General features: G+C 35.8%; 4 protein-coding genes, 2 long non-coding RNA genes and 1 pseudogene across 7 annotated transcripts in view; 4 read left to right on the top strand and 3 right to left on the bottom strand.

Annotated features, from left to right (window-relative positions):
* The first annotated feature begins 6,476 nt into the window (after positions 1-6,476).
* Positions 6,477-12,615, top strand: LOC110755286 (AT-hook motif nuclear-localized protein 5-like). Its single transcript, XM_021956467.2, has 4 exons — positions 6,477-6,558; positions 11,414-11,783; positions 12,265-12,332; positions 12,469-12,615. The coding sequence occupies exons 2-4, from the start codon at positions 11,429-11,431 to the stop codon at positions 12,613-12,615; spliced, it is 570 nt and encodes a 189-aa protein (XP_021812159.2). The 5' UTR covers positions 6,477-6,558; positions 11,414-11,428.
* An 881-nt stretch (positions 12,616-13,496) lies between these two features.
* LOC148294012 (uncharacterized) lies at positions 13,497-14,536 on the top strand. Its single transcript, XR_015836823.1, has 3 exons — positions 13,497-13,649; positions 13,920-14,260; positions 14,352-14,536. It is a non-coding gene; the product is annotated as an uncharacterized LOC148294012 (long non-coding RNA).
* A 218-nt stretch (positions 14,537-14,754) lies between these two features.
* LOC110755260 (GABA transporter 1) lies at positions 14,755-22,434 on the bottom strand. Its single transcript, XM_021956437.2, has 7 exons — positions 22,126-22,434; positions 20,664-20,894; positions 19,699-19,796; positions 16,154-16,340; positions 15,941-16,071; positions 15,385-15,618; positions 14,755-15,282 (listed from the first exon to the last, which is right to left on the bottom strand). The coding sequence occupies exons 1-7, from the start codon at positions 22,241-22,243 to the stop codon at positions 14,902-14,904; spliced, it is 1,380 nt and encodes a 459-aa protein (XP_021812129.2). The 5' UTR covers positions 22,244-22,434; the 3' UTR covers positions 14,755-14,901.
* A 2,729-nt stretch (positions 22,435-25,163) lies between these two features.
* Positions 25,164-26,104, bottom strand: LOC148294011 (uncharacterized). Its single transcript, XR_015836275.1, has 3 exons — positions 25,874-26,104; positions 25,749-25,787; positions 25,164-25,343 (listed from the first exon to the last, which is right to left on the bottom strand). It is a non-coding gene; the product is annotated as an uncharacterized LOC148294011 (long non-coding RNA).
* Positions 26,105-37,657: 11,553 nt separating this feature from the next.
* On the top strand, positions 37,658-39,175 carry LOC110755268 (uncharacterized; annotated as a pseudogene).
* A 19,167-nt stretch (positions 39,176-58,342) lies between these two features.
* CSLA02 (cellulose synthase-like A02) lies at positions 58,343-64,412 on the top strand. Its single transcript, XM_021956439.2, has 9 exons — positions 58,343-59,108; positions 59,267-59,365; positions 59,698-59,950; positions 61,404-61,514; positions 62,180-62,316; positions 62,435-62,548; positions 62,658-62,857; positions 62,956-63,171; positions 63,718-64,412. The coding sequence occupies exons 1-9, from the start codon at positions 58,779-58,781 to the stop codon at positions 63,878-63,880; spliced, it is 1,623 nt and encodes a 540-aa protein (XP_021812131.1). The 5' UTR covers positions 58,343-58,778; the 3' UTR covers positions 63,881-64,412.
* Positions 64,413-70,397: 5,985 nt separating this feature from the next.
* RAP (RAP domain-containing protein) overlaps positions 70,398-72,089 on the bottom strand; it is a 3,740-nt gene continuing 2,048 nt past the window's right edge. The window contains exons 1-4 of one of the 2 annotated variants that reach the window (XM_088255449.1): positions 71,725-72,089; positions 71,564-71,646; positions 70,996-71,103; positions 70,398-70,894 (exon numbers count right to left, since the gene is read on the bottom strand). The exon at positions 71,725-72,089 is cut by the window's right edge and continues 2,048 nt beyond it. In XM_088255449.1, coding sequence (XP_088111575.1) covers positions 71,008-71,103; positions 71,564-71,646; positions 71,725-72,089 — 544 coding nt within the window. In that variant the 3' untranslated portion in view covers positions 70,398-70,894; positions 70,996-71,007. Of the gene's footprint in view, positions 71,104-71,563; positions 71,647-71,724 lie in introns of both variants that reach the window. The other variant, XM_021956482.2, reaches the window with a different exon arrangement.

The raw sequence follows: 72,089 nt of genomic DNA, 5'->3' as shown, positions 1-72,089 counted from the left end.
AAAAAAAACATAATTAAAATGACAATAATAATAATATTGATTTTAAAAATATTGTCGGATTGGCAAAATCAATGAAACTATTGTTAAAATCAATAATACATAATATTGATTGTAAATACATGTATTATTGGGTTTGGATTTAGGTAAATACATGTCATTTTTTAAAAAATCAATAATATTGTTAAAATCAATAATAATAATGCATAATATTGATTTTAAAAAACCCTATTGTCAAACCTAAATCCAAACCCAGATCTTCACCACTCATCCCTCTTCCTCTTCCTTCTTCTCTCCACCCATCAAACCCTAAATCCAAACCCAGCATCTCCACCACCCATCCTTCTTCTTCCTCCTCTTCCAACATCCCCACCTTCGTTCCTCACCCACCACCCACCACCTCATTCTCCCTCAGTCCTCTCCTCCTAGCCCCAACCAATACCAGAGCCCTAGCCAATAGATCTGAGGAGGAGATCTGCGCGTCGTCGGAGACGTATGGCAGATTCGGCATATGGGTTCGCGACGACGTCGCTTAGTTTTCAAGGTTGACAATGACCCAACCACCTGGGTTTTCGAGGTCGACAAAGACCTCTCGATTGCCCGGAAATTCGCACCTCCTGATTGCCCATCGCACCTCCCAATCACCCGGAAATTTCTAGCCACTTGCAGATCTGAGTATGGGGCTTGGTGGTGGGAATATGGGTGTATTAGCATAACTGGATCGAACCATATGTAAGAGAGAGAGAGAGAGAGAGAGAGAGAGAGAGAGAGAGAGAGAGAGAGAGAGGGGAGGAGATATTTCAGAGGAGGAGGGAAAGGGGATGGGGATGGGGCGGGGCTGCTTGGAGAGTAAATTCCCAGAGCAGAGTTACAACCCCGAGGCATATGAAGAGATGATGGAATTTTTGAGTAAAAACTCGTTGAACGATGGAGACCAATTCTGTGCCAACTTGATGCGTGAATCTTCCAGGCATAACGCTCTGGGTATATTCATTTCATTTTATTAAATTGTTTTTTTGAAAGATAAGGAGGAGGAAGAAGAAGGGTGGGTGGTGGAGATGCTGGGTTTGGATTTAGGGTTTGATGGGTGGAGAGAAGAAGGAAGAAGGATGGTGGTGGAGATGCTGGGTTTGGATTTAGGTTTGATGGGTGGAGAGAAGAAGGAAGAAGGAGACGGGTGGGGAGTTTGAAGGGTTTTTTAATTATGTTTTTTATTTATTTAAAATAATTGATTTTAATTAACTTTAAAAATAAATAATTTTTAATATTATTTGTCCCATATTGGTCTCTTTCTAACTACTGTTTGGTTATGAGGTGGGTCCCACGACTGCCACGTCAGCATTTAACGTCTGACTTGAACGGTCAATGTAACGGTGGGTGTAAATTGGTAATACTTGGAAATGTCGGGTATGAAATTGATTGAATTGAAACTTTGGGGCCCATTTCGATACTGATACTAAACCTCTAGGGACTAAAGTGTAGTTAATCCTTATTATAATAGATGCTGCGCTTTAATTTTAAGTTGGGGTAGGGCTCGTTAAGGACTGCTTCTCTAAGAAGTACTTATGCTCATAAGTGCTTCTAACAAAAGCGCTTTATTATAAAAGAATTTGAGATATGGGTTTATGTTTAGGAATTTGATAAAAGAATTTGGTAAGGGTTTGGAGTTCACCTAGGATCAGCCGCTCTGATACCATGCTTAGAATTGTGTGGTTTGAATATTTGGATGATTTTATTCTTCTCCTTAAGAAGGTATATATAAGAGCACCTCTACCCCAAAGGGCAGGGGCAAGGCAAAGGCCAGGCAAGGTTTGTTACTATTTACATGAATAGTGGTAGCCCTTGCCTTTTTTGTTTCCAACCTAAAGGGCAAGAACAAAGGCAATTACTATTCACTTTAATTTATTTTCAATTTTTTATACTTAAACCATTAATTTTGGTGTGAGAAGTGAAGAATATGACTAGGTATTTATTAAAAAAAAATTCTGAAATTTTTGGTTTTTTTTTAATAGATTTTTTCTAATTTTTTTTTTTTCATTGCTGACGTCAGTAAACCCAGGCAAGATTTGCCTTTGGGCCTACTCATGCTTGTGGAGCCCACCAGTTGCGTGGTCTTGTTGTTGCGCGCTAGAGCCAATTGCTGGGCCTAGGCCCCCTCCTGCCTGAGCAAAAGAGGAGTGTTGGAAGTGCCCTAAAGGTTTAAATGTGTGCTTTACTAGGAAATAGATACATCAAGTAAATAGGAAATATCTCCTAATTATACAAGGATATGTCAACTACACTAAATAGGAAATAAATTGCCTAATTAACTTAGGAAATAAATCTCCTTGATTTGCTAGGTGAACTCACGTCAACAATTTCCTCCGAGCCGCTCCACCTTCAATTGGGCTAGGATTTTCACTTGAGCCACTTCCTTGATCATAGATATCCTCAATCAAATCAAACACTGATACCACTCGCTGTACAATGGACCAAGGTGAGCTTGATAAAAGCCATAAGGCCCCGTTTGGTTTGCGGAAAAGATTTGATGGAAAATAATTTCCCATGTCTTTTCCAAGGAATGGGAAATGAATCCATTTTCCATGTTTGGTAATGCTGGGAAAGTAACGAGGAAATACCACTTTATTTCCTTTCACATGTTTGGTTTATATAGGAGTGTATAACAAAGTTTGTTTAATTTTCAAATTATACCCATATGAAATCAGATAAAAAAAAAGAATGCATTTAATGCTATATTGTAATTCTAAATTGTTAATGGGTACAAAATGGTCATGAAAAATGTGCATTTAATGTTGGCTCATTTTCCCAAACTTTCACATGAAGAGAGAAAACAAAACCCAAGGGGGGAGGAGGGGTTCACTTTCCCCCCTACTTTCCCATGTGCCATGCAACCATTTCCTATGCATGGACTTACTAAACATGGGAAAGTAATTGATTTTCCATTCCCAATACTCCTTCCTATGAATCAAATGAGGCCTAAATGTGAATGGGTATAATCCTACATTGAAAAACGTGAAACAATCTAGAATAATTTTTTTCATAGTTCACTATTAATAGCATTGAGGCCTTTTGAGATAAAATCTCACTTATATCAGTCTATTGGGCCGATCCACTACTAAAGATGACCTGTCATCGATATTACCCCAACTTAACTACCCAGATCCAACAAAAGATGGGTTAGGCCTAATGGACTCATCCAAGTGTGAGATTTTATCTCAAAAGACCTCAGTTCTATTGCCACAAATTTTTATAATCTAGATTTTTCGTGGAATTTTCCAATGCAGGATTATGCTCATCCAATTTCATGACTTTTATTAAACCACACAACCCCAACAATATATGGGTTTAGTCAAATAATTGTCAACTCTCTCTTCTTAACTTTGTGTTGGGTTTGACTTCTTGAATAGTATCTGTTCACCCGTTTAGATTTAGTTCCTGTGATAGTAGGCTAAAATTCCCCATTGGCTTGAAAACCATTGGTGGTCAACAAGTCAACTTTCTTTAGTGTGCGAGCGTGCCACTGTTAGCAGTCAAGACCCTAATAGACTTATGAAAAATAGATAACTTGCGCCCCATGTTACTGACTTTAAACAAGTGATTGTGAATTTGGGTGAGGACTATCTCCCAAGTAAGTTCTTTTCTTGCCTCAGACTGGTGATGACTTCACAATTTCTCACAGTAAAAACTAATAGTTCTAGCCAAAAACAATATTGAAAATAAATCAAACTGTTTTAAAGAGAACTGTCTATTACACAATTTAAAACAAAATGGAACTGCCACGTCTGAAAGGACAACAGAACATTGGGCTTCGACTTCTGCTTGGATTGTTGCATGTGACTCAGGCTGGACTGGATGTATCTGTGCTAGATTCAAACGTCAGCACCTTCAACTGATGAGGTTCAGTTGGAAATCGATACCAATGTTGAGATTGGTAGAGCTTTAATCTATTTTAGCCATGGAGAGGCTTGTTGGATGGTCAGAACTAGGGTTTCTTTAGTCAGGATTGGATTGGAAGTGGCTGGATTGATGATTTTTTGGTCCGGAACTGCATTTCAGTACCTATTCTGTTTAATTGTGGATCGTCTGCGATATGTTCTAATGATTCTCAGACATCAAGGCATATCTGTAAATTTGTTGAGGTTTTCATATTATGAAAAACCTGAATTTTGCTTGATTGGCTTATGCTGAACCAAATTTGTAATAAGAGAAATCTTGTTTCCTTTGTGAACTGCCTCCCTGGATTGAGTTGAAGTGAAGTCAGAAACCTGAGTTCTGCCTGTTCTGTCAGAGACTGGATGTCTTTTACAAATTAAAGAGCTTGGTTTCTTCAGAGTCTAAAGGCTTTCGAGATCGTATGATCTTGTTTGAGTTTGTCAGTATAACTTGAGAATTTTTGTTTTGATTGAATTTTTGGTTGCCCTCTATCCTATTCACTCCCTCTCATATTTATAGAGAATCTGATTGAGGTTTTATTCCTTAATATCTGGAGGATGAATTATTTGAAAGGATTCCTTGTTCCAGTGCGAAAAAGGGATAGTGGCTTAGTCTGACAAAGGAAAACCCCCATCAAAAGTAAGTTTTTTTGATGATCAGTTTTGATCTTCTGTCAACCAACTCTCTTATCTCTTGTTTATCTCTTGCAAACCCACTTGACCTGATGCAAAACCCTCACGAGCCTAGGAAAGAAAATTGGCCTTCTTTTCTGGCATTAAATGGTTATGGGGAGTGGTTTTCCGATTAAACCTTTTACCAACTCCCCATCACGTCCTCTACCCTATTGTAATTTTGAGTTTAGAGTCACGTGGGCTTTTTGAGAGAAAGATCTTCCCCAAGAATCTGCTGATTGATCTTTGAAATTGTGATCAACGGTGATGATCAAATTTTGAACCTTTGGAGAGACCTAGAAGCTGGGTTTAGACTTAGACCAATTAAAACTGATTTTTCTCATATTAAATCACCATTATTGGCAATTAATCTTTCATCTGTAAATTTATTCCTTGCAAATGGTTCACAAAGGTCTGGGCCTCTAAACCCATCTGGGTTGACTTCTTATTTTGGTAACACAAAGCCCAAGCCACTGTTTTTGATATGGGCTAATAGTCAGTTGGGCTAGCGCGCATAATTTAGGCCCAAATAGTATCATTGTGTAGTTTGCAAAATTTCCATCTCTATTTAGATGAAATGTATAATACAATTAAACTAGTATAGAAGAACAATAATATTACTTGTATCACATTTATTACATATTAATAATACTATATGTATCACATTTATTGACATATTAGTTAACTTATATTGAAGAAGGAAACTATGTGGTTGACTTGATTCATTTAAGACAAAGATAAAGTTGATGATTGTATAGGGTAAGAAAAAAGTTTTTTTTGTTACTTTCAAATTAGTTTTAGCCAATATTAGGAAAGAAGTAATAAGTTTAGGGCCAAAACACTGTTCCACCATATGAACAGTAACCCAATCATTTGAATGGTCACATTCACAACACACTTCATTGGAATTTAGTTTCTCCTACTGTTAGAGCATCTACAATCATGCTCACTAATTTTTACTAAAAATTTAGCTAAAACTCCATAAAAGCTATTTTAGGAGCTCTCTATAAAATTTGAACTTCAATCATACTTCATAGTTTAGGGAGTCATAAATACTATAATTATGTTTTAATTCAATATAAATGGTCCATCTGTATAAAAAGAATTTATTAGCATTAATTAAAAGGGTAAAATATTCATAAAACAAAGCAACATTAAATTATAGGGAGACACTAGGAGTCCTTTCTCTCTCCTAAAATTTAGGAGCTCCTAGAGATCTTCATATTTTAGGAGCTCCTAGAGATCTCCATATTTTAGGAGATGGTTAGGGAGCATGGTTGGAGTTGTAGTTTTCCAATTCCTTCATAAATTTCTAAGGGGTTTAGGAGCACATTGCAGATGCTCTTAGAATAACCTATTTCAGTTGTTGGTCAACCATTCAAACGGTTGCAAATGAGGCCCCACCTTCCTACTGACTTTTTGGCCCCAAATTAATAGTATGCCACATTTTCTTTTGGCTAAAACTTGAAAAAGAAAAAACAAGAAAAAAGTGAAGTTAAAGGCATGTTTGATAACCCTTAGTTTGTCCTAATTTTTTTTAAAAAAAATTAACAATGGCAATATGGAAAAATGAAAAAAAAAGGAGAAAGCTTAATTATTATTTTAGTATTAGTTGTGGGGAAAATAATATTCTTAATGAGTAAGAATTGCGATATTGTCACTCACATACCTATTTTTCCACCTACCATGTTTCTCACCACCACTAATTTTGAAATGAAAATCAATCTTATCTTCACTATCCCTATTATTTCCAAAATACCCTTAGTTCACTATTTCAAATATCCACCAATCAAACACTCTTCCCACTTCCCAAGAACTCACTAACCAATATATGTTCTTTTGTCTTCTTTCTTCTTACCCAATTATAATTTTTCTCAAGAGTTGAAGTCATTCTACTATTTTGACTAGTACCTCCACCAGAAGTTCATATTCAGTCTCATTTAGTCTTGATTAGACGGTATGTTAATCTTATACATTATCTTTAATCTCTTTTTATTTTTTTATTTTTTTTATTTTTATGGATTTAGACCATTTGTTCCATTTTTTATTTAGTGATTTGTTCTCGAGTTATTACCATTAGAGACTTGATTTGGGTTTAGAAGATGTATTCTTATGTGAGTTTTTTTTTGGGGTTCCCATTTTGTGTCAGGCCAGATCTATGATTTCTTGTAAGGAATTGAACAAATCATATGATATCTGCTTCTTCTAACCAAACATTAAACATTCCTTTCAATTTATTTGTGGTTTCTAGATGTATTCTTAGGTAGGTGTTTGCTTTTCTTTTGTTTTAGGTTGTCATTTTTGTGTCATGGTCGAGCTTCAAAGACTTGACCAGATCTACGAAGTTGGCTCCTTATAGCCGAACTTAAACTAGGTTCGGTTGTTCGGTTCTTGAAACCGAACAAAGTGGGATGTTTGGCTCTAAAGAGCTAAACAAAGATGTTTTGTTCTACTCTTTAGAGCCAAACACAAGGTAGGTCAATTATGTTGGAAGCCTACTTTTTCTTGAATGGTGCAATAATGCACATGTAGGTAAATAACAATGGATGATCTCATGTTTGTTAATGAAATAAATGGATATATAATTGAAATAATAATAATGGAAGGATTAAAAAATGACAAAACATACCATAATTCATCTTATAACATATAAATCAATACGGAATAATAGCAGTGGCTAAGAAAAGATGATTGTAATAATATATTTTGATCATTCGAATGTCATTTCAGAATAGAATACAATAAGAGAAGAAGAAAATGCAACCTTTTATAACATGCTTATTTACTTGAAATGAGGGAAACCATGAATCAGGAAATTTAGTAATTTGGGTGATAAGGAATGGGTCTAGGATCAAAATTTCCCCATTAATCAATCTAATTCATGGTATTTCAGGTATTAGATTATGAATATAATTAATGTGAAACTCACATAATTTTTTATTTCTTATGTGTTGGTAAACGTAGGGGAAGTAGGGAATTAGAATAATTACAATACCCATGTGTCAGTAAATGCAGACGAAGTTACAGATTAAATTAATTCCAATATCAATTTCAAGTAAATAAACATGCCATTATTTATATATATTTTAGCAGCCTTTATCTTCAACCTTATATTAAGAAAATAAAGCAAGCTCTTATATCTTTGTTCTTTTATGTTCTCTTAGGTTCCTATTTATTTTCTAGTTGTGATGACTCCCATAGTATGTAGTTATGCGTAGATAACATACTCATCCATTCTTTCATTTGGGAGTTCCCAATTTCCTCTATTAGGAGTTCAATTTTCCTGTTACCATTTCTCCTGTGCCCATCTGTTGCCTATCTAACTCTTTGACACATGTCCTTCTACTTAACTTTAAGTTAACAGTGTTAAGTTTAATTAAATTAAATAATAAAAACTAATAATTGAAGGGGAAAAAAACAGCCAAGATCAAACTCGCACCCATCCTCAATCCATAGCAACCCCAAACCAGTCGGCCACCAAAACTCTCCTCCTTGCCGCTGGAAATTCCTTTTGTCTACCTCTGTACCCCCTTGTTTCTCTCTTTCCCTTGATTTCTTTGCTTCCCTCTCGATCTCTTTCTCTCTTTCAAAGAACAAGCTAGAAGAGTAAGGGAAGAATCTAGATCTGGATCCAGAATGAAGGGGGAGAGAGAGAGAAAAAAAAGGCTTTTCCGACGACAAGAAGGAGAGGGGGCTGCGCCGGCAAGGTGGGGTTGATGACGGATTGGGGGTGGGTGGGAGTTCGATGTTGGGTTTTCTTTTGTTTAAAACAAAAAACAAAAAAAACAAGAAGTTATCTCTTACTCAAGCCATAAACTTGGCCACATGACGTCGCAGCTGCTTTAGAGCATTTGCCTTGTCTGGCTTCTTCATGAACATTGCAGAAAACATTTTGATTTCTCTGATGCTTTCCCTTCCTAGAAGATTTACGATGGGTCTCTTTTTTTTCCTTCAATTATTAGAGTTTTTATTATTTAATTTAATTAAAAGTTAACACTGTCAACTTGGGTTAAGTGGAATGACATGTGTCAAAGAATTAGATAGGTAACAGGGTGGGCATAGGAGAAATGGTAACAGGAAAACTGAACTCCTCTATTAGCCTCCAAAGTAGTAGTGCATGCAATGTTGCAAAGTGGTAACAAATACCATTAATGGCTAGCTTGTTGCCCTTTCAATTTTCATAGTTTCCTTGTTCAAGTAAGCCTTCCTTAATTTTATTTTTTGGTGATATTCTCCACTCTTCTCACACCCAATATGTTGTCGAATATAAATACCACATCAGAAACTTGACTAAATAAATCACAACTTATAATAAGTGGTTCCACTCCTAATAGCACTGAGGCCTTTACCCCCATATGCAATACATGGTGTTCACGTGTTGGGCTTGAATGCTTGACTCCAATGTGGACTTAACTCCACGTGTGACCCACTATGTGATGGTCCTACGTGAGGGGGCGTGTCGAAGAATATAAGTTCCACATCAGAAACTTGACTAAATAAATCACAACTTATAATAAGTGGTTCCACTTCTAATAGTATCGAGGCCTTTTGTGATAAAAACCAACACCTATTGGGCTTTGTAGGTAGTTAAGTTGGGGACAATATATGTGTTGCTAGTAATGGGTTGCTGACTTGTCTTTCTAAAATTTAGCACGGTAACAAAGCGAGTTGAATGACTGAGCATGAAATATTGGGCCTTTACCCTTAACCCTTACTCAATATGTGGTGTTTACATGTTGGGCTTGAATGTTTATCATTACCCCTTACCCAATACGTGGTGTTCACGTGTTATGCTTGAATGTTTGACTTCGATGTAAACTTGGCTCCACGTGTGGCCCACTATGTGGTGGTGTGTGTTGAAGAATATAAGTACCATATTAAAAACTTGACTAAATAAATCATAACTTATAATAAGTAATTCCACTCCTAATAGTATCGAGGCCTTTTGTGATAAAACTCCACACCTATTGGGCTTTGTAAGTGGTTAAATTGGGGACAATAGCGATGTCGCTAGTAGTGGGTCGTTGGCCCGTCTCTCTAAAATTTAAAACAATATTAATTGTAACTCTTTAACTCTTGTTATCCTTTCCATCTCTACTAAATCTTGAAGCAACAAATATTTTTACAGGCCCCTATCTCTTATCCGCCCTTGCACATATTCATGGGCATAACCATAGTTAACTCTTTGCTTTGTATTTGTGGAACCCTAGTTATACTTATGGGTACACATCAAGTATTGAGAAGGGTGATAATAGTACATCTTGTATTCAAGTTGTAAGTAAAAATGTTCCCCTTAAAGAAAGGCTTAAGAATCCTGAATGTCAACTTCAACTAGCACTTATGGATGAGCCAATTTGTCATTACAATTGGTATAAGGGCAACCTAGCAATTTTTTTTTTGGGTCTGAAAAGGGCAACCTAGCCTTTTGCTGATGAGTTCTTACAACGGCTCCCTACTAACACACAAAAAACATTTTTTTTAAATGAAGAAAAATGACTATGAATACTTACCTTTTCACTAAGAGAGTCCTCCTAGTGAAAAATGGAAAGGGATAGAATCCTCCCCTACTCTTATACTTACAAATACTACTCAATTAGTCTGTTATGCAGTTTTTGGGTAATACACATTTCGTCGTTAGTAGTTGTTAGTGTGGGTTGTTTTTTTAGTGTGTTAGTTTGTTGCCTTCTTCACAACTTGGTGTTTTAGATGTCATGTTGATGTTTTAGTTATATTGTTTGAGGTAATATATTTTAAATACTTCAAAAATGAAATTGTGCACAAACATTATTTCAAAAAAGAAAAAGAAAACTTGGTGAAGCCATTACTGAAAATCCAAATATAATAATAAAAAACCAAATACACAAACTTCCCCCCGCCCTTCCCCTTTACCTTTTACTCCAAATAAGAGAAATTCAAATATTTTGAAATCTTCATATGGTAGGATATAATTAATAAAATTTCAAAACATTTCCTCTTCCCATCTTTCTAGCTATAGAAGAGTCTTAATTTCTTTTTCTTTTTTTGTTTTTTTTTTGGTAGTTTGAAGATAAAAGAAAAAAAATATTGATGAAGGAAATCAAACAAATTTAAAAAAGAATAGAGGTTAACTGAGCTAATTTTGTGGGCTCAAATATAATCGTTTTAATTCAAACAAACTTATTTTTTTCCGTGCTGTTTTTTTTTTCCCAAATTTACTTTTTCAAATCGATCTCTGAAAAAAAGAAAAGAAAAGGGATTTCTTGATTATGTTCTTCTAATGGAATTATTGTTACGGAACCCAACAAGGAAATATCAAATAATAATTCTATGGTAATGAAATCATATTTTAAAATTTTAAATCACGTTTTCAAAATAAGCACTTTTGTTAAAAATAAAACACTGAATTGTTACATATTGAATAATTTCCAGTAATTTTTATATTTTATTTTGGAAATAAAATCTCCTAAATATCACCAAAAATCGGAAGAAATTCCTATACATAAATCGAAAAGATTTCTTTTCCCTTTTCACAACATTAGATATTTAGGAAAAAGAGAGAGTTTTTATTTTTTTATTTTTTTGGGTGTACAAGAAAGAACTAACCTAAAATGTCTCTGGGCCTATTCTCGCCAGAAGAAAACATATTAAGGGCCTTCCAAAAAAATAATAATAATTCTGCTTTGGAAAGAAAAAGGAAAAGGAAAAGAAGGAACACTCTTCTGGCGCCCTTTACAAACCGAACTCTTGTTCAAACTATTTTTTTTTTCATATACACCGCCTCTTTCTTCTTCTACTTCTTGGTATAACTTTTCTTCTTCACCCTTTGTCTGCAGAAACTATTAGTATTAATGGAAGAGCAGAACAACATGGTCACTAACTCCCAGTCTCCACAGACTGAAAGTGCACCGAACAATGAAGTAGAGACTTTCATGGAGCCTGTACAAATGAATATAGAGCCCAACCAAGATTTAGATCAATCCGGGGCCCCCATTGGAAGAGCAGAGCTAACAGGAACAGATGTTCTTGTGAAGAGGAAGAGGGGTAGGCCGAGGAAATATGAAATGGTTGGTGAGGAGGGAAATGTGGTGGCTTTAGTATCAGCATCACCCGGTACATATTCGGGTTCATATTCGGAGAGCTTACCGAAACGAGGAAGAGGACGACCTAAAGGTTCCGGTAAATTGCAGCTCTTGTCTCCCCGTGGTGAGTTCTCTGCCTGATCTTCCCTGAAAATCCCATAAGAATATGAATTTAATTAGAGTTTGTGTTTGTTAATTTTCCAAATAATGGGGTTGTATTTGTTTCTGTGTCTTTCTTCTTCCGCACGTCAATGGTTCTATGTATGTTGTTTTCTATTTGGTTTTCTTCTCTCTTTGTTTCTATAGGTACTTGATGATGATGATAAAAATAATTGTTGTTGCTCCTGTTATTGGATTTTTGGAATTGGTGGAATTATGCATGGTTAGGACAGGAATTTGATTTTCTTTTCTGATGTTGGTTCTATTTGTGAAGAAAATCCTCATATCTATTTGATTGAGTAATTTTTATAAGTTTAGTTATTATTCTATACAAAGTTATTTGAACGAACTTTAACATGCTATTTCCCAAAAAAATTAATATATGTAAGCAGCTAGATTAGCATATTTCTATCTTCTAACATCTACAACTACTTCTTTTTCTGCAGGTGGGTTGTCTGTGGATCAGGCTGGAGGAGGGTTTTACACTCAAGTACTGACTGCTGAGACTGGAGAGGTAATTGTTAGATAGATCTGTGAGACGTCTCAAGGTCACTTTGATTTCAGTTATTCTTGATTGTTATGTTCTTTATTCTATCTGCCACAAGTTTTATGGCTTTATTTTGTTTTTTTTTTCTTTTTTTTTTCTGCAGGATATTGTTCATAAGATACTTTCATTATCTGAAACGAATCCTCGATCACTTTGCATTCTTACTGCTACTGGTGTGGTTTGTAGCGCCGTCATACGCCAACCTAGTTCTTATACTGGTATTTTGAGATTCAAGGCAAGATTCTCATAAAGTTGGAATCTTTTCAGTAAATCCTTTTCTTTAATTTGTTTCTCTCAACAGCCATGGATGCTATACATATTTTTAGGTGTGACATCTTTAACACAACTTGAACTCAACACGAAGTGTAAACATGAGTAACTTGAGAAAAATTCGTAAATAATATGACTTTCTAACTCAAATAATAAACAAGCCAGGGTTATAGAATTTAAACAAAAGTGAGTCCATCCTGACATAACTAACTTGTTTAATGGTATTGTATGAAGAACATAATCATTTCTCCAATTTTTTCCCTTTGCTTTGATCTGATATGATATGATATAGATCTATGTAGAGTTATAGTATTCATTTTCTTGGTTTTGCTAGCATCTAAATGAATATCTTTATATCGTGCACAAGCGATACATTTAGTTTAGTAAAATGGATCTTACCTTAATTAATTATGTGGATCAATCAGGACACGGTACTGTTAATAATGATATAAGTATCAAGTCATCAAACATGATTACATTTTAAGTTAGAGTTCATGAAAATTCAACACAAATCCAATATGACACAACACCATATAACTCGGTTACCACCCTTACTTTTGTTCACTTGTGTATCTAAGTTACACATTTGTCATGTCTTGTGGAATGCTAAAACACGAGCAGAAATGTTTGAACTTTGTTGAATGAGGCATGACATGATTAGCAGCTAGAAAAACTGAAGACAAAAATTGATGCCATACATATAATAGCCATCAACAATTTAACATTGAATTCTCTGTTCTCCGCTTGATGGTGTCATATTTGTTTCAAATAAGATGTAGTACTTTCCAGCCATATATTTGCTTTTAACATTGAAGGGTAACTCTTTATTTCTTACTTTCTTCCTTCATGCAGGGCCGCTTTCAGATTCTCACTCTATCTGGATCATTTGTATACGATGCAACGCAAAATCGACAAGTAAAAAATGGTATGTTAAGCGTTGCACTCTGCCATCCTGATGGGAATATTTTTGGTGGTGCTGTTGCAGGCGCATTGATAGCTGCTGAGCCTGTTCAAGTAAGTTTCTTCTTTTCTTTTTTTTCTTCTTCTCGTTTGTTTCTTTTTGTGACTCTGGAAGTAGAAGTGGAATTGCCAATGTTGCTCTAAGGACTCTTTCAAGTGACTGAAATTATTTGGTCCACAAAGTTATGACAAAATAAATTAGTGAGTACAACAGTAACAGAGTGAAAATTAAATATTTGGTATTGAACTATAGTCTTTATCCAAGGTAATTAAAAGTGCTTGAGGGAATTGCTCAGTCTCATTTTGGGTTATTTCATTTATCAGATCATTGCTACTAGTTTTCTGCAAGAAACCAGCACCAACACCAGCAAGGAATTGAAAAGGAGGCACCCAGCGGAATCTTCTACCTCGACTAGTATGCTAGGCAATTCATCATGCTTGGCAATGGTTCCCTTACTAATGCCTCCACCAACAATAGTTCATGATGAGAGTTGCATTTCGCCTACATCTGCTCTCTTGGAATTTCCATCCCATAGTGGAGCGGGTAACGTCATTGCTGCAAACCATAACATGAACCCTGCTACACTTTCGGGTTTTGGTCAGAATGCCTTGCTGCCAGATCCAACATCTCCTCACATTGAGACCTTTATTCCTCAGCCATAAAGGTAGCTCTCTCTCTCTCTCTCACGCACACACAAAGACACGGACAAGAGTAGACTGATATGTTTGTTACCGAACTTCTTTAGGTCTATGCAGATTTGGTGACTAGAGTTGAAGTGTTTTATCCAGTTTGCAAGGCCACAGTGCAAGATTTCTACCAGTGACTGAGATACCCGTAAATGAGATCTTCGACTTGTTATTGTTGTAGTTTTGATGTTGTAACTTATTGTAGATTTTGTGCTTTGCTTTTTATTGATAATGTGGACTTGGAGTTGCATGAAGATACTATTAGACTTTTGTGGTAGGAAACAGAAAGGTGCCAGAAACAATGCACCAACATGAGATCAAATCTCTGAATCCAATTTTTACCTTGAGATTTTTCAATGAATATTGCTGCACCAAAGATATTATTTTTGAGTAGATAGTGTACACATTATATTATGTAGATGTCAACTGACCCAAGAACAGCATGTGTGTAAAAAGCAAGTACAAATGAGAATTGCTGTAAACTGATAATTCATAATATTATGTTCATATAATTCTTACTTTTCACTTGTTTCTTGAACAATTCTAAAATTCACCCATCTGATTGATGGATCATAAAACAATTCATGGTGTAAGGGTGATTAATATTTGCTTAATGTGTTCATACATTAGCAAATAACCGATAACTGTTGGCATCGAGGCTTATTTGTCTTACAGCAGCAATTGCAGCTATAACGCCCAAGATTGAGAAAACCACAGCAATAGTGATGTTTAACAGGAAAATGGGGCTCTTTTTAGAGGGCTTAAAGGTCAAGTTGTAGAACACAACAGGCAAGATGAAGTCAAGGGGTATGAAACCAAAAGCCCCAATAACTGAATTGATGTCCCCAAAAAATGGAAGCATTGCTGCTATGATTGTTGCTAAGACGACAGACAGCGAGCGGAAGACTACCCTCGGGATCACATTGCGAGTAGAGAACTCTTCGCTCGTTGGATCCACAAATGCTCGTTCAAGCACTTCATTTGTTGGCTGCAGATAAACCTGTACCAAAGCAATGTAGTTTAGACTACTAGTTTTAGTGAGTATTTGGTTCCAAGGAAAAAGATTGAAAAAAGATTGAGGTGGTGTTTTTTGATTTCTTACCACACCAACAGCTGATAGTTGGAGTATGGTGAAAAGGTTGGTCATGAAAATGAACCACTTTGGCACCAAAGGTTTGCCATCATCCAAGAAGTTGCTAAGTATGAGGCCTTCAGCTTGGTTACCAAATGCCCAATAGCCAGAGATAGCAACACTGGAAAAAGTCATTGTAACTACTGCATAACAAAGACATAATCCCTTGAACATCTTTCCCTTCACTGGTGGTGCTATTGTTGCCTATTAACGAAAGTTATATAATTATTAGTTCCTAAAGAAAAAACAAAACCGGTTTTGGTAAAGATTGGTCGAAATGGAAAAAACACAGTTTCTCGACTAGATTTTAGTGCTTCCTAGAGAAGACTTGATAATCACTTCTCTAGAAAGCGCAGGTGAATACACAATGAGCACTTGGGTTTTAACTAAAATGTTTTTGTGTGCTTCTAACAAAACCAATTAAAAACACTTCATTCATAAACAAACTCTCCCAAACAGCCCCATATAATACTCGAATCCGAAAGAAAATGAAAGCAAATTCGAGGATAACTGGACTATTTTGAACCTGAATTTCTGGAATGATGCCATTGCCAAATGTTGTAGCAATGATGGCATTGGCATTAAAGACCCCAAAAACGCGATTTTGCGTGTTGCCCTTCAAGGAATAGTCCTTATGCGGCCCTTTGGAAGAACTTCCTGACAAAATATAAAATTATGCTTGCTAAGTTTTCTTCTCATGGCAGGCAAGAAAATGCTATCATAAGTGAGTAGCTATTACCAATGTAGATGCAAGCAGCAGCGGTACAAACGCTATAGGCTAAGCAAAGAACAACAGACACCAAGTTGATGTGCCTCAGTGAGTGAAAAGATGGGATTTGGGCCAGAAACAGCATCAAGCATCCAAATATGATCACAAACTCGTAAAGCTTCATAGTCCCAGTTGGGTTTGACAGCAAGAAAACTGCCTGCAAAGAAAATAAAGCATATTATAAATATATATAAAAAAAGGTCACAAGCAACTAAATAACCGTGACAAATAGCATACTATTGATAAAAAATGAAGACATTAAGTACTGTCAAGAGGGGGATAGAAATACTAAATTCTTCCACATGACGACCATAATCAGAAGAAGGCGTAATAAGATTGAAAATTTGAAGGATGATAATGGTCATTGGATAGAGGATGCGGATGGGATCAAAGCTCTGGCTGTACAATTTTTCTCAGGTCTGTTCTCGCAGGACTTTCACTTGGCTAATAACCTCAGCCTCCCCAATCTCTTCCCTATGATTGATTCAGCAGTTTTAAAAGACTTGGGCAAGAAAATTGATATCATGGAAGTCAAGGAGAGCTTATTTAATATTGGTAGTCTTAAAACCCCTGGTGTGGATGGCTTTCCTGCTTGCTTTTACCAAAATAATTGGCACATCTGTGCGAATGATATTTTTGAGTTGGTTTCCAAAGCTTTTCAGGAGGGGACGATTCCTCAGACCCTCAATCTCACTTTGATCACCCTGATTCCTAAAGTGAGTAATCCTCATTCCATGGCCCAGTTTAGACCGATCAGCCTTTGTTGTACTCTCTACAAAGTGATCTCTAAAATCCTAGTTGCAAGATTACGCTCTATCCTGCCCCAGCTGATCAGTCCCAATCAGGTCAGCTTTGTTCCAGGTCGCCATATTACTGATAACATCCTCATTGCCCAAGAGATTATGCACAAATTTCAAGGTTCCAAAGGGAAAAAAGGCTTTCTAGCTTGGAAGATTGATTTATCTAAAGCGTACGACAAGCTTAATTGGAGATTTATTGAAAGTGTTCTTGGGGAAATTGGGCTGCCCACGGGGATCATCCAACTAATTATGAACTGCATCACCACTGTCAGATATCAAGTCAGCATTAATGGTGAACTGACAGACTCCTTCACTCCCAGCAACGGTATTAGACAAGGTGACCCTCTTTCTCCCTATATCTTTGTGTTGTGCATTGAAAAATTATCCCATATTATCTATGATGCTGTGGGAAAGAAGACTTGGAAACCTGTCAAATCTTCTCAATCAGGTCCTGCTGTCTCTCATTTGTTCTTTGCTGACGATCTGATTTTATTCTCCGAAGCCAATACCTCGCAAGCGAGACTCTTAAAATATTGTCTAGATCTGTTTTGTAAAGTTTCTGGCCAAACTGTGAACTTCGAGAAGTCTTCTATTTTCTGCTCCCCAAATACTACTAAGGAGTTAGCCCATGAGATCAGCCAAATTTGTGGCTCTCCTATAACTGATAACCTGGGCAAGTACCTGGGCATGCCTTTACTGCACTCCAGAATCACCAAGACCACTTATGGGAGTTTGGTAGATAAAGTCCAGAAGAAACTTGCGGCTTGGAAATGTAATTTGCTATCTTATGCAGGGAGGGCTACTTTGATTCAAGCAGTGACTACTGCTATCCCGGTCTATGCTATGCAAACTACTAAGTTACCTGCCAGTATTTGCACTAATCTTGATCGTCTGAATAGGAACTTCTTCTGGGGTGGCACTGAGAAAAAGCAGAAGATACATCTTTGCCAGTGGAATTTGGCTTGCAGACCAAAATGTAATGGGGGTCTTGGCTTTAAAAAAACTGCTGATATGAACAAAGCTCTTCTTGCTAAGATTGGCTGGAGGTTGCACACCAATGACCACGGTTTGTGGGCTCAAATTTTTAAAGCCAAATACCTAAAAGGCCAATCCATTCTTGATCAAACCCTGAAAACCAGGCACAACTGCTCCTCCACCTGGAAGGGCGTCCTTTATGGCTCCAAACTTCTAGCCAAAGGCATGAGTTGGAGAATTGGGAATGGTGAGACGACTAATTTCTGGAAGGACAGTTGGATTTGTGACAGTCCTCTCATGTACCATGAAGGAGCTCTTGATATGCGTGACATGGGTTGCAATATATCCAGTTTTTTACAAAATGGGTGGTGGAATATTGAAAAACTCAGGGCTGTGGTGTCTGAGGACCTAGTGCAAAGGATCATCTCTTATCCTATTGGTTGCGATAGCGACACTCAGGATGACCAGATTTGGAGCTCCACTGCGAATGGTGAGTTTACTGTCACATCTGCTTACAGTTTGCATTTCTCTGATCTTGGCGAGGTTGACCATCCTTGGAATACTCTGTGGAACATGAAGATTCCCCCTAAATTGAAGTTCTTCTGCTGGCTTATGTATCAAGGTAAGTTGATGTCCAATGAGCAAAGAATGAGACGTCAGCTAACTGGGGATCCGGCTTGTAAAGCTTGTGACTGGCACACTGAGTCTATTATTCATATCCTCAGGGACTGCCCACGAGCTAGAGAGATTTGGAGGACTATTTTGACTACTAAAGCTCCCCCCCATTTTTTCAGATCTGATTTTAAACCTTGGCTTCTGAGCAATCTTTTTTCTTCAGCCAAGGAGAGTGGCAACTTAAACTGGAACACTACCTTTATGTACACCTGTTGGTATATTTGGAAATGGCGGAATCAATTGGCTTTCAACAACCAAGAGGATCGTCCTTATAATCCAAGACAAATAATTCTCTCTGCTGCTAAAGACTGGGTTAAAGCCTCCCTTGCTGTTGTGTGTAAGGTGGATAAGGTGCACTCTTTCATCTCCTGGAAACCCCCTGGCCCTGCTCAGTTTAAACTTAATGTTGATGGATCAAGACGCACCTCCTCTGGTTGTATTGGCGCTGGGGGTGTGATTCGCAATGCTTCTGGTAATTGGATTGGTGGTTTTTCTGTGAACCTTGGCCAGGGCCATATTTTGGATGCTGAAATCTGGGGGTTATATTTTGGACTTAAGCTTGCCATGACTAAAGGTATAACCTGCCTTAATATTGAAATGGATGCTGCTGTGGTCGTCCATCTAGTGAAGAATATTGATGGATTGACTCATCACCCCTTTGCTCCCCTAATTAATGCTTGTTGTGCTCTCATGAAACAGCTTGATAACTGCACTCTCCTTCATATTTATAGAGAAGGAAATAGTGTGGCTAACGAATTGGCAAACTGGAGTTACAACTTAGACCTGGGCATCCTCTATTTTGACGAAGCTCCTCGTTGGATTGGCTCTCTTCTCCTTGATGATATCACTGGTGTAGCGAAAGCTAGATTAGTTTGTCCTGTTTCCTTGTAGTTGTTGTGTTCGGGGTTTTTTCCCCTCTAGTTTACCAAAAAAAAAAAAAAGAATTAAAATCACCCGATTTATGTGATACACATGATTTGCCGGTGATTGCACGTATCTGAATTTTACAATAACCTTTTTTGTGCCATAAGCGAGTGAGTCGTACAAGTTAAGAAAAAGGATTACCTTCAAGCATTGTCCTCCCAAAAGAGTACAGGCTACAACAGCACCATAGCATACGAGGAACTGACTTGGGCCAACAAAATAGCGACTCCATCCAGGCCCTGTAGAATCCAATACAGTTTCAATTAAATAATGTCAACTTTTATTTATTTATTTTTTTAAAATAATATTGAAAGAGACATAATTCATCATACAAAGCAAAATACAAGGGATACTCAATTAAGACCATCCTAAACCGGCCTCAACCATACATAAAATCACAAAAAAAAAACGTAGTGGATGCAGTGGTTCTATAAATCTTCTTTACGTCTTTTAGTTTCTTATTATTAGGTTTTCATAATGTGGAATCGATTTTGCTCACTATTTTGTATATCAATGTATTGTTTGTAAGGACCCTTTAGGTTTCAGTTTGTTTTCACAAAATTCTTTTTCTTTGATTGTTCGTCCAAAATTGATGATTTCATTGAAAATGCACTTATGCAAATGACAGAATTAACCTCAATGAATGTACATGCAATCTAATCTCAAAGGAAAACTTTGTCATTTGGAGAATTTTTTTGTATAAAATCATCAATCTTTGGACGAAAAATCAATGAAAATGAGTTTTGTGAAAACAATTTAAAATCTTAGGGGTGTGTGTAATTTCTAAAACCTCATGGAGTTTTGTGAAAAAGTTGAAAACCTCAAGGAGTAAGAGTGTAAATAACTTTGGAAATTAAACACAAAGAAACAAAGATTCAGACGTGGCCAGGAAAAAAAAAAGAGAGAGAGAAGATAAAAACAAATTTAGACAGCTCAAATGGCCAACCTTGAAGATGTTGCATAGCCAAAAAGGAGAAATCGACAAGGGCCATTACAGTTAATGGCAGACAAGCCACATTCTTTTTGCATTCAGGTTTTTTTTTTTTTTTTTTTTCTGACAATTTAAAAGTGAAAGAAAAGGATTTCATACTGATATATATACGTACCTAGAATGTCATGCGCCATGTCTCTGAATCGGAGATGGCGATGACCCAATTGAGCATAATGTTCAAGAACCAAAGAGAGTAAATTGTAGTTATAGAAGGTCACGATTGCTCCGATGACCAAACACAAAATCCCAGCCGCCCATCCAAGGAAGGTGAAAGCATACGGCAGACTCAGCAGCGCTGGAGCAACTATTGAAGTTGTCAAGTGATAACCGCAATGCAGCCATGATCCTACATCATCAATGTCAAATTAATACCAAATTTGACTAATTGCTTCTTCTTTTTAAGCAAAACAATCTAACTATATAATATAAACTGCATGATTTCAATTATAGATTATTATGACACACTCCAGAAGCATGCAATCAGATTTTTGTAATATCAGGGACGGACTCAGGATTTGAAAATGGCGTGGCCTAAATTTTCCTTATGTACAAATCTATTAAAAACTTGACGGTACTAACGAATTTTTTTAAAGACAAAAAAAAAAAAAAAAATATCGGGGACATAATGAGCCTTACTCCTCAAAATGCTAGAACATGTAGATAAAAACATACTTAAACAGTTAAATATCTAATCAAAATCCATAAAATATTATCTACATACTTGAATAGTTAAATATCTAATCAAAATTAAGAAAATGTCATTAATTGTAAATAAGAAAGTAGGCCTTTATCACATCTTCAATCAACATGTTAACAACTAATCAATTCATCAAAATATCCCTAATTGATAATTCATACAAGCAAGAACACCAAAGTCAATTTCAAATTCTATTTTGCCATCTAAGAGAGAGAAAGAGAGAGAAGAAAAGTCAGTCGAGTGGGTTTAGTTAATAAGATTTTGTTGAAATTGTACATTGTATGTAGATTCTACCATATTGCCATTCGACATGGTACATGGCCAAATGGTCTAATAATAGTAGTCGTAATAAGCTATAATAAGCATACTTTCTAAAATATAATAAGCATAGTTTCAGCAAAAATGTATAAGTTTATTCGATATGTGCGATAGTGAGTGACTACATGCGGTCAATATTTGCTTCTTCAATAAAAATAATATTGTAACTATTTATCACCTTATTAGTGACGGCAGGATTTGAAAATTACGTAGACAAAAACTTACATACTAAACTTGACCATTTAAGTTAATTTTATTAATAAATATAGAAGCTAAATATATACGCATACATACGACGTCACAGATAAGAATAATCGAAGTCGACCAGAAAAATGAAGTAGGATTGATGATAACCAAATTGGTAAAGGACAAAATGAGGTGAAAAACAAATATGTGAAAAACATATTAATGAAGAAGAAGAAGAAGATGATGATGATGATGCTGCTGCTGCGATGATATGGATCGATGATAATCAAGATAAAGAAAAAGAAACAAAAACTAACTAAAACAAGTTGTAAATTAAAGATATAAAAAGAAAAAATATCTCTGAAGCGGTCAATACCTTCGGATTTAAGAACAAAAAGAGCACCAGCATCAAGTTGCCTCTCCTGGTCATGAGCTTCTTCTTGGCCAATAACCTTTGCCTCCTCTGAGCTTGGTGGCACTGGCAGCATCCCCATCTCTCTCTCTCTCTCTCTCTCTCTCTCTACAGAAAAAGGAAAGAGAGCAAAGAAGTGGGAGAATCAATTATGGAGATATTGTGTGTGTAATTATATATATAGCCGACTGGCACTAGAGTCAATGACTCAACGAGGTCCCTTTGATGATGCGCAACTTTTCTTCATCATCGTCATCGACATATTATTATTATTATTTTGGATGTAAAGGAAAAACAAAACAAGTAAAGTGGCAACGTATATAGTCCTCTACTTAACAGTCAAACTTTTGGAGCTAAGCATTTTGGAGAGAGAGAGAGAGGGGGGGGACGAGAAGGACCAAAATGACCCTCCATACCAAATGATACCAACACGCATTTATTGGTTTTTTTATCTAGTTAATTTGTATATAAAAATAGTGTGGGCAAATTAGATGACGCTGTCTGAGTTTACATCTATGGTTATTCTAATTTTTAATCTTAAAATGATTCCTTAAATTCTGATTAGTTAAAAATGATTCCTGAATCTTGTACGTTTAAATATGGTCATTGACTTGGCGTTTGCTAGCGTTCTTAGTTAAACATCGTATTGGGTCGAGGACTAGTCTTTTAATTTTATTAATCGGTTATCTAATAGAGATATATTTTTCATATTAAAGAAGTAGTCAGAAAGATGATCAATAAATATGACACGAATATAACATTATTGTACTTTCGTTTGAGCCTGCATGAGAAATATAGAGCACAACTAAGGACTAATTTAGATAGAAGCTCACTGCTATCTGCCATGCCAATTCCTTGGGCATAAAGATCATTTTGCTGAACTGCCATTATATTTAGAAGCTTAATTAGTGCACCGAGTCAACCAATGCATAGTGGGAAAATGAGGTGCCCAATATAATGAGGTGTTTCAATATAATTCTAATGACATGAAAGATAGGTGTTTCAAAATGGGTATATAACTAAAGGATTAACTACACTTTAGTCCCTGGAGGTTTAGTGTCAGTATCGAAATGGACCTCAAGGTTTCAATTCAATCAATTTCATACCCGACATTTCAAAGTATTACCAATTTACACCTGCCGTTACATTGACCGTCAAAGTCAGACGTTAAATGCTGACGTGGCAGTCGTGGGACCCACCTCATAACCAAACAGCAGTTAGAAAGAGACCAATATGGGACAAATAATATTAAAAAATTCTTTATTTTTAAAGTTAATTAAAATCAATTATTTAAAACCAAAAAATAAAAGAAAAAACATAATTAAAAAACCCTTCAAACTCCCCACCCGTCAAACCTAAATTCAAACCCAACATCTCCACCACCCATCCTTCTTCCTTCTTCTCTCCACCCATCAAACCCTAAATCCAAACACAGCATCTCCACCACCCACCCTTCTTCTTCCTCCTCCTTCTCTTCCAATATCCCCACCTTCGTTCCCAACACCCATTAAAAAATTCTTTATTTTTAAAGTTAATTAAGAATATTAAAATCAATTATTTACCAAAAGAAAAAATTTCAACATTCCAACCAAACCCAGGTCGTCACCAACTCCACCACCAAACCCTCTCCTCTCATTCAACCCAGACCACCTCACAATCATCACCTGCAAACAAGCACTGCCTGCAAACAACCCAGATCACCTCACAACCACTGCTTCCAACTTTCCCCGTTCTCCAACCCATCGCACCCCAGATCTGAAACCATCCCTATCCCAAGCCTCCTCCCTCTGAAACCCTAACCCCTCGAAACCCATCGCACCCCAAATCTCAATGTAACGGCGGGTGTAAATTGGTAATACTTTGAAATATCGGGTATGAAATTGATTGAATTGAAACCTTGGGGCCCATTTCGATACTGACACTAAACCTCCAGGGACTAAAGTGTAGTTAATCCATAACTAAATATCTCGGAGGGATGTAATAAACTCTGTTGTTTTTTTTCTTCCCAGTCTAGCGGACTCCATTTACCATATATAAGAGAGGAAGAGCCTCTGCTATCTGACGAAGATATTGTTCCTCAGTCTCCAGTTAGTTGGGGTCTAATCAAATCTGATAAATCATTTGGTTTGGCATAGTTCAGCTTCAATGATTCAACAACCTAATTAAGGAGACTTAATTAGATCTCATTTGGGTTCAATCGCAAATATAATAGTTGATTATCTCAGTTAAGTATGCTTATGGGTTGTCTGGCTGGAGTGCGCATATATGCTTATGTATTGACTATCGTCAGTTAACAAACTCAAAGCAATGAAGATCAAGTATCATCTCTGCCTATTTGAGGAAGATGTTTTACTATCTTTTTTATAAATGAAATCTGATTTTCTCTATAAAGAAAAAGTATCATGTAGTAGGGGTGGTCGCGGTCGAGTGTAATTCGGTTTAAGCCACAAATCAATCAACATTAGCATCACAATTTATTTTAATTTCATTTAGCCTTCATAATCATATTCATACCAACAAATCAATTGCATAATTTATTTTGATTTCATTTAGCCTTCATAATCATATTCATACCAACCAATCAATTGTAGAATAATATAAAAAATAAATGCAAGAAGGAGAAAATAGCAAGATGCATAATTTAACAAGGTTCCTCTTCACTGTACATTGTCATGTAACTAGATTACGTCTCCGGAGCAACAAAAGCAAACAAATCCACAATCGACAAATTAGGATGTCGACAAATTGTTTGACAACCTCACAACCCAAACCCTTTTCACCCACACAAAGAACAAATAGATAAGGAAATAATACAAACTGCCTCTCAAAGCCGGTTCATTAGATATAGAGGCCCTGTGCGAAGAAAGCTGATGAGGCCCTATATGTATAAGTAAAATAATAATTTTTCAAATTTTAAAATTCATAAATCATAAATATATTAAACCGAGATCATTATGTGGCATCAATTACATTAGACAAATAGAATCAAGATCATTCTTCGTCTATTTTCACACACTCACATCTATTCAATTTTCTTTTACATACAAAAAAACTACACCCAGCAAAATGAAGCAAAATACTTCAAAACCAGCAACACTCAAGAACCCAAGCAAGTACAATCATCAACCAGCAACCAAACCAGCTACAGAATCATCTAAAAACTGTCCTCCTTGCATTTTGAGCTGCAAAATCATTAATAAAACGAGTACAATCAAGTTCTTCCAAGAAATCACTTTCAATAGATATCAAAGTTAAACCATTTAATCTTTCTTGTGACATGGTTGAGCGCAAGTAAGATTTCAATAACTTCCATTTAATCTTTCTTGTGACATGGTTGACCACATGACCTAAGTTTTCCACATTTTCATTAGCATGTTCATCATGACCTACATTTTCAAGATTTTCAACTAAACCTTGTGGTTCTTTAATAATGAATTTATCAAGAGCACCTCTCTGAGATTGAGTTAATTCTTCAACTCTTCTCTTTTGTTGGCGCTTACTATATCCAGATGAGTGTTTTCTTTTAAACATTTTTCTAATATAGCAAAATAACACACATCATAACAAAAAAAAGAGGACAATAGAACCTGATTTTTGCAGCTATCATCTGATTTTGACGGTTTCACCTGATTTTCACAAAACAAAAAGTCTGTTAAAATAATTACAAAAACAATATATGAAAAGCATTGACAAATTAGGGATAGAGATTCACCTGATTTTTTAGGTTTCTTCTTGCAATCATATGATGGCTAATTCCAAATGCAACATATAATTTCTAAATTCTAATATGAGAGAGAGAGAGAGAGAGAGAGAGAGAGAGAGAGAGAGAGAGAGAGAGAGAGAGAGAGAGAGAGAGGTGTGGTGGAGACTTGAGAGAAGAGATGCACACAGAGCGCCTTTTGACTTGCCAAAGAGTAAAGGAGATTTGTGTTTGGACGGAAGATGGAAGAAGAATCAAGAAGGAACAATCTGCCCGTTAGGAAATAATAGTAATATTTTTGGAATAAAAAAAATATATATATATATACAGTTATTCTCTTATCCGGATATCCGCACATTATTATCGTGCGGATCCTATTGTAAACATGCAGGAAAACAGAAAGGGGTAGTACAAAATACACAGCGTCCGCACGATAATAACGTCCGGATGTCCGCATAAGAGAATTTCTGTATATATATATATATATATATATATATTGCTGGGTTGCTGGGCTTTTTAAAACATTTGGAGGTCCCTAAATTTTGGGGGCCCTGTGCGGTCGCACAGCCCGCACATGCTGTGGGCCGCCTCTCTCTCTATATATATACAAAAGAGAGCTCTCTCTTACCAAAACGCGGTAGGTATTTTGAAAAAAAAAAACCGTGGTGGGTACCGTATACCAATTCTTCTCCTCACATTTGCAAAACAAGAGGCTTATACATGAGGATAACAAAACCCTAGGCACATGGCTCTATATGTCTCTCACATGACTATTTTTTAAAAAAATTGTACCACTTCATATTAGACTCACACATTTAGAAAACCCAACAGAAATCAAGCTAATATTTAAAAGGCTTAATTACACTAATACTCTTTGAAACTTCGGTCAAATTCCACTTTGCCCTCTTAAACTCAAAATAGCCCACTTCCATCTCTTGACCGAGGTTAGGTGACCCATTTTACCCCCTATCATCAACTACATCCAAAAGTGTTAACTTTGATGATATGGCAACGGTGTTTTTGTAATTTTGAATACATAAATCATTATCCACCAATTGAGTGGGGGTGATGTGGCAAGTGGAGCTCAATTTTTTAATGACATGGATTCCATGTGGACAAAATAAATAATAAATAATTCTTCTATTAGAAAAATTAAATTAAAATAAATATATCAAACCCAACAACATTCTCCCCTCCCCTGCGTATCAACCCTACCCACCCAGCCCCCAATCGCCTCCCCACCCACACACTGGCAGACCCAAAAACTTTTTAGCGGAGGTGTAATGTTGACTAAGTATGAAAAATGGTTTTTCGGAATAATCATTTTCTCAAGATAATTTTTGGCAGCTTTTATTCCTTACACATCAAATAAGAAAACTTGATTTTATGGGATTTTAGTATGAAGTATATATTGACTTAATGAGCCAACTTTTTGAGCCTAAATCGTATTTTGCACTAAAACCGATTTTTCATATTTTGATTTGGTGGGAATTTGATTTTCTAGTATTTTTATTTGAATCCAAATGGGGGGTACTTCCTTATTTACATTGTAAACTTAAGTAAATGGAGTAATATAAAAATAAATGAAAGAAAAAGGACAAAGACATTTACTTAAATGTAGAAAATGGAAAAATGGTAGTCTGCACACCAATTGAGCAAAGGGGCAATTTGAAGCACCTACAATGGTTTTTCCGGCGAGAGAAGGTGCAGCTACACCTCCTTGCGCCTTAATAGGTCCGCCACTACACCCACACAGCCCCACCTACTGTTGCATTCCTAAAAGGACACAAATTAATGTGCAAACAACCAATTAAAAATACCCGCAAGTGCACGAATCTATAGATTATGTAAGTACGGGGTCGATCCCACGAAGAACTTGTCGGCTTCCTATAAGTTCTAATTTGAGTACGTAAAGAACACTTATTTAACACACCACAAATGCACAAATGCAAAATGGAAACTAGAAATGAGTAAAGAAGTGTAAAAGAAATGGAACAACACAAGAAAACTAAAGAAAAACACAAACAGCACTTTCTATCACCCTTTTATCACTTATTTATCACCTGTGAACAGTGCCATGAACAGTGAAATGAACAGTGCGACCGGTCGTGAACAGTGACGACCGGTCGTTTTTGGGCAGGTTCATGTGCGACCGGTCGCCTGAACAGTGACGACCGGTCGTTTTTGGGCAGGTTCATGTGCGACCGGTCGCCTGAACAGTAACGACCGATCTTTTTTGGGCAGAGTCGAAACTTCGAAAATGTGTGATGAGCGACCGGTCGTTTTTGCACAGAGTCGTTTTCTCTGTTTTTCAGTTTCGACCTCTGTCCAGTGTTTTGCCTATAACTTTCCAACCGTTTGTCCAAAATTCATGTTCTTTATACGGTTGGATTCAGAACAGAAAATGGAAGAACACATCGCGGACCAAAAGTCCAAAACAATTACGGAAACAAATAAAATTCAGTAACAAAGACACATAACGTATCAAACACGCAACTCACACACACATTTGGGGGGGGGGGGGGGGTTTGATTTGTTTGAAGTGACCTATTTCTATTGCATGAAAGTAAATGGACTTTGAAATTAAATGAGAATGGCAGAGATGAATTATCAAATTGTGGAATTAAAATGTAACAAACACTAGGGTTTCGGAATCCACCCTAAACAATTCTACCCATGTTCATGGATACTCAAGTGATGAACTTGGATACTCAAGTGATGAACTCTAAACATGTTGAAGAAGATGTTCGCAATCAAGACCATGGGTCGTGGCTCAAGACGCATTGATTCTCTCTAATATACGTAAAGTGCATGGTTCGTGCTACAATACTTGTGCCCTCCCCATAACCGAACCTAGGTATGGTTCGTACTTCGATTCAATTACAAGGAAAACCCATTAAGTTCAAAGAGAATATGAACATCACAAGAATCCTAATAGCATGGTGTTTACATTAGGTATTCAAGAAACCAATTCACATGGATGATTCTTACTTCATCCATTTATTGCTTAGGATAACATGAAGATACACATAATCCCAACAATCTCAAGAAGCATGCTTTCAAAGATGGCCAACCAAGGAAAAACACACATCAAAGATAGATTAATTTGGTGAATTGGAATTCATCAACAATATCTAGAAATTCATACACTCAAGTATCAAAACAATAAGGTAATCATGTTTAGGGCTTCAACCTAAGCCCTAGCTATGGAGTTTAGTTGCTCATACTTATTCCAAATACAAACTCAAAATAAAATTAGAAAGAGTTTACAGATTTTAAGAAAATGGTGAAAGCTTCAAGGTCTTCAATGGTGGAAGCTTTCTTCTCCACTTTGCTTGGCTGCACCTTGGCTTTCTCCTAGCTCCCAGCTCTCCAAAATATGCTCCCTTGTGTCTAGAATGCTAGAATGACTTCATTTCCCACGTTCAAAACCTCTCCCACTTTAGATTGCAATTAACTTTGCTTCCCTCTCTCCTCCTTTCCAGCTTTTACTTTTAGTATTCTATTGCCAAAATCTTCACCCATCATCCTTTGTCTCCTTTGTCATGATGAAGCCTTGAATTCACAAAGACGCCAAATGCTTCAGAATATATCTCTTTTACAAAGGTAATTCCTTGTTACCAAGAGTTATGGTAACAAGAAATTAAGATAACACAAAGGAGGTGAAAGCTGGCCAAAATCGGATTTCCAGAGCTGTGGTAACATGCTGGATTGGTTGGATAGGCAATACTTGTCCAATGGAGCTCAAATTTGGATATGTTGTAGTTAACATCCATTGGAACAAGTCTCATGAAGATCGTGACCTCATCCGAGCACCAGAGCATGTTGATCCCAGGCCAAGAAGTTGACCTACGAAAATGAACAAAAACAAAATTTATAACTAATAATGCACTTTTAGCTCATTTTCATTCCAACCAAGGTAAAATCTAAGAAAACACAAAAAGGAAGTAAAAAGCTATAAAATGTCAAGAACTAACTCAAAATAGTGGGTGAATAACATGAAAAATCATGTGTAAAAATGAACCGAACACCTACGCACCTCCCTAACCCTCAAACCCAGTAGCCTTGACCCACTTCACAAAAACTCTTTGATTAGGGCGTTAAGAAGAAATCAATGGTGGGAATTGAGAGAAGGGAGAAAGGATGAGGAAATGAAAATGAGTTTCTATCTTCTTCTGTTTCTTCTCATTCGTTTTCTTCTTCAGGCTTTGTACTCTCCGACAACCCGAAAACCCACATGTCTCTAGAATGACCTGAACCCGGCTCTTCTATTTCGAACCAGACCCAGACACCAATCGCTCCAAACCCACTAGAGGAAGAGGAGGAGGAGGAGGAGGAGGAGGAGGAGGAGGAGAGAGAGAGAGAGAGAGAGAGAGAGAGAGAGAAGGTGGGGAAAGGCTGAGAGGGTGAGAGAGGAAGAGGAAGAGGAGAGAAGGAGAGAGTGGGTCGAGGAGGATCTGTGGGTGGGGTTTGTATGGCTTCAATAGTGGTTGGAAGGGGGTGTGTGATTTGGGGTTGGGTGCTAGAGCCGTAGCTGGGGGAAGAGGTGGTTGGAGTTGAGGTGGGGAGGTAGTCGGAGATGGGTGGGGCTGCTGAAATTTCTAGAGAAAATTTCCAAGTTCTAGGTGTGTGTTGTGGGTTGGGTGATTGGGTGGGGCTTTGGATCAGATTTGTTGCAGGAGGTGGTGGCTGGGTGATGAACAAAAGTTGTATTTCACAAGTGCACGAATCAATATGATAGTATAGCAAGCAAATACGAGAGTCGTTCCCACAGAGATTTGTAAAGTTTATCAATTAATTCCAAATATGAATACCTTAAGAAAAATAGAAAATAAAAATGAAAGATTAAAAGTACTAAAGTAGCTGAAAATAAGATTACTCAATTTTAATCCAAGTGTTGAAAATCAAGAAAATAAAATTAACAAAGGTTGGAAATTGCTTTTGAAAATCAATTGATGAAAACAAGGATTCCAACTTCACCATAACAATCCTATTCTATGTATTGAGTTAATTTTGAAAATAAAGTTCAAATTCCAAGGGTTCGTTCTTTCTTTATTATGATGATTCATTCGGCCTCAGTGTCACCAAGTATCCTCAATTAAACTCAACTAATGAACTCCATAACCAAATTTAATCAAGAACCCATTAAGTTTATGAAGAACAATCAAGAACCAAAAAGTATCTTAGCTTGAACCCCGACTTTAACAACAACTCACTCATTCATAGTCATATAAGATTAGGGATGAACCCCTCACCCAATCTTATCTTAGACAATCCAAAATACCTATAACGGCCAATTACAAGTATCAAGATCACAATTATAATAATGAATGAAACAAGGAATATAAATTGATTAAAAATAAAGTATTAACTCAATAACATAGAATCATCATGTTAGGTTACATCGGATCCCTAGCAAAGAATTTAGTTACCCATAGCCATCTTGAAAACAAATAATATACTTATGAACATAGAATAAAAAGTTTGAATTAAGATAGAAAAACCCTTAATCCACTGTAGTTGAACTCCTTCTCCAGCAAATCTTGAAGGCTATGAACAGCTAAGCAAGTGAGTATATGAATTGGGTGATTTGAGATATTGAACGATACGCTAGGGTTCCTCAAAAGCTTGAAAATATATATTTGTAGGCTATTCAAAAAGGACAAATAGGTCAGCGTGGGATATGAGAGAAAAATAAGAATAAAATCCAATTAGAATAGGGAGTTTGAGTTCCTAGTTGAGTCAGGCCTTGACTTTTGATGCACTTCTTTGACCAGACCAAACGCCAACTGATCTAGGCAATTATAGCTAATTTATAATTGACCTAACACAAGATTTGGTGCCTCCTAACTACCCAAGGACGTCCAAAAGCTTGCTTATTGAGAATGGTAGCTTGTGATGCAAAGTTTTCAAAAGTCACGCAAAATTCCAGCATTGACCCACTGTTACTCAAACTGATGTAACGTTCTCTAGAAAACTCGAAATCACGAACCGTAAAATTCTCCAGAAACTAGACTTCCAAAAATTTCCAAACATATACAACATGTTATCTGGTTATTCTTAAGCACATACAGTTAAATCCTCAGAGTTAGCCCATCTGCACATGCAATTTCTTGAGTTCCAAGTTGCTAATTCCAAATTTCTGCCTTCTTTGCTAGTTTTCACCATATTTTTCTCTTTTTAGCTCCAACTCAACTGTAGGGACAATTTCCTACAAAACTCACATTAAACACATCAAAAAACAAATTTTACAGAAGAAACTAATGCAAATAATAGGAATAGGGTATAGAAAATAAGCATAAATTATGGAGTTATCAAATACCCCCAAACGTATCTTTTGCTAGTCCTTGAGCAAAACAGAATCGAAACAAATTAAGAAAACAAAAGAAGAAGTTAATCTAGGCCACTTTCGTAGGGAATCACGATGGCACTTAGCATGTGCCACAAGCCTTTAAACCCCTAGGTGTCCCTAGTAGGAGGAGTTGTGTCTACTGAGGATTTACCAGTTACGATACCCACAAATGCTTTTCTGCGAAACAATAAATTTAGAGTACCACTTTAAACAGACTAATAAAAACTAATGTATGCGGAAACCACTATCTCAAGACTAAAATTATGTCATTCAAGTAAATGCACCACATGTGAAGTGTAAAGCCAATCCTTAAAATACATTGGCTTAAAGGTAATCATACCTCAATGTTAAGGATAAAATTCGTCTCAACTCTAGGCCTCAAAAGGAATCACTCTTATTTTCACACATAACCTAGGTTTACACTCTTATCAAGCATATGCTAATAGAGTTTATGTATAGGGAAGCAAGATTTATCTCATATGCATTTTCAGAAATAAAAGCTCAATTTCTAGAAATAGACCTCATGAAAAGAATTAAATACTAAGAACGTAGTTACATACCTTCACCTCCAAGCAAGATGTTCCATAAGATCCGTTAGGTCTTTACTAAGGTTGTAACGTAAGGCTCGGCTATGGGCTATACAAGAAAGGGAAGGAAACACTAAAACTTGAGACATGCCAAGGCTTCTTTATGCAAATTCTCGAAATATATGGTTGGTCCTTTTCTTCGAATTTGGTGCTTGGGGTCCAGGATTTTGTGCTTTTCCTTTACTTCACTTGGAATGATTTCGAACTTTTGATCTTTTGAATTTCATACTTCTTTATTGGCCCAATTTTAAGGCTCTTCTGATTTTTTTTTTTTTTTTTCCCTTTGAATACTAATCATTTTTCAAACACTTGCAATTTAGCACTTTTTACCTCGGTACACGCCACTTATTTCGTGTAGAGATCAACCTCTCAACTTCATCTTCATCACCTTGGCATCTCCCAAGCTATAGGGTATGGCTTAGAATCGGTTTAAATGGGCAAGGATTGATGTGGGTGATGAAAGAAAAGGTCTAGTGTTTGGCTTCAAGAAAGGGTAAACGGTGCACACAAACGGTATGGATTAAGGCATTTTAGTGGTGGAAACATGCATAGCCTAACATCATCTCTTAAGGTACACCCAACTTGAAAGTAACGCACCTACACAAAGTGAGAATGTTCTTTAGTATCCAATGCAAAAACTAATGAGATCTTCTAATAAAGAACGAAATTGAAGAGTGTTTAAGAGTAGAAACAATAAAACCCTCTCAAAGAATGGCTTAAAGCTCAAATAGCTCTCAAGGGTAGTCTCCACTATTCTTCCCCAATCATTCGGGTATGGTACTTTGTCCACCAAAACATTAAGAGCATGGCAATGTGAGTGCAACAGATTACGATGCAAAAACCTTCATGGCAACACTTTAGTAAAGAATTAGTGATAAAAGCATAGCATATATGTCTCCATTAGTAAGCAAAAGTAGTACCTTAACTTAGAAAACAAAGGTTTCAAAAACTGCAAAATTTCATCTTTGATCAACGTCCAGTTTTCAGTGAATATCTTGAAAAATAATTTCTAGATTTTGACCAATTTATATTCCCAGAAATAGACATATAATTACACAACTTTCATTTATACAAATTCCCCAAATTCGTTTTGAAAAATTGTGAAAACAAACGTTTAAAATAGAACACGTGCAGAATCGTATGACAGACTTTCTAGTTTTGACCCCGAAGTGCAAATGTGATCATAACTTCCAAATGAAAAATCAGATTTTTAAGCTCTGGATATGACTGGATTCAACATGAAAAACTGCAGAAGATAGCCTGGGCCAAATCTTCAAATTGATTACTAGAAAAAATAGTTTTAACCAAACATAAACCTTACGTTTTCTTAAACAGAAAAAAAAAACACATAACGAAAAATGAAATACACTAAAACAAACAAAAACATGCAAAAAGTTCAATTCCACACCCTTAAACCTAAAATAAACATTGTCCTCAATGTCTAAAGCAAAGATAGAATGCACTGAATGGTTAGGATAAGCATGGTATGCATGAAATCGAAACACAACAAACAAAAAGATAAAACTGAGAACAGAAAATATGAAACGAAGTTACCTAGGTGGGTTGCCTCCCACCAAGCGCTTTATTTAACGTCTACGCAAGACAGAGGGCATTATCTAAGGCTCGGCAAATTCTACTGAATCCACGACTCCCGATGGGCCTTCCAAGTAAAGTTTGAATCGATGCCCATTGACTTTAAATATATACCCATTCCGCTCATTCTCAATTTCAATTGCACCATGAGGAGACACTTGCGTCACTTTGAATGGACCCGTCCATTTTGATCTCAATTTTCCTGGCACAAATATGGAGTTATCACTGGGCATGCATATGTCGTTGACGGGACTAGTTGGCAATTGTTTGGGGTTTTGTCTTTGAGAAGATGGTCGAAGGATAGGGCGGATCTAGAGGCATAGGAGAGAGAGAGAGAGAGAGAGAGAGAGAGAGAGAGAGAGAGAGAGAGAGAGAGGACGAGAAGGAGAGCGTGGGGAATTTTTTTATTTTTAATTTTCATATTTTATAATATTTTTAATGTAGTTTTTATGTTTTTATGTTTTTATTTTTAATGATTTTAAATCATTAGAATATTTAATTATGTGGAGGTGGGCTCCACTTGCTACGTCACCCACTTAATTAGTGGACAATGATTCATGTGTACAAAATTACAAAAACACCCATGTCACATCATCAAAGTTAACATACTTATAGATGGAGTTGACAGCAACGGGTAAAGTGGGTCACCCAACCTTGGTCAAGGGATGAAAGTGGGGGGGAGGGGGGGCAAATGGGATTTGACAGAAGTTTCAGGGGCATTGGTATAATTAAGCCTATTTAAAATTATATAAGTTTATTGTAAATGCAATATAATATGAAAGGTAAAATTCGCTCATAAATATTGTTTGCTAGTCCATTTTTAAAAATTAAAATTAAAAAACGATAATTATATTCATAAATTAGGTACAAGGACCATAATTCACAAGGGCCAGTACAAATACATTGTCAATACAAAGATGGAAGCATACTAACCACCACGCATGGTTAATCCAGATACATAGAACCACATCGGCAATATCAAGCGGACAAGGTATATCTTCACTAATAGCCTCATAAGTCCAAAGAAATTTCGTTATAAAAGCTGCAAGCCTGAACAAGCCAGACATTAATCGCAATGCCTAAAACTACCAATACAACTACAACTTTTAAAGTCTCATAAGTAGAAAATACAAGTAGATATTAGACTACCAACACAACACCCAAATCACAAAGAGGGTGCAATTATTACAACTCAAGAAGCTGTAATGTCACAGCCCACTTCCTATAGCAAGATATTGTCCGCTTTGGGCCCCGCCCTCATGGATTTGTTCTTGGGCTCAAGCTTATCCTATCTTGCTCAAAATGTGCCTTACTAGGTGAGATGCCAACTGCTCTTATAAGGCACTTCACATTTCCCTCTTCGAGCGATGTAGGATTGTTCACTGATCTTGCTTCTTACAAAGCGTATGAGTCTTACAATACACCCCCTTTGAGGCCCAACATTCTTACTGGCACACTTCCAATCGGGGTCCAGCTCTGATACCAAATTGTCAGAGCTCACTCCATGTAGCAAGATATTGTCTGCTTTGGGCTCCATCCGTATAGATTTGTTCTTGGGCTCAAGCTTATCCTATCTTGCCCAAAACGCGTCTTACTAGGTGAGATGGCAACTTCTCTTATACGACACTTCAGCTTTCCCCCCCTCCCCCCCAAGCGATGTGAGATTGTTCACCGATCTTACTTCTTACCAAGCTCATGGGTCTTACATGTAAACACCCAACTCAATAAAAGATTCCAAGGACAACAAAACCATAAAAGTGGCCAACAAAATCAGCAACGCAACCAAGTGGAAAATCCAGCCAAAAAACCTAGTAAACAACCCCAAGAGATAAGAGAGGAACGAGGAGGGAGAGGAGGGGGAAGGGTAGAGAAGTATAGGGGAGAGGGGAGGAGAGGGGTAGGGAAGGAGGCTACCCGCCCAAGGGGGGGCAACGGCTGAAGCTAAGTTCCTGAGGTTTTTTTTTCTTTCTAATGTACGTAACTTATGTATTGGTGGTAAAGATTTGCTAGTATTTAACGAAAAGAAATGACTTTTAGAGATAGGTTTTGGGGACTACAAATAACCTATTTCCTCTGTATTTGACAGCAAATATAGAGGAAATAGATTTCTCTCTTAAGATTTTTTGCACATTACTCTAATTAATACATTCTGACAATAGCATGGTCAGTCCTAAGAATTAGGAGGTCCTATGAGAAATAAATGTTGAGACCCCTCATGTGTGGACCTTCATATTAGCCCTATGATCATTTCATTAAACTTAAGTGAAGTTACTATTCAGATGAATCATGTGGCTAATATGAAGGTCCACATCCATGGTTCATATATGATATCCTCACCATAAAACGACTCATCCATTGTATTCAAAAAATTAAACAGCGCAGATATGGAAAGCCCAAAAATACCAGTCGAGTACCTTGCAAAACAACTTTTTTGCTCTCATTTACTGGGCTTACTCATCTCCAACATGCCCTTTATTTTTTGGGGCTCACATAGGCTCTGGGCCATGCCTAAATAGAATTGTACGCATTAGATGTGTATGTGCATTGTTGTGCTTGAGTAAAATCTAAATTAATTACCACACATCACTGCAATAAATGAAGAACTTATTTCTCTTAATTTGACCAATAAATGTTTTTCAATAATATTTAAATAATCTACCCAAGCATATTGCAAGCAAAAACATACTGTTTGAACCAAAATTGTAAACCACATGCTTACCAGAGGACATGCTTACTAACCTCAAGCATAGTGACTAGTTATGAGATGAGTTCCAGACAATGGTTCATTTCAATGTTGGAAGTGTGGATCATTAAGTTCCAGAAGATAATATTTTTGAATATTGCATCATGGTAAGGAGAGTTTTACTTTCAAGATTTGGCTTGTGCTCTTTAAATTTGAAGAACATATAACCAGATGGTTAAAATCTTGAACGGCCATCATCTAGGAGATCAGGGATGGTGGTAAGTTGTTTTGGTCAAATAATCAGTAGGGTGAAATCTAACTCCTTACTATTTAGCGTATTATATGACAACACTAGAATAAAATAAAATAAAACTCATGGCATGCCTCACATAAGTGTGTGGGTGTTAGAAGCTTACCTTTTTTTTATACTCTAGAGTGGCATGACCTTTATCATTATGGTACTGTTATGTCTTTCATAAATTGCAAGGAGTGAATCCATTTCACCCTGTTGATCTAGTATATTTGTTTTGCTCCTTTCTGGTGACAGGTGTTATACAGTAGTCTCTAACCAGGCTTGAAATATGCCATCAAAGTCTGATAAGTGGGGTTGGAAGCATGTTACTGTGTTTGGTAGGTTTGACAAAGGAAGTGGTACCAAATAGTGGAAATGCAACCACTGTAACCTACGTTATAATGGATCCTATTCTCGTGAGTTAGAGCACACCTACTTGGGTTCTCTGGTGTTAGGGTGAAAAGCTGCCCAGCAATAGACAAGTCTTTAAGAGAAGCATTTCAGACCTTAGAGGATGAGCGCCTAGCTCTTAAGAAAAAAAAAACTTATGGATGTGCAAAGCCTAGCAAGCGCATTTGGACTTTACGACCAAGTCTTTGTGTCACTAAAGAAGATATAGATGAATTAGTAGCTAGATTTCTTTATGTTCATGGATTGAATGTCAATGTCATCAACTCTCCTTACTTTCATGACATGGCAAAGGCAATTGCTTCTTTTAGCCCTGGGTATGAACCCCTCTCAATAGATGAGCTTTTTGATTCTTTCTTAAGTAGAGAGAAAGGAAGGATAGATAAATCTTTGGCTCTAGTTAGGGAGTCCTGGCCTCACACCAGATGCACAATATTGTGCTATTTGGTTGCTTAGAAAGCATGCTAGGCTGCTTCCATATTAATATATTCATCTCTAATCTGAGAGGACTTATGTCTCTGAAAGCAGTAGAAATAGGTGATACTGATGGAGCAGACAATGTATTTGTAAGTGTTATTGATGGTACTGTTATGGAAGTTGGGCCCAGCAATGTGCTTCAGATAATCTCTCATCTAGGCAATGCTGGCAAATTATCTGATTCCATTATGTTGTCAAAGTTTCCTCATATGTTTTGGTCTCCTTGCACTTCACACTTTATATGCATGTAGACGGAAGAAATAGCTGAAATGGACTTATTAAAACCTGTTGTCTTATGCGCAAAGGAAATTGAGCAATTAATGCATTACGGCATATCAGCACTTTACTCCTTGTAGGTTCAATCAAAATCTGAAGGGAAGCTTTTGGTCCACTTTCTGTGAAGTTTTCACCTTCCTTCAGCATAGGATTTTTGAACTAAAGAAACCACTTCAAGAGTTGGTTGTCAGTGAGAGGTGGAAGCAATGGAAGATTAATATACCAGATGAGATTTCAAGTATTGAAGCTACCATTTTAGGGGATGATTTCTGGCGCAGTGCTCATCTGTTGCGATTATTTGAGCCATTTGTAAGATTGCTTGGTACGCTTGATGTCGACAGACTTGTCATGGGAGATGTCTGTGACTGTGATTGGCGGATGTTGATAATGGCACATTGAGTCAGTTGGAAGAGCTAATAGAGAACAGATGGATGCATTATTTTCTCCACTTCATGCTGCTGGTTACATATTGAACCCTCGATATTTTGGGAGAGGTCAAACTAGAGATGAAATTGTAATGAGAGGTTGGAAAGCCACCCTAGATAGATATGAATTTGAAAGCGCAGACCGGCGGGTGCTTAGGGAGCAGCTCAACTCTTACTGGCGACTGGAGGGCTCCTTCGGAGATGAAGATGCATCAAATTAGGTTTTTTTATGATATTGCTAATTGCTCACACTTAAGAAGTATGATTGCAAGACCTAATTTGACCTTTTTTATTGCTAATTGCTCACATTATGTTCTATGCATCAAATGTTCAGATAGTTTTTATTTTTTTCAGGTTCATCAACCGCTTTGCCATATTTGGAGAAAAAATATTAAAAAAAGCCCGCTTGGTCCTTAATATAGGGCTTGGACCAAATCCCTGTCTAACCCATGAGCTGTTCATTGGTTAATGGGCCATTCAGTCCAACTTCTCTGTAGGTCCTTAAATCCAGACAATTCCTCCTTTTGCTCAGTGGATCTTCTAGCACTGATATTTTATAGACAGAGGTCGCCCTTCAATTTGTTCTACCATTTTATATCCTAATCTGCTGACAAAATATGCCGTCAATTTGTATCTTTTAGCAGACAATAAGTTACGAAAAATCGGAATGTAGTTACACAAGTATTTTTTTAGTAGGTGTGTGCTACTTATTCTAAGGAAAATACTAGAGTCAGCTTACACGGTAATAAAACGAGAAAAACTTTCTTAACACGGATATTGTGCACTCTCTATCTCACTCCTCACTAATGATTGGAACATCGCAATAAGCAAATCCCATAGATATAACTGAAATTAAATCTGAATTTTTCATCGCATGTAAATGGCTTAAAGTAATAAGAATGCTAAAATGTGAAATTTAAGCACATGAAATGAAGTGAAAAAATGACATATCACTTAAATGAGGGGGCCTAGGGAATGCGTCCATACATACGAATTGACATTGTTTACTAAATTTAAGAACATCTGAACATTGTTAGACCAGGGCACTGAGCATAAATCATGGCACAAATCAGTAGATACAACTTTTTTGGAAGTAGCTAGTGGGAAAAGCAACCGCAGCCCTTTGTTTTATAATAGCTATATGGAGGATCAAGTATCTGCTTTACGTGGAAATTAAGCAAAAGCCAAATTGGCGGATTATGTATTTGGTCAAGCTATATAAGAGAAAAAATGCAATTAAAAGACTGAAAAGTGGAAATAGAATTGACAAGTAGACAAAAGACGGTGAAGACCATTGAAGATAATATGGAGTTAGTACTTAATGTGGCCACAATATGAGAATAATGGTGGGGATAAAGGATGTTAAGACCTAATTTGTCACAACTTTTGAAGTAAAGAAAAAGCACTTATATTACATATAAGTTGAATAATGGGGAATAAAGAAAAAGGAGAGAGGAAAAAAAAACAAAACAAAAGCTGCTTGATTTATCAAAAGGGGTCCTAAAAGGAACACGCAACGCAGTGTTTGATGCACTAGCCTTGGTGCATATGCATATATGTTTATGGAATATATGGGGGTATGTTAAGATCTGGTTTATCAATGTTATTAATGAAATACTTAGACTTATAACTTCAATCAAACAGTGTCATCTAAAGTTCTAGGCTCATGGGTTGTTTTAGGATTTTGGTTATGTTGGGTTTGTAGGCTTTATTTGGGTTTATGATTAATTATGGTGATGTGGGCTAGTAGTTTTAATGCGGCTTTTGTCTCTGTGTTAGTTTTGTTTTTAGCATGTTAGTTTGTTGCCCCATTGGGATTGGTATTTTAGATGTCTTGTTGATGTCTTTAATTATACAGTTGAACAGGGGTAGAGCTAGAATTGTAAAATTAGGGGGGTTGAAGTAGAAAATACAAGTATATAAAATACCCAAGTATTCAATAATTACATGTTTAGAGCAAAATATTTCTAGTTTAGTCATGTTTAATTTGTTTTAGAGGGAACTTTAACTTAAATTATAAGTAGTTTATTACAAATTATATATGTTATATATAATATAATAGAGAAGAGATAAAAATTTAGGGGGGCCAAGATCACTCCAGATCTAGGAGTGGCTCTGCCACCAGTGGCGAAGCCAGGATTTCATGTATGTGGGGGCCTCTTACAAATTATAAAGAATCAAAAATTTGAACTCACAATACATACAGAAAATAGTATACATATATCATATATGTCAAGAATTATATTGCTTATTGATTGCAATCATAATTGTCCTCAACAAAGGGATAGCCAAATACGTTCTGAGCAAGAAAAATTGCAAGAGACAGACAAAGAGTAGCGATTTAGCAAATATCTTTAAAGATTTTCCCCCCATTAAACCCAATAGAAAGAAAAAAAATCAAAATTTCACAAACTAAAAAAAACCTTAGGTCCCTTCATGCATTCATATCATACATGAAAACATGTTTTATGTAAAAATATTGACTAAGTATGAAAAATGGTTTTTTGGAATAATCATTTTCTCAAGATAATTTTTGGCGGCTTTTATTCATTACACATCAAATAAGAAAACTTGATTTTATGGGATTTTAGTATGAAGTATATATTGACTTAATGAGCCATCATTTTTAGCCTAAATCGTATTTTGCACTAAAACCGATTTTTCAAATTTTGATTTGGTGGGAATTTGATTTTCTAGTATTTTTATTTGAATCCAAATAGGGGGTACTTCCTTATTTACATTGTAAACTTAAGTAAATGGAGTAAAATATAAAAATAAATTAAAGTAAAAGGACAAAGACTTAAATGTTGAAAATGGAAATAAGGTAATCTGTACACCTGGAGTGCACCACTACTAGCTGAGCAAATGGGTAATTTGAACCACCTCCTTGTGCCTTAATAGATCCGTCACAACACATGTGGGTACAAATCAAAACGTAAAATATTTGAAATAATATACATATAGAAATACATAACAGTATATTATTTTTAAAATATAAAATAATTGAGTGGGGGCCCGTGACCACACTGGTCCTAGTGTGGCTCCGCCCCTGTCTGCCACTGCAATTGAAGTTTATTATCTAATGAAGTTTATATTTGATTACAAATAAATAAAAAGTGTGTCATCTAAATAACATACATTCCGTTGTAATTTGATCAAGACGGCATGTTACCAATTCATGCCCACTACCCACTCATGTGACAATTAATCAAACTATTTATTAAAGCCATAATAATAAAGCTCACGGGCCCTTTATACAGATATTGTCATGTACTATCTATGACATCCACCTTCAATCCTACCTACAATGAGAAGAACAACCTACTTAGATCGGGATGCCATTATTTCAAGCCGATCCCATATTGATATTTCTGCATTTTAATTTTTTCATATGACAATACGTGTTGTCTTGAGATACTGCTATAATGATATTCTCCTTACTAATTAGGAACCACCCTAATTGGCTATTTTCCTCTAATCATAGTATTATCAATTAGCGTGTGTTAAAAGCTCAAAAAGCACCAAAGTTGATTAGAGTTTATGTTACAATGATAGAACTAATGACCTAACAAAAACACTTCGACTACAAAAATGAGCTTGCGTGTTCTCTTTTTGATTAACTTAGCCCTCTTTTCTGTAACGTAGCAGAGTCTTATGGATTTTTTTAGAAAATTTGAAATTGCATTCATAATTCAGTTAAAAAAAAGTTATTAACTAAGTATGATGTTTAAACAATCATTTATTAAATATAATGCGTATTGTTTTTGGCATTATTTTCCATATGATGTAGAAGAAATTGATGTTTAAACAACACACACAGAGTCATATTATAATAATAATGATGAAGAGGCTGATGTATGTGTTGATGGCATTCACGAACACCTCAAAAATCCCAATGCCTTTGCTCTGAGAGGAACTGTTTTGTCCCTCATTCTTCAAACTTACGGGTTTGACATTTGCTATTTTGTGGATGCCTTGTCTCCATTGTCCCTAAACCCTGAACTTGTATTAATTTTGACAAATAGAAAACAAATGCAGATCTGAGATTAAATCACAAATTATTGTCATATAAAGATGTCAATTCAATTAAATTATTGATAATATTAATTTCTAATTAATTACTTGAATGCGTGATTTAGAATTACAGTCTGCCTACAACATTATAATGTGTCTAAATTACTAGTCAATTAGTAAGTTAATATGACGCAAAAATCACCGTTTCGACATACTCCACAATCAACTCGAACTTATTTTTTTCGGTCTTTCATTGAAAAATCATCTTTGTAAAAATTCACTCAAATTGTACTTCCATATGGATACAAAAATGATAAGTCATGACCCAAAACGTAACGATAAAGGACTCATCACTAAACTGTTGCACTTTTGTTGTCAGAATTATCAATCGACTAGTAAGACAAAAAAATTATTGTACTAGTTTGGATTCATCAACCAACTGTGCAGGCCATGAATGGATCTTCCGTCAAATAGAAAATTAAATAATTAGTCTTGTCTAAATCATTGTTTAATTTTAAAATAAAACAGTTTAATTGTTAGTATGTAGCTCTCACTGAAAATATGGGGCACCATACACATACAAATTATCTAACTAACATCTATTGAATCTCATTGGACGTCTACTATTCGGTTAATTAGTCATGTTTAGTTCTAAATTAATATTTAGAATATTCGAATATTTTATATAATTTCAAACTTGGATAATTAAGTCATTTCAACTTGGCGGGGTCATGAACATGAGCCATTGACATAAGAAACACGAGAATTGAAATGGTCACAAGCAAAATACAATTAGAAAGCACAAATTCATCTATAAATAATTAATTAATATTAGTTAACTTATGTTATTATTTACCTGCCACACCATGAAATATGATTTGTCAACTTGGTCACATTAGTTAACTTATGTTATTATTTTTTTTGTCATGGGGCTAATGTTAAATACAAATGCACATGGGCTAATAACTCTAGAGGTCACGAAGTATTTTTTGTTTATTTTTTCTCCTCATCCCCTTATCTCCTAAAAAATAAAAAAGAGGAAAAGGGCATTGATTTTCGAACACCTTAAAAATGTTACAAAACTACCGCGAAGTAATATAATGTTTTTATGAGGGCTAAGAGCATATACACCAGAAAACCGATTGAACCGGCAGAAGATTGGTTTTATTTATTTATTTTTGAAATTTGGTGTATAAACCGAATTGAACCGGTGATTCCGGTCCGGTGGTTGGGAGTGAGATTGTATAACTGTCAGCGCGCCAAACCGAACTGTTTTTTTTATGGAAAAATAAAAAAATAAATATTAATATATACATGGCAGACATTCATTGGAGGTTTTTTACATACCCACTCCAAAATATCCCTAATCCATTCGAAGCCCTAAACAAGGTGGCAATAGCACTGCCACCAACAACCAAGGATGACATATTGGAATGGAATACACAGTAGCTGCCTTTCATTTTGGTTTCTAATTTTTTGGAATTTGAACACATCAGCTGCCTCAGATTTTGCTTTTGTAATGTAATTGAATTTGAATGGAACATAACTTTAATTATTTTGGTTTAAATTGTAAGCCTTTATAAAGGCTCTTTAATGATGGATTTTTGATGATGAATGTTGGTATTACAATTATGAATATGCGATGTTGAACGTTGGATGAAGGATGTTTTGGATTGTGCTAGGAATCTGTTACAAGAATGTTGGATTTGAAATGTAAATCAGATTTAGGCCTTGAATTTGGGCATGTTCTGACTTAATTGAGCTAAAAAAACAACCAAGTTCGTTGCACCAAATCGAATCAAACCACCAACTCTGATTAACCGAAGTGGTCGGTTCCTCCACCCTTTAGTTCGATGACAGTGCCAATTTTCTTAGAACCGAAGCGGTTTGAGTTTGGAATCGAACTAACTCGGACCGAGTCCAACCCTAGTTGCTATAAAACAAACAAAAAATTGATTTGTTTGATGCAAATGTATAGATATAGGACAAGAAAAATAGGCAATTTGATTATTTTCCATTAATTGACTCATAAAATGTTAGAAAAATACAAATGAAAAAAGAATCCAAAGTAAATGAACACTACTGACCAATAATAAACCATAAATATAGATATTTATCAATTGGGAATAATATATAGGATAGAAGCTTCACCAGTAGCTATATATAAATATATTTAATCATTGACCAAGATCTCAACTTTTTAACTGGGGCTTTTGTGTTGAAACCCACCGACTAATTTCTTCTCTGAATGTGTTTTGTTTCTCTTCCTTTTACTTTAACCTCACCAAAAAGGTCATGCGGGTTTTGTCTCTTCTTCATTTCACTGGAAAACGAAAAACATGCTTTTCTTTTGTGTCAAGGAAAATTGATAGTTTCTATCTCCTTCTCACCAGACACACTACCGAGAGTAGCAGCAGATGATTCCGATCAAGTTTACAGGACAAGAATGGCATATAAGGGGTAGGTCCCAAAAGTCCAAACTTAAATGGGGAGTAGGTCACAATGTCTATCTTTTTGGCACATTATCCTCTTTTGATTAGCTTCCCCTTCCCAAAATCGTTTCAGGGAATTTCCCAGCATCCAAAGTAGCTAGATATTTAGGGTTAATCATTTACCCAAATCAAATTAATTATCGGACCCTAATACGAATGCCAAATACGATACGACGGACTATGATATGGTTTGTATCGTCTTGATAAAGATAGCACCACACTTCAATTCAGATTTTTAATATTTAGGTCCCATTTGGTTTCAATCGGGCCTAATAAATCAACATACTCTCTTAAGATTTTAAAGAGACAGACCAGCTACCAAATATGAATCAAATTTACTATATCGTTTGACAAAAAAGAAAAAAATAGCATTCGAGCATTTATTATAAAAGGTATCGACCACTCATTATATGTTGTGTTTTATTTTGTCTTTCAAATGTGACACTTTATTTTTCTTGGTCAATTATAATTTTGTAGCATTTAATTAATATTGGCAAAAGGGGGATCTCCCTGTTTAAACTTAATAAGTGAATATTAATTTTCTGACAAAAAGAACAAATTAAAAAGAGGAAACAATCCACAGTTTTGACAAATGACAGACATGACCCTTCAATCAAGGCTCTGGTAAGTAAGAAACGAATGCTTTGTTTGTATGAGGGCTCTTGTTTGTATTGGCTTAAATATAAACACTAACCTGTGGGTTCTGAAATTCATGTCATTAATGATATCCACATGATTAAGAATTCCTTTGTGTCATTAGCAAAGTTTCACATTCCAATGTGTGCTTGGCATCGCAGCAATCAACTGTTTTAATTTTATAGCTGTCAATCCAAACTCATCTCACCAGCTGTAAGAAGAATTTTCACATGTATGTATGTACTTAGTTTAATCATACTAATATAGTTCTATAATAACTTTCAATTTTCTAATCGAAGAAGGTTAAGCAGTCTTTTTTACAACTATATATATTGTCTTGACCTAAGTTGTTTAACTTAAATAATAGTGTACTAATTTGAGTTCGTAAGGCCAACATTCTAGTCTAGCGATACTTCTTTTTCTAATGATAAAAAAGGTCACAAGGTCGAACTCCCCAAGATCGAAAACCTTATTTTACATGCTATAAAGTAATGAATTCTCATAAACAAAACTCTTAAGAAAAAGAAAGAGCAAAATTATAATGGTAGTTCTTATCATTCGAGCGACCATGAATTTAGAAAAGTAGGATCTCGACATGTTATGTTATTACACTATCAATTTCAAAAGCACACATTCATGCAATTCTATCTGCTTTATGATTTTTGTTGATACTTTATGGTTCTTTTGTTTAGATATATCTTATGTAGTTGTGTGTTTTTTTGACTTTTGCATGTTGTGCAAAATGAAGGAGTTGATGAACCCCAAACATTTCTTAGGGTGAATGGCGTGTGAGTTGACACAAGGCTCTAGGATGAAAACACGCCGAGGATTTGCCCCTTTTTTATTACAAAGTGACTCGAATTTTGTTGATTATAACTAATTCGACATTACCAAAGTGGAAATTATAAAATAATTATATAAAAATTTGACCATTTAGATTATAATCTTAAAAAATTTGTACTATGAAAAAGAAAAACAAGTGGACTGATAAATCTGTAAAAAAAAAAATGCTAAAAAAACAAGTGGTCATTTTATTTTACTGCGATTTTATGGGCAAGTTTAAATGTCTATGTTGCGTTTAGTGACAAAATAAATAATAATAATTTCTTCTCCTATTTTCTCTTGTAAGGGTACTTTGGTATTTTGCAGGGATTAATGGCAAACTATAATGCCGGCTCCTAATATTTGCAAACAGTCTCAATCTCAAATGAGGCAGACTTTGCTCAATTGTTCCTTTGAACGAAAAACGGACTGCTAGCTATGGCATAATTGCAATTTTATGTTCCACGACATTTTTACACAATATTTTATGTAATTAAGAGATTGGATGGAGTGGTAATCTTTTTTTTATATAGGATTTTCCTCCACTAGGGGTTTTCAAGGCAAGATTTTGACGAGATCACATAAGTTGCATCCAAGTTCTAATAGTACTTGTAATCAGTCTTTTAAATCAATAATGTTTTCTTTCTTTTTTTAACACAATGGCAATAGTATTTTATTCATGAGGAAAATGAGTAACAAGTACAAAAAGCCAAACTATGTCCTAGAGGATTAGGCGAGTACTCTACACCAAACGAGGAAGTATCCTTAGAGTTTACATCTCATGATTGGCTCTAGGGCATACTTCTAACAAAAGGAACCCGGCCTCCAATAGAGTGCCCCCCTCCCAATCTCCCCTAAGAGCAAGTCCACCCCAAAAGGCTAAGGCAAGGCAAAGCAAAGGCAAGGCAAGGGTTGCCACTATTCACGTGAATAGTGGCAGCCTTGCCTTTTTTGGTTCCACCCTAAAAGGCTAAGGCAAGGGCAAGAAAAAAAAAGATTGTGCAACAAAATATAAAAAAAATTTGGTATTTTTTTTAAAAAAAGAATCCACCCAAATTTGAAATTTTTTTTCCATTTTTTTGGGATTTTTTTTTGCTCGCTGACGTCAGCGCCTTCGAGCTACAGCCCAAGCAAGATTTGCCCGTGGGCTTGCCAGGGTTGGTGGGACCCACCGCTTGCCCGGGCTTCTTCTCTCGCGCTGGAGGCCTCTGGGGCTGCCTTGGGGGGGCTTTTGCCCGGTTTTGGTTCAAGGGTGGACATGTTCTAAGATCATATCCGTAATCCTCAAAGAGAACATCGGAAATACAATCTGATGGCTCTTCAAACCAAAAAACCATAGTTCGCAAATGTAAGGAAAATTTGGTGAGGCGATGGGCTACACCATTGATAGTACGGCAAATATGGGTAAGATTTATATCAATAACGTTTTTTTAATGATAATATATATATATATATATATATATATATATATGATTTTTTCCCTCAAAATTTGATAGTATTTGAACTTCTCTTATTCATTGACTAAATTAGCATTTTTCTTTTATAAAGAACAATACTATTTTATTGATAACATGAACAAAAACAAGTATAAGGCCACTATAGTGCAAAAGATGGATAAATCTTCTTTAGTGACCAAATACAACAAGAAGTTAAATTGATATGGAGAGAATTACATACAACCCACAAAGTTATTAAAATCCCTGATTTTGCAACCAAAAGCATGCCTACTCAAACCTACAATACAACTCTGCCGCCTAAAGGCATAAACGACATATCTGTATCAAAAGCCGAACGCTAATAAGAAATAAAGTCTCCTAAAGAAAAAAGTTATACACAGCAAACTCCTAAAGAGTTCATGACAATAATTAAACCAAAAAAAAAAAAAACACTAAGAAGCATGACCGCCACTCCTATATAAGTAATAATAATGATTATTAGCAGCGCATCATTACAAGAGGTCCCAAGTTCGAACCTAAATAATAATATACTAATTTGAGTTTATAAGGCCAACATGCTAACATAGTGATACTTCTTTTTCCAATGTTAAAAGAGATCTCAAGTTTAAACCCCAAAATAAATAAAATACGAAAACCTTATTTTACATGCTATAAAGTAATGAAGTCTTGTAAACAAAATTACAATGACAGTTCTCATCTTTCGAGTGGCCACGAATTTAAGAAAGCATGATCTAATGTTATGTTATTACACAATCAATTTCAAAAGCACACACACATTCATGCAATTCTATCTGCTTTACGATTTTTGTTGATACATTATGGTTCTTTTGTTTAGATATATCTCATATAGTTGCGTGTTATTTTGACTTTTGCATGTTCTGCAAATTAATCATCATCAATAAAATTTAATATTTTTTGTTGAAGCAATTAAAAGTCATATAATTTCATTAATTTGTTATTAAATTAGTAGGGTGGATGTACAACTATATCATATATTTGGGGAAAATATAAAAGGAGCGGAAAGAATTGCCCCTAATAATGATATTTGCGAACGTATCAGCCAAACTATTAGAGGCAGTTATATGTACACTTTCGCCCCTATTTTGTTTTAGAGGCGTAATATTTAGGGGCAGATAGGATATCCGCAACTCATGCGTTTAGGGGCGAATTTAGCTTTATTTTCGCCCCTATTGGGACTTATAGAGGCAATTGTAAGTGCCCCTATTTCTCTAGTGGCATACTCACGGCAATCCAAAGAGAGTCATAGTGTCATACCAGCTAAATCCATAGTGTCGTACTAGCTAAACCTATAGTGTTGTACTGGCACCTGACGCAACCTGACATCTTCCCCACTTTGCAGCTCCAAATGGATGTTTAAGGGTGACAACTGGAGCCAAATACTTGTGTATGTGGTCCGAAAGATGGCGACTATCACAATGACAACAACATTTCACAGCTACTACTTTCACACCACAAAATAAAATAACAAAGCGAAAGAATATAGGAAAGGGAGAGAAGGAGATGAAAGGATAAGAGAGGATAGGAGGAGAGGACAAGGGAGGGGAAAGGGACGAAGGCCATCATTCCCCAAAAGGGGCCGCGACTAGGGTTGCTTTCCTCATGGTTTTCTCAGAGGGTTTTTCCCTCTTACATTAATTCTTTTTTTATGCCTAAACTTTAAGTTAATGCGAATAATTGATTTTTTTGGTTAAATATGTGGACCAATAATAATTTTCCGAGGGAAATGAAGAAAATTAATGAAGTATTATTTAAAGCAAGTGGTGTATAACAAAGAAGGAGAATATGGGAAAGGTGAGAGTAGTTCTCAATATCTGAAGGCCTACAAGTGTCTTATTTATCTTTAGTGTGCATATTATTTATAGACATAGGAAATACATCATCATTAACCACCCATAAGTGGTGGTTACAAGGCATAATTATAAATGATAAGTATTGTAAATATAGTCTTTATGATGGGCATCCATAACCAATTTAGATAACATAACGACGCATGCATATTGTTTCTTCTGAGAATATGTTTTCTTGCAAGAAGTTGCGCAGGAGAATAATGCAAGATTAGGGCGATTTCAAATATACACCTCCTAGTCAATGTGATCCCATGCAACTTAGAAATTATGATAAATATATTAAGGCTCTTTAAAGTTTAAATTAATCAATATTTACATTATTTTGTACATATCCATGCTTGTTTATGGAAATATTGAACATGATGTTGTTCCCATTATCTTTTGCTCCTAGTAGGGTTGGGAAGTGGAAGATCATAGATTCAATTATTTTTATTTTTATTTTTATTATGCAAAAAAAAAAAACACTAAAAAAAAGGAAAAAAAGGAAAAAAAGATGTCCTATTGTTTACTTTTTCAAGTGGGAGGAGATCCATGTCAAAATCATTTTCAGGAAATTTTTTTGAGATCCGTCGTGTTTGAGAGAAACATGCATGTTCTGTCTTCATCTTCATCTTTTCCTTAATTTTTGACCTTCAAGGTTTAGGTTGTTTGAAATAAAAATCATAGATATAATCTCTAACAAAATTATATAACTACCTATACCTACCACAGTCTCTTGTCATCAATCAATCATCCATATTTTTGTGGAATTGAGAGAGATTGCCATAAATTTCTCAATCCTTCTTTCAGCATCAACATAAAGACTTTTATATTTATAAAAAATAAATAAAGACTTTTATAAAATTTTTAAGCGACTGACTTTCAAAGACTTGTCAGATTTTTAATAACTTTTATAAACTTATATGTAGTCCCACAACTAAAGATGTCCGTGGGCATTTTACATTTTTCTAAGACTACCTATATTGCAGTTCAATGATCATAACTGTCTATTTTAAGTTCTGCTTCGAGAGTCATCTTTGCATAAAATCATCCAAATTGAAAATTATTTGGGTATATATATCTAGAATTTATCGAAGGGTTTGCATGAAGATAATATACCAAAAAGTAAAGAAGATAAAATAGTAATACTAATATGAGTTTCAAAAACAAAAGGACAAAATGTTGACAAAAAGAAAATGAAGGAAAAACCTCGTCCAGTGCCGTTATGGGCGGAGTGATTGAATACAACAGAAGCAAAAAGAGTCATTTTCGCTCCATCGATAATGCTGATAGAAATAAGGCTTTCAAGGTTGAATTGAACTTGTACACTGCAACTAGTCTTTGAAGGTTGAATGACTTTCTCTACTACGCTAGTCATTCAGTTAATTCACTAGGACTTTGAATGAAGAGCGGAGCCAGGAATTTTTTAATGGGTGGGCTAGCTAAAGTTATTATCTTAAAATCTAATGATAATTTTTTTTTACTAACAGTTTTTCTAGAAATCAAAGTATACATTAGATCATATAAATCACGCTAGTTGTAAACACAAGAAGAAAAAAAAAAGGAATTAGAGCCATATTATTCACAAAAGGGTGAATTTTATTTAGAAAAATGCTTCTCTTTTGGAGATATGTTAATGGAGATGGATTAAAATTGATGTTTGGGACAAACTTTGACACCAAATACAAATGTGGAAAACCTTTGACGATACCTATTGCTGTGTTAGGATATGCAATTGTATATATATATATATATATATATATATATTAGTTTAAAATATTAGGCTATATATGTTTAATTATTTTTTCCCCAAAACCTTCCCTAGGCTACAGCCCAGGGCAACCCTTGGGCTAGTTCCACCCCTGCTTCCAATCAGGGGCAGATTCAAGAATTTTTTAGGGGAGGTACAATATTTAAAAGACTAAGAACTCATAACAAAATTTAGACAATCAAATGACCTTATAATTAAACAATATTATTATATATTCATAGAAAGAAAAAAAATTACAAGCAAGCTACAATTATTGCATGCTTTAATCAATATCAATTAATCTAACGAAAATCAATCAATATCAATTAATCTAACAAAAATCAATATCAATATAAATTAATCTAACAAAAAATCAATCTTAATTAATCTAGTCAAAATAAGAGTACAATCTGATTAAACAAATACAAAGAGAAAAAAAAAAACCAACAAGAGTGATGCAATGGCGTGAGATGAGAGCCTTCACCTTGGATTGCGTCTGCAGCAGCAAGCAATTGAAGAGCGGCTCTTCAAGTTTTAAGGATTGGGATTGATATCTTGCAAGAGGACTCCTTGTATACACTGTTGCTTTTCCGGTGGAGGCAAGGCTATTCCATAAGGTTTATTAATATAATTTTTTTTTAAACCCTTGGTCCAAAACAACATTGTTCTGGCCAGGAGTTTTTTTTTTTTTTTTTTTAAAGGTGTTGCACTGCGCACAGCAACACATCAATGCAAAATAGAAGCTGCACTCAGGCATTTACACAAGCAGTTGGTGGGCAGCTTCAATGCAGACCAGAGGAGCAAACTCCCCCACATCCAAGGCATTTTCCGGCGAGGAGAGTTGTAGCTACATCTCCTTGCGCCTCTATAGGTTCGCCACTGTTTCGAATCCTTGCATATAGATTTGTTTTTTAGGAAGAAAAAATAATAGTAGTAATTAACGGCATGTGTATGCTACCAAACTTATTCCATGCAATGATATGATACCATAATGAGTATATTGATCGAAATATAATCATATAATACATGCTTATATATATTTATATATATATATATATATATATATATCAGTCCCGATCTCTTGGACTACAGGGGTCTAAGAGATTTGTGGTCACTCACCGTCGGATGTAAATTCAACGGTTCACTCACTCTTGCACTCCTTTTAAGAACCTTTTTTGAATCATTGGATTAATATCCAACGGTGGGTGACACAATCTCTTGGACTCCTGTAGTTCAAGAGATCGGGACTGATATATATATATATATATACACACACACACATCAGAGAGCTTCAGTTAAGGGATTCCTCAAATAAGTTTATTTGAAGGACACTATTGTAGGGCCCACTCCGTATTGTATTTCACTAATATAAACCGTCTATTTTGTAGATATCCATTTAAAGATCATCTCTACAAAAAATCATTTGAATCTGATATCATTTGACAACTCAATTGAATTACTGAAATTTTAGTACTTTCTTGAAGCACCTTACTCATTGATTTTGTAGGATAAAATTGGATATCGAAACGGTTTCCGCTTTGTCTAATTTTTTTGCAAGGATGATCTATGAATGTAGACTTAAAAAATAGATGGTTTGGATCGTTGAAAAAAATTCTCAAGGGACCCAAAAGAGGGTGTCCCTCAAATAAAATTATTAGAGAGATCCCTCAATACAAGGGGACTATATATATATAGGGGCGGAGTTAGAATTGTAATAAAGCACCTAAGTATTCAATAGTTACATGTTTAGAGCTAAATATTTCAATTTACTCATGTCTAATTTGTTTTAGAGGGAATTTTAACTTAAATTATAAGTTGTTTATTACAAATTTTATATGTTATATATAATATAATAGAGGAGAGATCCAAATCTTTTTTTTTGGGGGTGGGGGGCAAGTACACTATGCCACATGTCCACCTCCGGCAATCCCCCTTTCAGCTTTGTTGGCACTAAAACTGAACAGATAGAGATGAGTGCAACTTACAAGTGGTGAGGACGATCTAGCAGATCGATTGAATGATAGATGCAGATTCTTCTTGTCCTTGGATGCAGATCCTGAATAGAAGAGAGTTGAGACTCGTGAGGTCTATGGAACCGGTGTGGAACCAGCCTAAGACCCTCCGATGCCAAAGTAAGTTTGTTTCTAAGAGCTCTTGCTGTTGACCATATAAAAGTATAAAAGTCAAGCTGAAAAATCTTACCCCAGTATTGTAGTGAAGGGGCTTATTTATAGAGGGCATTTTGTATGCTCTTAGTACTTAATTTCGATGTGGGACTCGTGGGAGGGCCCTATGAGGTTGACACGAGTCCTTAGATATTTCGGGCGGGTGCTTCGAGGTTGATTCTGCAGAATCGGTAAGGGATACAGATTGTAAGCTGTGTTGGGCCTGTAGCGATCTTTTGCTGCTTTGAGACAATATCATCGGTAGCCGATGCCGATTGTTCGGAGCCTTGGGGCATTTGGGGAGTTTAAGCGATCCACGTGTCAATGGATGAGTGGAGGATCAGATATGGTACAAACAAGCTTCACCACCAGAACCCAAGGCTTCAATCACGGTTGCTGAAACTATCCTAATTCTAATCCATTAGGCCACTGTCCTAATTCATAAACAACAGAAGAAAAAAACACAAGAGTTATCTATATGTAAGGGTGGACTCGGTTCGGGAACCGACTCGAGCAAGGGAAGTCGATTACTGAACCGGTGAGAAGCGGATTGCCTATTCAGAGACTGATATCGAAGCCGGAGTTGTCGATTGCCTAGACTCAATTTGATCGAGACTTTCGATCGAATCGGTTCGACCCTAATTTGTATTGATCCTTTACAAACATGGTTATATTTTGAGGACCTTTTAGGTGGACCTAGTTTATAAATCAAGTTGTGCTTGTTTTGAGCATTATCTATTGAATTTAAGTATGGGGAGTTCCTAAACAACTAACAAATTAAAGTACTTTGAAATAAACAATCCAACCTAGCAGTTCAAAGATTAAATATGGGGAGTTCAAAATTACAACACAAACAAATAATAAAAAATATGGAGTTCAGAGATTAAATACAAACTCAACCTAAAGTAAGAAATGAATGTTAAACAAACCAAACTTCAAAAATTCTAATTAAATACAACCCAACAGTAAAATAAATTGTATCAAACTAGAAATTTAAATTAAACAATTGAAGAAACATAAACAGTACATGCAAAAACAATTGAAGAAGTTCCTTCATGTCACATGAATACACATATTCTTCAAAAACAAGGTGGTAGAGGAGTTGTAGTTGTAGTAGAAGCTTCTGTATTAGAGGACAGTACCCAAAAAAAACATAATAATTAATTCAATGAATGAAAACATAAGCTGAAATGCAAAAAACAAAAGTTAAATGACTCGACCAAAGATTACTTATGTAGTCAACATTCTGAGCCAATTTATGCATCAACCGAGGAAACCACATTTGGATGCCGCTTTACGTATACTTCGCTATCTGAGAGGTAGTCCAGGTCAAGGATTATTTTTCTCTTCAAACAGCAAGTTGCATTTGATCAGTTATTGTGATTCTAATTCGGCAAACTGCCCCATGACAAGAAGATCTACTTCAGGCTACTATGTTTTTTCTTGGAAATTCACTCATATCTTGGAAAAGAAAGAAACAGAAAATGGTATCTCGTTCATCTGTTGAAGCAGAATATCGTTCCGTGGCAGCTGCTACTTGTGAGCTAACTTGGTTGTGATATCTTTTGAAAGATCTACAAGTTACCAATTTAGGTCCTGCAAAGTTGTTCTGTGACAACCAAGCAACCCTTCATATTGCCGCTAATCCTGTTTATCACGAACGCACGAAACACATTGAGATTGATTGTCACATGGTTCGAGAGAAGATACAAGCTGGACAGATTGCTGCCTCCTTTGTTCCATCCACGTCACAGTTAGTAGATTTGTTCACAAAAGCCCTTGGAGGTAATGCTTTTCCCAATCTTGTACGCAAGTTGGGCATTCTTGGTATCCATACTCCAACTTGAGGGGGAGTGTTGGAAATTAGGAAGTTTCTTTATTTTCTTTTCTGTAATTGATTGTAATTGATTTAGGAGTAGTCTCCAAGTAACCTAGGATTCCTTGTAGGGTTTGTAAATCTTTCTATAAATACTTAGCCTTCTGGCTCTATCAATACATAGAGAAATATTCTTCTCAACACAGTCTCCAATTTGACATAGGATTATTTTTTCAATGTTATTTCAAGTACTCATAATTGAGTAAATGAGCTAACAAATATTTAGTCCTAAACAAGCTAACAAATATATAATAAGTTCAAATCTCGTGGCTAATAAGTATTAAACAAACTAATATTTAATTAGTGATGGAAGAAGAGAAATCAAACTCATGTAATTAATCTCCCATTATGTTTAGCATGGACAAGAAAATTATTACCAGTTGCAACTAGAAAAAAAAAAAGTAAAAATCTTGAATCCGACTTGTACTCAGAGAATATGCTTTCAGCATATATATTGTGTGAAAGCTTGGACCACAAGAGTTCATATGAGTTCATTATAAAATGTTCGGTTGTCCATTTTTCTTTTGTAAAGGCAAAGTGAGAAACACTCACAAGGCTTGAACCTTAACCAAACCCTTGGAAGTTGCTTTTCTGGCCAAAAAAAACCCCCTTGGAAGTTAATGGTTTCAAGTGTGGCTAAAAAGGCACTGTAAAATTTGTATTGAGTGTCATTTGGTTGGGTTTATAGGCTTTTATTCTTTTGGCCGGAACTAGACTCTAAGACTTGCTTGGCGGTACCTAAAATTTTCAGAGACTCATGAGGTTCACTCTTGTAAAGGAGAAAAAGTTAAAAAGTAAGTACAACCTCTAAATTACCCAACTCCTAAAAAGAGTATGGCTATTGACAAAGAGTGGGAATAGCTACAACCCAAAAACATAAAAAGAATGTTGAGTCTACTCTCAGTTACCAATTAGTTTTGAGTTGGATCTTGTGCATCATATTTCACGTCAAAATAACTAGTTGATATTTTGACCGAAGGTCAAGCAAATGACAGGCTAGGTTGTTGTTAAGCTCAAACTTGTTATTTACTATTTTCCCATTTACATATCTTTATAAATAAATAAAAATCTATTTGTAATTTTTGTCTTGCAAAGCAGTTTTTCAAAAACCGTGTTTGCAAAACGTTACCAGACCAACCCTTAGAGTTTAGTCTCTCTTTGTTCATCTCTATTATTCTTAAGCATCTTCTGATTGGGTCTCAACTATTGGTAAATCAATCATACTAAGACTTCAATTCTTGTTTCTCTTTAAATAAGTCAATTGCAATACCGAGATAAGCTTAGGATTCATGGCCGAATATAATTTCTAGCAACTTATTCAACTATTTATACGGACTAATGTAAACTTGATGCTACTAGTTCATCTATATTATCACACATTCATGTCCGGTCATCAATATATTTTGTTGAATGTCAAGTTCATCATTTAGGCTAGAGATATGAGATCAGATTCATAGAATTAGACCGGTTTAACAATGAGGTCTGCATTTATTAACAGTTAAGATCATTCTTGAAGATTTTACGCTTGACTAAATAAGTAACACGTTATTGTTTTCTTTTTTGGCCCCAAGGAAATTTAAAGCATACCTCTCATAAGTCCTTAGAGCAAAAGGTAGAAACAAGCTTGGAAACTGTTAAATAGAAATTCAATCACATATAATGCTGTGAGATTATTTTGCACTGATTTGTTTTCTATTTTAGGATAACTAATTATCATATCATCGCAGTATATTCATGAGATCTCCAATAATTCAATGTGGAATTCAACTTTAGAAGTTACTTTTCAAGTCAACTTAGCAATGAAATTATAGTTTTACCCTTGTAATTTCCAACTGAAATATTTATAAACCAAAATAATTTATAAAAAAAAGATTTCACTGCTTGCACACCTAACCATATACGGCATGAGCTCAGCGACAATGCCAGAGTAGCTAGAAAGGGAAGGAGGATAGGGTTTATTATTATTTTATAAATAAATAAAAATTATTGAGATGTTCTTTTTATTGTGAAATGACAATGCTGCCCTTTTGCATTATCTACCAGCTTGTTATTATTATTATTGTTTTTTTTTGCTAGAATATATACTTTGTAATTTGCAACAAGCAAGTAAAAGCTGGACAATAATGAAGTCACTCAGAGTTGGAGTTGGAACAGTTAAAAGTGTGAGGATTCTCTTGATTGCAAAAGGATATCTACCTAAAAGAGAGAGTGAATTAGAATACATAGAGTCTGGCAAAAAGAGAAATAAATAATACTATTAAATAAAAATAAATATGAAATTCCAAATAGGGCCAAAACTGACTATAAAAGACCCCCCTTTCTCTCTCTGTGTCCTTCAAACTCTCTCTCTCAGCACTCTCAGTCCTCTCTGCTTCATTTTGACAAGAGGCAGAACAAGTTAATAGTTGGCACAGATCTTTGAGAGAGAGAGAGAGAGAGAGGCTTAGAAGAAGGGGAAGTGTAGATTTTTTGTTCTGTACTTTCCACTTCTGAGTGAAGAGGAGAAAACAGGAGAGACAATCTGTATTGCCTGATAAATTTCCCTCTCTGGGTTTTTTTTTTCTTGAAATCAAAGGATTTTTCAGCCCATTGTTTTCTGTCTTGCCTTATTGAAGAATTTGAGAGCCGCACTTTAATCCTATACAAAACCCACTTCCCCACATTGGTCACATTTCATTTAAACCAAAAAAGTGAGTGAAAGATCTGGTAGTTAGTTTTGTTTTGTTCATTATCTTCTCATCTCTTGCCTTTGCAGAGTGAGAGATATGGCTGAGACCACAACCAGAGTTCTGATACCAGAATCATTTCAAGGGGGCACATATGACATTGCAGGCCAAATGGGGCTGATTTGGGAGCTAATCAAAGCGCCATTGATAGTCCCTTTGCTCAGAGTTTGTGTCTACATTTCCTTGGCCATGTCTCTCATGCTCTTCTTTGAGAGGCTTTACATGGGAATTGTCATCATTTTGGTCAAGCTCTTCTGGAAGAAACCAGAGAAGCGCTACAAATATGAGCCCATTCAGGAGGACCTGGAACTGGGCAGCTCCAATTTCCCTGTGGTTCTAATCCAAATCCCTATGTTCAATGAAAGAGAGGTACATGCTGCTTTGCTATCAAAATCTCTCTGTTTTTGTTTGTTTTTTTTGTGTGTTCTTAGATTTCACAGGCATTGTTGTGTGCTGTTATCTGTTTGTGAGAGAAAAAGCCTTGAAGTATGGTGCTTTCTGTGTGTTCTCATGGGTTTTTGGGTCAGGTCTACAAGATCTCCATTGGTGCTGCATGTGGGCTTTCATGGCCGTCCGATCGTCTCGTGATCCAAGTCCTTGATGATTCAACTGACCCTACAATCAAGGTAAACTTTCCTAAATTCAGAAAACAACCCATCATTCAGATCACCCCACTAATTATTCTCCCACATTTCCCGTTAAAAATGTAATCTTTTCTTCATCATTTTTCCTTCCAACCACCACCGCCAACAAATCTCATCATTCTAGTGACAAAGGTCTTTTCAATGTGTTTGTTAAAAAGCCACAGAGAATGAAGTAGCCCAATTATTGAGTTTTCTGGCGTGACCCTTGTGCTTTCTGACATGGGTTTTGTTTCATTTTGGCCATTTGACTCGTCGCATTAACAAAATGGGCAAGTGGGTTTTTAATAAAACTATCAAAACTGAAATTTTTGCAGCAAATGGTGGAGCTGGAGTGTCAAAGGTGGGCAAGCAAAGGCATAAACATAAGGTACCAAATCAGAGAAACCAGGGGAGGCTACAAGGCTGGGGCTTTAAAAGAAGGCTTGAAGCGCAGCTACGTGAAGCACTGCGAGTACGTAGCCATCTTCGACGCCGATTTCAGGCCTGAACCAGACTATCTCCGGCGGGCCATCCCTTTCTTGGTCCACAACCCTGACATTGCCTTGGTTCAAGCTCGATGGAGATTCGGTAAATTAATTATAATTTCATTCATTTTTCCGATTATTATTATTAATTAGATTATTATTATATGTTTTTTTAACCTACCCTTTAATTGCGCTTATTAAAATTTTCAGAGTGTCGGTGGTCTGATTTTGTGAAATTTTCTTTTTGTTTTTCCTTTTGGGTATTTATTTGGGCTTTTATTTTTTCTTTTCCGTCGGCGGGATCAGTTTGTGTGTATAGTGTGCATGGGCAATGGGGTCTTCCAGAGTACAACCCATCAATCACGGGGTCGGGCCCACACAGAGCAGCCCTTCTCGGCCATCTCTGATTTTGACACCTGTTTGTCTGCTAGCCCTTCATCAAGGGCTGCTTGGTACCCACGTCTGGAAGTATTAGAAAGTACTTGTGTCATAGACGGAAGTGTGATTCATGTTCAATTTGTCAGTTTTAGTGCCATTAATCAGTGCTTTTCTCTTCTTAGACTACGTTTTCATTGGCCTCTTGTGGAAAACAAAAATAAGAGTCCAACAATTTATTTTTGGACTGATGTTTTCTTGCCATCTAGCTTGTTATTACGTGGAAATATGAATGTGGTGGATCGGTTAATTCACAGTCTGTCAACATAACGTGTCGAACATTCACTACAAATTTTGATTCCACATCGTCTCTCGTAATTTATGGGAAATGACGTAAGAGCCCCTAACATGGGATAGGATAAAGATCCCTCGCTCAAGTGGCAAAGTCAGTGTCACCTTCTTCTTGTGAACCGGCACGATCAGATGCTAGACATGCGGGGTAGGTTTGTCATTTTGCTGAACGAGAACAAGGACGGTAATTTTGTGACAATAAGTTGCCTTATGTAAACCCGGGATTGTACGGTTCAAACGGTCAAATATTTCGTAGGCGGCCGGAGCAGAGTGAGTTTCCGGAAACTTGACTGACAAACGTTCACTGTTCACGTGGTGTTGTAGTGTTTGCTAAAACTAGGTGGCACCACAGTAAGCCTTGCGGTGGACCCACATTTTCTCTGCTCCAGCCTTTACCGACACTTGGTTTGTCGTGCTCATGCTAGCGTGGCCAACCTTCATTTGTGTCACGTGACCACCAGACCGGTTCCCTACTTTTAAATGCTTTCGGAGTTTCTTTCCTATTTTTGATGGGGTCCATATCTTTTTAATCATTTTAATCATTTATTACATTCACATTGTTTTTTTCTTTTTTATACAAGTGATAATCTAAAATATTTTTAATTTATTTAATTTATTTATACAAGTAATAATCTAAAATATTCTAAATTAATTTAATTTAAAAGGAAGGGTATTCGAACTTGAGTGTAAGAGGCAAGCTAACTGCCTTGGCCAACTTGTCTAACCAAAATCTGCACATTCATATTATTTATATTATGTTACATGTACATTTTTCTCTCTCTTTTTTTCTTTTTTCGGGGTGAGCTAAAATTGTTTATGTGGTTTTGCAGTGAATTCGGATGAGTGCTTGTTGACCAGAATGCAGGAGATGTCATTGGATTATCATTTCACAGTTGAGCAAGAAGTTGGGTCAGCAACACATGCCTTCTTCGGTTTCAATGGTAAACCTATTTTTAACAAATAACACTTAGGGTTAAATTTGAATTATCATCCATGTTGCCCTTATTTATTTTTATTTTGTCAAAAGTATATATCTTGATTTGTCCCTGTCTATTAATTGGTTGACATGTGCAAAGTGCTGGTTCAAAGCTGCCAATTGGTGGGGACTAATTGGCAAATATATAAATATAGTTGGTATGTGAGAGTGACTTGAACATATGAGAAAAATAGAAGATTGACCGAGTCTGCAAAGACTAAGACTTAGCTTTAGACTTGCAGGGAGGGATGTTACACAGTCATTATCATGATCTTTCTTCATCAAAGTTGTGTTTTAATATTATTTTTATAACAAAAGAATTTGGTTGACTTCTAGGTCCTTCATTCCTGGCTAAAATCATGCGAGGAATTTTAAAAGAGACCAAGTATATGGTCTTCAATAGTCAAACTGGATAAATTGAGAATTTGAACTCAAGTGATTGTCAAGTTACTAATCAGACACAGTAATTACTAGTTACTTCTTGTTGAAGTAACTTGATAAAGCATTGCATATATTTGCACTGCATATTAGTAGTTTCTTGCTAAAATGGTAATGCATATTCTAATTACAAATGCAACATTCAACTGAGAGTATTTGCAGTTCTGAATTTGACATATGATAACATTGCAGGGACCGCTGGTGTGTGGAGAATTGCTGCTATTAATGAGGCAGGCGGGTGGAAAGACCGGACGACAGTGGAGGATATGGATCTTGCTGTCCGGGCTAGTCTCAGAGGCTGGAAATTTTTGTACCTTGGTGACCTTCAGGTATTTGTTAACCGAATATGTATGTACATTGAACAAATCAAATGGTTCATCCATAGGTGAAGTCTAACTACTATAGGGATGACATGAACACAATTTCTGATCAATATCCATGTTTCAGGTGAAAAGTGAACTTCCAAGTACTTTCAATGCCTTCCGTTTCCAGCAGCACAGATGGTCTTGTGGTCCTGCTAATCTGTTTAGGAAAATGGTGATGGAAATAGTAAAAACTAAGGTGAGTTCATTTTAATTATATTACTCACTTGTGCCCATAATGCAATTTCTTCTTCTTCCTTCTTCCTTCTTCATGTGTTATAATTATGTTTCTTGTATGTATGTTGCAGAAAGTTACATTGTGGAAGAAATTTTATGTCATATACAGTTTCTTCTTTGTCCGAAAGATCATAGCCCACATGGTGACCTTCTTCTTTTACTGCGTTGTACTTCCTCTGACCATTTTGGTTCCTGAAGTTTATGTTCCAATCTGGGGAGCAGTTTATATTCCTTCCATCATCACCATTCTAAACTCAGTTGGAACTCCAAGGTCTTGTAGACTCTACACTTGATTTCTTCATTAATTACTTTTATTACTTGTTCTTCAATCTTATGAATTTAATCAATCTTCTTCTTGAATTTATGCAGGTCGATTCACCTGTTGTTTTACTGGATCCTTTTCGAGAACGTGATGTCTTTGCACCGGACCAAGGCAACTTTGATTGGCCTGCTAGAAACAGGGAGGGCCAATGAGTGGGTTGTCACTGAAAAACTGGGAGATATTGTCAAGAACAAAGCAGCAGAGGCTGCCAAGAAACCAGCCCCCAAATTTTTCAAAAGGCCAAAGTTCAAGTTTGGCAACAGGTAAAATTTCGTTTAACACTTTTATTCTTTCTACTGCAGACTTGCTTATTTTATTTTTCCATGTGCAATGTGCATAGAAATTTGTAACTATTTGCATTGACGCTACATCTACACTGGCACACAGAGAGCTCTGTCTTTTCTGCATAACTTTAAGCCTTGGCGAAAAAACCAAATCACATGCACCGTATGTTTTAATTATTTGCCAACATTAACCTAATCCCACAAGTAAGAATAATTATTTCTGTTTCTTTTAACCCTTTTCATTACTGGAGATCAGAATCTTCGCATTGGTCTATCCACCTAAGCATCATATAAATCAACTGCTGCTGGCATATGACAGCAGATGAGAGTTTATTAAGAGTAAACATGTGGGGTTAGAAAAATAATATTATCTATTGGTGTTATGAAACCATCCCAAGCCTGTTCTTTATTACCTTCTGCTTTGTCCTTTAATGTTTTTTCTTATTCTTTCCAACATTTCTACACACCATTTTCCCTTAATATGCAATCTCTTATATCTGTTTATCCTTGGTTAAATATTAACAGGCTTCACCTCTTGGAGCTGGGATTTGGGGCCTTTCTGTTCGTCTGTGGATGCTATGATTATGTGCATGGGAAGAACAACTACTTTGTATACCTCTTCCTCCAAACCATTACGTTCTTGATCTGCGGATTTGGCTACGTTGGAACCATCATCCCCAGCTCTTAATCGGCAGCGCTTGGTAGTTAAATTATATAGATTAGTTGACACAATCTACCCTATTGTTTCTCATGCCATGCCAGCATATTTCTCCTCTTCAACAAAGATTTTAGTAGGGTTCTATGAGCAAATGTTGGTTGCAACTTGGATTATTTTTCAGCTGAGTAAAATTCATCTTGCGATGGAAAAAAAAGAAAAAAAAAAGAAGAAAGGGTTCTTCCTGCACCTTCCTCGTCGAATCTCATGTCACAGTTCAAGTATACCTGGAAATTTTCAGAGAAAAAAACAAATGCTGATAGCTGAACACATTATACAGAGTGAATTGTCAAGGAAGAAGCAGATGTCATGTTTTTTTTTTTTTTTTTTTTTATAAATGTTTTCCAAGGACAAGGAAATAGTACTACTCTCTTTAAATAGATTGCTTGTAATTGTGAAGTTTTGTTCTTCTTTCTTGGGATTGCTAGCTATAGTTTTTTTTTTCTTGGATTGTGGGGAATAAGCTCCTGGAGGAAAAAAAGAAAAAGAAAAAAGAAATTTAGTTAAGTTGTAGTCTTGTAATCAAAATTTACTTATCATTTGATAATCATCATATATTCATATGCTTAGTCATTTTAGTTTGTATCAAATTGATCAACTCCATTGATTAATAAGCTTGACAGTCTTTGTTAGGCTGCCAATGGTTTCCTTTGGTCCCTTCATCTGAAATTATGTGGGCAGAAATGGTTAAATTATTTCTGATTAAAAAAAATGGTTAAATGATACATGAAAGTCTGCTGAAATTTTATATTTTTCTTATTTACAGAGAGATATTTAGTCATATATCCATTCTTAGCACTAATAATATAGATAAAACCTACACCATTTAATTTCTATAAACAAACCCAAAAATTGACAGTTGGCTCTATTGAATTTAATTTTGATTATTAAATTACTTTGGAAAAATGCTAGAGGCACCAACTTTGAGCATCAACTTGGGCACTAACTCTCTAATAGAGGTGGAGAGTGGGCTCCACCTCTATTAAAGAGTTAGTGCCAAAGTTGGTGCCTCTAGCACCACCCATTACTTTGATGCCCTATTGAGTATTTTGGGTTTTTTTATGAGGTTTTGGGGTTGGGTTTGTTTTTAGAAATCAATAGCAGTTTTGTAATTTAAAAAAAGTTAAAAGCCTTTTTGTTATGTTGTAAATAAGTTTTGAGTGTGTTTCTAAAGTCTATTTCATATAGCGCTTTTTTATAATTTGGTCTCTTATATTGGGTATAACAGTGAATCTCCCATATAAAAAACTCTGCTGAATTTTATGTGAACCATACACCTTTTATGTGATTCTTGATAGTCAGTGTATGCAACACAATTTCTAAAGTTCGGATATATGCACGTTGCCTGTCTGACTCAGAGTCAGAGCTTTGTCGTTCTAAAGACCCCACTTGCATATCTAAATCATGAGCTGTGACTTAAAAGCACTAGAAGCAGCATCCAAGAAAATTGAAATTCATCCGTTGACTATTCACACTGGTTATTTTTACTTTATGCTGAGGGCTATGCTTGGGTCACTCGCTTAATGGCATGAGAGATTCTTAGCTGTTGATGTAAATAAAATTTACAATGTGTAAACGATTAGATTCTGGCCGCTTGCACATTGGAGACTGATCCTAGTAAAATATTTAAACCTCTACTATATGAATATGGATAACAAAATGATGAAGAAATGTGATAATAGACCGCTTGTGTTGTTAGATTGTAAAACTGAATCACTAATTATGTTGATTGTTTCTTAAAAGTGTGATCCAAATTCACAGTCATACAATATAAAAATATGTATGGCAAGGAAATTCTTAATCATTGATGGATATGAAACTCACGTTAACAAATGCATTAACAGTTGTACTCGCAAGTAGGCGCGGTCTTGCTATAAAGTGTTTATATTGATTCTTTCTCAAATACGTGATACATATCCACAATTAGACAACGTAAAGAGATATGTCTCGCAAAAGACATGTTCCAGAAAAATGCTAAGCATCTATAAAATTACAGTAGAATCTATAACCAGTGTTGTTAAGGCAATTGATTTTATAAGGTTTAAGGTAACAAAGCGTCACGCAGTCACTCACCATCTGCCCTAAACCTTCCCTGAGACAAGTAGGGCAGGACATTCTGGAACATGTCACTTTTCATGCCTATGTCTCAATCATTTAATTTTTTTTTTGTTTTTTTTTGTTGTTGATGCGATCAATCATTAATTTGTAGCCTGTGATGATATGAACGTGTTCTATAATTTCATCACTGTCCTCCTTTTACCGCCTTGTTATAATTAATTAGTTAAAAAGGATACGCAAAAGAGGTTTAAACTTGAGATTAAAGTAAGCATATGATTATGGTTTTGGGTTTACTTACATTTCAAGTGTCATTATCTGTTTAAACTTTTTCTTTACTTGAATCAATGTGCGTCTGCACTCTGCGGAGAGACCTAGCTACTATAATAACCTCCAGTGCAGGCCTTGTGATAATAATAATGTGTATACAATATAATAAAAGGGAGGAGATTAAATTTCTTATATTTTTTAAATGCAGATAAAATATACAATGGAAACTTCGAAAGCAAGTTGCTCTGATAGGCTTGTCATAAACAAAAAAAAAGATATAGTATTAACATGGCAGAAAACAATGGGCTGATTGGAGGAACAACCATCTCCCTTCTTTCATCCACCTTTTTGGTCAATTGACAAAGTTACCATATACTTATAATTTCATTTTGATCTTTTAATTCAGTTTTTAAGTTATGTGGTTTTTTATTTATGTGTCATTTTCGTCCTTACCGTCAATCGCGTTAATTTTTTTTTATTGTTGTTTAATATTAAGAATAAAATTATACATTTCATCCATCACTTACATTCAATCTTATGTATAAGAAACTCATGGTTGTAAATAGAAGAAATAAATTTAAATACAAGAAAAATATTGAATTTTTTTTTTCTCTCTCTCTTTTGGGGGGGTAGGGTAGGGAGCAATCAAACTTAGCATATACCACATAGTTATTCTTTTCTCCATTATTATGATGTTCAGAAGAATGAACAAAGCATTCTGGTAATGCAGAGCTGGCCATGTTCAATTTAGAGGGTGAGTGCCCACTTGCTCTCCATGGTAAATACAGCAGGTCTTCATATTGCCAACTACGCTTTGTCAGAAATGTCACCATGTGTTCTTTTGTGACATTATTATTACCAATCCACAAAGGGTGTGGTTCCTACATATACATACTCACCTTTTCTTTTTCTTTCTTCTTTCTCTCTTTTTTGTAACAAATCCACCTAGACTTACTTACTTGATCAAGGTTTTTCTTTAGATCAAATTCAGCAAATAATACACATTACTTAAAGTCGTAATGTGATCAATTAGGTTTGCTAAACGCAACCGTCTATCTATATTTACGTGACTAAGAATAATTTACTGATGTCGAAATCATTTATGCATGGGTGGGAGACTTACGCTAATAAAATCTGTGATAAGAAAGAAAGATAACCAACAAAAACTCTGAAAATGGTAGTTGAGTTGAGAGAGCAAAGAAAAGAATGGCAAAAATGAGGCGAACGTGTTTTTGGAAGTGTCGGCGGCAGTACTGAGATTTAACTCCAACATATTGTATGGTCCATAGTTTGATTCCTTTATGACCAAAACATAAATAATTGATTTCCTTACGATATCATATTTATATAAAGTGGCACATGCCTAGTAGATGCCTACATCAGTGTATAGATCAGTTGTCTTTTTCAACTTCCAACCATTAAGATTTGGAAAAAATTTTAAAGAAGAAGAGGCTAAACATTTGGTCCCACAGTTTCTCCAACCGACACAAACAGAATTAAGGGCAGCCGGCAGTCCAAATGCAATCAAGTTTTTCTTTTTTCTTTCAACAATTTAACGAGCCTCTGAAAATTTAGCATTTGTCAAGAGGTTTCATTTTCGAATTCTCATGAATTTAGGGTTTAGGGTTCGAATTCTCTCGGCCTCAATAGTTTAGCATCTCCCTTAGATGTAGTTATGAAATTTAATATGTTGTAGTCAAAGACATTAACCTATTTGACTCACATTACAGGTTGGTATAAAAGTAGGTATTTCTTTTCTAAAGTGAGAAGTTACAAAACCCCTTAGAACTATTTCGACATTTAGACATGTAGAATGTTTGTTGAAAGTATACTACAATAATTCATTACCGTCGCGTGTATTGATTGTTGATGTATGATAAATTTTACATGCATCAACGGTTAGAAAACGTCCATGCTCACGACTCTAATTGATTGATAGATTATATGATAAGTTGGTGACGGGTCTCCTCACAGTCACACACACACACAATTGCTATGTGCTGGCTTGGGATAATTGGTATTTGGATTGAGCCTTGTCTTGTATTGACCATTGCCCCTCAATTATGGAACTGAAGCGTCAATTCTAGCATTGGCATGGGGTCAGCCCCCATTTAATAATATTCCACATGTCACTCTCTTTCAATGTCTCTCTCTCTCTCCGTCCTTCTCCATTTTTTTAAGTACAAACGATACTGGGGTAGGGGAAATCGAACCTAGAATCTCGAGTGGATGATTAAATGCTCTGAACCACTTAAACTACAAACCCCTTGGCATCGTCTTTCCTTTAGAAGAACTGTCACATAATAAATAGAGAACTTTAGTTGTGCATGTGATTTTGTTTCTGTGGTTGGACCAAATCCTATACATATAAGTAACACAGAAATTAAGCGGATCTAATCTTAAGAAGTATATAAATGTTGACACTTGACACAATGAGAACAAGCATGTAACATGTTGAGTTTGAATCTATGAAATCTATGAGATGATGATGTGGGAATATGTGGCAAAAAGAAGGGAACCAATAGTTTAGAGCCACATCATCCCATCCCATTCCATCACACATCGATCTGCAATGAATAAAATAAAAATGATAAGAGAGTGATTAACGGGGAAGCATGTGTAGGGATCACCATTCACCAATGGTGAAGCACGTCCAAGACCAAGAAACAGACGAGAGATAGATTTATAAACAAAACCCTGAAATAAATGCAGAAAAGGGTGCCCAAAAGTCCAATTTTCCTGCTGGAATTAACATGCTTGCACACAATTCTGACCTTGCCCTACGTTTTTTTCTTTATTATTATTATTATTATTATTATTTATAAATCGATTGTCTGCATTCATTTTCTGGGGGAAAAAGAAAGGTGGAAAAGAAAAAGGAGGATATAATTTTGTTGACCATGTGATTTGAGGTGGAATGGTTGATACTAATTTCAGGCATTAATTGGGATTAGTGTAGAAGTTGACATAAGTAGTTGGTGGACCTTGTTTTTTTATTTATTTATAAATTCAATTTATTTTATATGTGATTTTTTATGTATTTTAATATTTTAATACTTTTCCTTTAATATATTTTTTATTTTTTATGTTCAGTCGACGAGTTACGGGAAACTTTCTGTGCACCCATTTCTTTGATATGTGAACAGTGCACCTACTCAATCACCATTACCCAAACCCATATCCATTTAATAAATAAATAAAAACCCAACTTAAATTACTCCCAGCACCCAACCTTTTCATCAACACGCCCAAACGCCCAAAATAGAAGTCACCCTTCATATGCACCCATTTCTTTGATATGTGCCCATCCTAAAATTACAACATATAAAGACCATATTCAATCTCAACAAACAAAAAATTAAACTTGTCTTGAGCAAAAGGCCGGGCAACCATATAAAAACCCATATCCACAGTGATTACGATTTAGTAGGGCTGGGCAACCGAACCAAACCGGACCAAAAGGCCGAAACCGCCCACCAAATCGACATTCCTAAATCCAATTTAGGATGAGGTTGAAGATTTTTGTCATGGGAATGAGTTTGGACAAGCTATGAGTGTAGAGAGTAATTTCATCATTTTAATTAAAGTATTATTTTTTTTAAAGTATAAATTTTAAAAAAAAATTGGAAAAGGCCATAACCTCATCTTTTTTTTTTTTTTCTTTTGGTCAATGGGCCATAACCTCATCTTGGACTTGGACTATAAGAACAACGACTCTAACTCAAACCAACCCGAATTGTACAGCTCCAAGATCCAACCCAAATGCTCATCTTATGCATTACATCTTTCAAAGTTCATATCCTCTTACAAGACCCGGTTTAGTTTTTGTTCTTTTGGGCCTTGTGCCCTCACATGTACCCAAAAAGATAAAAAGAACAAATGGAAATTGAGAATTCAGTAGTTGTATACTAAACAATTAACAAATAAAAAGATTTGAGCTCTGCTTATAAAGTAAAATCATATGGGTATAAAAAAAACATAACCAAAAAGTTATAGGACAACAAGAATTTTAAAGGTTTAAAAAAAAATTAAAACCAATATGTTTCTAAAATACATAAATCATATAATCACAAGGAGAGTCAAGTTAATTTTTTCAATACTCATTGTTTTAAGGAGTGTAAGATTTCAAATTCTAAGATTAAGACAGAATTCTTCCAATATAATGTGGCAGTAGTAAAAAGTCATTGTCAATAGCAAGTCTCATCTGTTATGTTTACTAGTTATGGGGCTGTGACAGCACCAACATTGCTAAGTTGTTCATCGAATCTAATATTGTCCAAAATGGACGAAAACTTGGCTCAGCGGCTTTAACTAGTAACTGACTAGCAGAGTAAGCCTTGCTATTCAAGTTAGGACATCATAATAAATAGCCTTTCATACCAATACATCCTCACCAGGAGAATGAGCTTCTATGGAGCTCGGCGTTACTCCAACCGAGCTCTACAGAAGAAAACAGACAGTCTAGAGACTGACCAGAGACCACCAGAAGAACAGTGATGAGGCTGTAAGTGAAAACCAAGATGGCACTCAATTCGTCAGGCGTATTTTATATGAATGATGTGGATCAACACCTCTATGTTGTTTAGGTACTTAATCAGCTTAGATCAGTCCAGGCGGAGGAAGTTTGATATTGGCATATTAGCTGCTCCGAAACAAATGCATCTGTGAAAATTATATTTACGCATTTCACTCGCTAACAAATATGTATTTTCAACTGTACTCATCTGCCAGATTTTCAAGAATTCAATTCCATTATCAACTACCTTTCCCACTGCCTATACGAGGATGGTATTGTTGTCCACATATACGTGCTCCTTCAGAATTTCTCTTAGGTACTCTAGCTGCTCAAAACCACCTTGACGTTCTTCCCACTACAAGAAACAGAAAATAATCATTCTGTTAAAAAGCACAACTAGAAACCACTCTTATCCAATAAACATGCAAGAAGTTTGCTATTGATGAACCAGATTTCAATATTTAGGCATGACTAAGAATTCTATTGTTGGCATGAAACAACCTTCTCCAAAAACCTATATGCTTATCGTCAGCCTTATTTATGTTTACACCTTCTAGTGCGGAGGAATTTGTTCCCTAAATATTGTAGTGGTACTGAAACTCAGATAAATCTGTACATGATTGAATCAAGTTGATCTTCGGCATGGGCAAGAATAAAGGTGAGCTGCTGGTCTCAACATGCCTAGGCACATACGCACAGCATAGAAAAACTAATCTAGTAAAACCTTCAAAGTAAAGAACAAAACAGAGCTTGTGCATGTGTGTTCGCGTGCCAGTTAAGGTGATAATTCATGGATGTGAGAAGTGAGAACTCACCTCTTGATGAGATATTGACACAACTTTCCAACCAGCAGCAGTTATGTAGCGCCTTTTTAGCATAGTATGTCCCAAGGGCACACCTGCATGAAGCAGAAGGATATCAATTGAATAGTAACTGGGGGACTAAGATGCTGCAATATTATGTGAAGGATGCTCACCAGTATTTCTTGAGAAATGCGTTGGGCCATCAATCTCCATAGCAACCTTCTTATCAATCAATACAGCATCCAAAGTGTACCCATCCACATCATATTCTTTGACCCAATCGAGACCAGTGCTAACAAGAAGACGGGCGACTTCCTTTTGAAATGATGATGTCATTTTCTGATTAAATCTCTTAGTTTTACCAGCACGAGCAATTTTCTCCTCAAGATCTCCCCTTAAAGATAACTGAAGGTGGGGGTACTCAAGCTTCAAGCACTGGTTCACTAGATGCACCTGAGAAGCAAACATGATATCCTCCCTATACTGCTCTGAAATCCTTTGTTCTTCAAATTGGCTCAGAGTTCTCCACACATGGGAA

This window comes from Prunus avium, chromosome 6, assembly GCF_965620075.1.
Source record: "Prunus avium chromosome 6, drPruAviu1.hap1.1, whole genome shotgun sequence".
In the NCBI taxonomy this organism is placed as follows: Eukaryota; Viridiplantae; Streptophyta; class Magnoliopsida; order Rosales; family Rosaceae; genus Prunus; species Prunus avium.
This window is presented reverse-complemented; position numbering and strand designations above follow the sequence as displayed.

Excerpts from the sequence above, each read along its gene's own strand:
- LOC110755286 (XM_021956467.2), top strand. The coding sequence starts at position 11,429 with ATGGAAGAGCAGAACAACATGGTCACTAACTCCCAGTCTCCACAGACT. Across the intron at positions 11,784-12,264 it reads GCAGCTCTTGTCTCCCCGTG|GTGGGTTGTCTGTGGATCAG; the intron begins GTGAGTTCTCTG and ends CTTTTTCTGCAG. Across the intron at positions 12,333-12,468 it reads TGACTGCTGAGACTGGAGAG|GATATTGTTCATAAGATACT; the intron begins GTAATTGTTAGA and ends TTTTTTCTGCAG.
- LOC110755260 (XM_021956437.2), bottom strand. The coding sequence starts at position 22,243 with ATGGGGATGCTGCCAGTGCCACCAAGCTCAGAGGAGGCAAAGGTTATT. Across the intron at positions 16,341-19,698 it reads TGGGAGGACAATGCTTGAAG|GCAGTTTTCTTGCTGTCAAA; the intron begins GTAATCCTTTTT and ends TTTTCTTTGCAG. Across the intron at positions 15,619-15,940 it reads GCATCATTCCAGAAATTCAG|GCAACAATAGCACCACCAGT; the intron begins GTTCAAAATAGT and ends TTTCGTTAATAG.
- CSLA02 (XM_021956439.2), top strand. The coding sequence starts at position 58,779 with ATGGCTGAGACCACAACCAGAGTTCTGATACCAGAATCATTTCAAGGG. Across the intron at positions 59,951-61,403 it reads TCAAGCTCGATGGAGATTCG|TGAATTCGGATGAGTGCTTG; the intron begins GTAAATTAATTA and ends GTGGTTTTGCAG. Across the intron at positions 62,317-62,434 it reads TGTACCTTGGTGACCTTCAG|GTGAAAAGTGAACTTCCAAG; the intron begins GTATTTGTTAAC and ends TCCATGTTTCAG.